Raw genomic sequence first — 72,089 nt, forward strand, 5'->3', positions numbered from 1 at the left:
TTTATTTCCTCTGCCCAAGTGCATTACCTTACATTTATCCCCATTAAAGCTCATTTGCCATTTATCAGCCCAAGCTTCTAGTTTACATAGATCCTCCTGTAATATAAAATTGTCCTCCTCTGTATTAATTACCCTGCAGAGTTTAGTGTCATCTGCAAATATTGAAATATTACTCCGTATGCCCCCTACAAGGTCATTAATAAATGTTAAAAAGAAGGGGGCCCAATACTGACCCCTGTGGTACCCCACTGTTAACTGAGACCCAGTCTGAGTGTTTTCCATTAATAACCACCCTTTGTTTCCTATCACTGAGCCAATTCTTAACCCACATACATATATTTTCCCCTATCCCCAATGTTCTCATTTTATGTATCAACCTTTTGTGTGGAACCGTATCAAAAGCTTTTGAAAAGTCCATATACACAACATTCACTGCATTTCCTTGGTCCAGTCCAGAACTTGCCTCCTCATAAAAACTGATCAGATTAGTTTGACAGGAACGGTCCCTCATAAACCCATGTTTATATTGGGTCATGAGGTTATTCTTCTTCAGATACTCTATCATAGCATATCTTAGGAAACCCTCCAGGATTTTACCCACAGTAGAGGTTAAGCTTACTGGCCTATTATTTCCAAGTTCAGTTTTTGTCCCCTTTTTGAATATTGGCACCACATTTGCTATACGCCATTGACTTGCATTAGAACGCATGGACTACGCATCACTGTATTTGTAGATGCGCAATCCACGTGTTCCAATGTGCGGATGGTACCCAGGTCTAGAGGAGAGAAGACTCTCCTCCAGACCCAGGTACCATAGAAACTGTGAAAAAAAGAATAAAATAAAAAATAAATATGATACTTACCTTCTGGCGGCCCCCGTTGCGCTCCTCCTCTCATGCCGGCAAATCGCGATGGACTGAAGGACCTGCGCTGACGTCATATTCTTGTGACTGGTCACGCGACGCTGACGTCGGCAGGTCCTTCAGTGCACTGTACCGCGATCTGCCGGCAGTCAGCACCGAGTGAAGCAAGACTCCGGGGGCCATCACAAGGTAAGTATAGATTTATTTTTTATTTTTTTGACATTCTCTCGGGTCACACTCCATTTGCATGGATTTATATAGTGTGACCAAGTTGACAAGCACTTTCCAAGTGACGCTAAAATCGCTTGAAAAGCGCTTGTCAACCCGCATGCAGAAATGCATGTGAAGAACGCTTCACATCCGCATGTCCCTGGCAGGAAAAACGCATGTACTATCCGCATGTACAATCCGCATGCGTTTTGTCTGCCAGGAGAGATGCAGAAAGGCTCAGGAAAAATCCGGAGCATTTCTGCATCGTGGGCACATAGCCTTAGGGGACGTGAACATGCAATCATCTGGTTTCTTGTGTTATGTACAGCAATACTGCAGTATATAGCCAGCATTCACAGATCTGTCATGACAGGCATGGGTCTTTTCAGCAGACTCCTTCCTGGCAGTGATGGCATCCCACGATCGTGTTACAGGGGCACAGTTGGGCACATGGCATGACTCCCTTCTCAGTTCGCTGTTAATGCTGCTGTCCATCTCTAACAGGTGGAGCTCTGCTCTACATGTGGCTATTAAAGGCAGATGATGGCTAAATATCACAGCCATCATCTTCCAGGCAAGAAGTCAGAGCTGGCATATGATGTAACTGCAAATCATGTTGGTAAGGGGTTAAAGTGCCACTTCAGTGGGGTTTTGACACGTGAAATACTTTTAGTGCAGAAATGACGTAGTCCTTTTGGGCATGAGGGTTGGGTGCTGGGATTACTAGTACACCTGACATCCAGGTGGGCATAATTCTGTTCCTTGTGTATTGGAAGACTTTTGCCTCTGCAGCTTTGGTGTTGGCAATCTTTCACGCCCATTGATGCTCCATATGGTTGGCTCAGGAACCGTCCTCACATGATCTATATTTCCCTAAAGTAAAGTCACTTGTCAAAAGCCACCAGGACAAAGTGCGCGGTTCTGTATCATGTGGGAAAACATCAAGAAAAGCTCTAGGAAATGGCAACAAGCAAGTAATGACCCAGAAGAACGGGCAGCCTCTGAAAGGAGACCGGAAAGTGCCAAAGCCTGCGCCAATTGTTATACAGGTATAATGTATTACCGCAGCTCGGATCATACACCGCTCTTGTGTTCTCCCCTGTACTGATGTACAGACTTGTATCTACATAAAATTTGTTGTGCAATTTCCCCTGGGCACGCAGATACCCCATATGTGGGGAAAAAACACTGTTTGGGCTCACGGCAGGGCTCGGAAGGGAAGGAGCGCCATTTGACTTTTTGATTGTAAAATTTGCTTGAATAATTAGCGGACGCCATATTGTGTTTGGAGAGCCCCTGATGTGCCCAAACATTGGAGCTCCCCCACAAAGTGACCCCATTTTGGAAACTAGACCCCCCAAGGCACCTATCTAGATGCATAGTGAGCAGTTGGAACCCCCAGGTGCTTCACAAATTGATTCGTAAAAATGAAAAAGTGGAAAAAAAATACTTTTCCATTTTTATGAATCAATTTGTGAAGCACCTAGATAGGTGCCTTGGGGGGTCTAGTTTCCAAAATGGGGTCACTTGTGGGGGAGCTCCAATGTTTGGGCACACAGGGACTCTCCAAATGCAACATGGTGTCCGCTAACAATTTGAGCCGACAATTTGTTAGTGGACACCATGTTGCATTTGGAGGTACGACACAGAATTTGATAACATTAGGTCATCATATTGAATAAGTTGTCATTAGTCTTGAGCGCAAGTGCTCGCTACTTGAGTTTGCATCGGGTACTCAGGTATGCACCATGTACTGCGTGTGCTTGAGTGAAATGCTCGAGTCCCCGCCCGGATGTTTCACGGTTATTAGACACCCCAAAAAAAACATGCAGGGATCGCTCGTGCATGGCAGGCAATCCCCGCAAAGTTTTTTGGGCCATGAAGCATATGGGGCGGAGACTCGAGCATGTCACTCAAATACCCACGATACTCAATGCATACCAGAACACCCGATGCAAACTCAAGTAGCGAGCACTTGCGCTCAACACTAGTCGCCATATCGTCATCTTTTTTTCTTACTTTTGAAAAAAATCCCAACCCCATCACAACCCTAACCGTAGCACAACCCTAACCCTAGCACAACTCGAGAGTTTATTTTTTACGCCGTTCCTCATGCGGTATAAGTGATTAGATGACCTTATTCTTCAGGTCGGTGTGATTACAGAGATACCAGAATCATATGGGGTTTTTATGACTGACAGCTGTCACACACTAAAAGACGCATTTTTTGTAAAATCTAGTTTTTGCATCGCCATATTTTGAGAGCTATAATTTTTCCAGATTTTGGCAGACAGTCATTTGACGGCTTTTTTTTTGCGGGATGATTTGACGTTGTTATTGGTGCCATTTTCAGGCACGTGACATTTTTTGATCGCTTTCTATTCCGATTTTTGGAGGCAGAATAAACAAAAACCAACAATTCAGGAATTGTTTTTTTTGTTTTTTTTTTATTCTGTTCCGTGTGTGGTAAAATTGATAAGGCAACTTTATTCTTCGGGTCAGTACGTTTACAGCGGTACCACATTTATATCGTATTTCTATGTTTTGCACTTTTACATAATAATAAAAGCAATTTTATAGAAAAAATTATTTTTTAGCATAGCTTTATTCTGAGAGCTATAACTTTTTTATTTTTTGGCTGATGGAGCTGTATGGCAGCTTGTTTTTTGCGGGACGAGATGACTTTTTCAGCGGTACCATTTTTATTTATATTTGTCTTTTTGATCGCGTGTTATTCCATTTTTTGTTTGGCGGTATGGTGATAAAGCATTGTTTTTTGCTTCGTTTTTTATTTTTATTTTTTAACGTGTTCACTGAAGGGGTTAACTAGTGGGACAGTTTAATAGGTCTGGTTGTTCCGGACGTGGCGATACCAAATATGTGTACTTTTATTGTTTTTTGTTTTTTTTTATATATATATATAATAATATTCATTGATGGGTACATTATATTTTTATTTTTGGTGGATTATTTTTTTATATATATATATATTTTTACAATTTTTTTTTATTTATTTTTTCACTTTCTGATAGTTTTTATACTTTATTACTTTGTCCCACTATGGGACTTTCACTTTTTTTTCTCTGATCGCCTGCATGGCACAGGAATGCAGCACCATCCCTGTGTCATGCAGGCTGTCAGCGCTGGACAGGGAGAAGATTTTTGGAGATGCACTGCGCATGTCCAAAAAATCTTCCTGCTGTCTGGTGACCCGGATGTTGTCATGACAACATCGGGTCATCATGGCAACATCCTGGAAGCCACGGCAGACAGCGCTGGAAGCCGGAAGAGGAGGTGAGTATCTGCGATCACCTCCCCTTGCCACCGCAATGCTGCGATCGACTTCGATCGCAGCATCGCGGGGGTTAATGTGCTGGGAGCGGTGCGTGACCGCTCCCTGCACATAGTACCGGGTGTCAGCTGTGACAATCAGTTGACACCCGGCGGCGATCGCGCCCGCACAGCCTGTATGCGCGCGCGATCGCCATGACGTACTAATACGGGTCTGGCTCTTAAGTCCCAGGGCACAGACGCGTATTAGTACGTCAAATGTTAAGGGGTTAACAATGCACATGACTGTCACAAACACATGGACCACATTTTTGGGATGCTCACCTTTTTCCAGTTATGATGTATCTTTCATAACTGGGAAACCACCAGAAACCTAGGAAATGGGTTCTGAGCTTCTGAACATCATAGAAATATCAAATTTGATATCAATCTCCGTGAATATTGGTGACGGCAAACATGATGTATCCATCTTGGATGTGGGCCCCCCCATACCAAGATATGGAAGATGAAGGATTTTTATGTCTTGTGCAGCTGGGTGGGTTCACAAAACCGAGCCCCCGTGTGAGGTAAACAACATGGGTGTGTCCTAGTGTTTTGCCTCCTTACTAAAAACCAGAACGTCCATGTTGGCTCATTCCGACCCAGGGACGTCAGATGCAAGCACTCCTAGCTGCGTGGAGGAATCACACTTAATTTCCGGGGAGCCGTCCCCCCCACAGAATCTGAGACCATCACCTCGTGGCGCAGGTTTTGCTATTATTTACCCCTTTTATTTTAATAACTGTTTTGTGCATATATGTAAATTGTCTTTTATAATATCTTGTATATCTTTTGCAAACACTGCCAACTTTCAGGAGTAAATTATTATTTACTAGCTTCGTTCTTCTTGTCCTATGTTGAGCAAACCCGTTCCTCACCCGCTAATTCAGGTTACCGAACGGGTACCCGATCCACCTGTTAAGAGATCGGTGGTGGCAGCATACGGTGTATTTATGTGATATTGTGGTTGAGGGTGGTGGGATTGAGGTATATATACGTTCCTGGACGGAACTGGTGGTATATATACATCCTGTCACATCACGTGCCGCAATAGTCGACATAAATGAGAGCAGCTGCGCCCTGTTGCTTATCCTCGGTCAATACCGTGTTTCACCAGCAGGATAAGGGGGTGCCAGAGTGCTGCAAGGTCTGACCAAGTTTTCCTGACAATTGGTGGCAAGCGGTGGGATCATAGGACATTGGTGATCTGGTTTGAGCAATCATTCCTCTCACTAAAAACTTGCACGGTTCTTACCTGGACCCTGCACAAAAGTTTTGAAGATTGAACTCGGTGTTTATTAGATCTGAGACAATACTGTATGTGCAGCAGTCACCCCTACCCTTCTTCGTTTTTTCTTTCTATTTGTATTTTGGTGATTAAGGTCATTGTTGGGGAGTTCTGGTACAGCCAGCAGAAAATGGACACTCTTATTGGAATATGTATAACCAAAGGCATGGACCCCCTCGGCAAAAACAAAGAACAAATGGCTGATGCGCTGGCGCAACTGGAGGCAGAGCAAGCCCTTCTCCAGGGGTCAGCCAAGATATGGACAGTACTGCTGCAGGGGTCCCACCTGTAGACGCATGCCGCGTCAGCGACCAGGGCAGCCTGGACCCTTATCTGCAGATGGCTCTACAGCAACTTCCTGCAGAGGATCATGAAGGACGGCTGAAAGTAATTCAGCAGCACCAGGAGGCTGACGAGCGGAGGCCCAAGCCCAGTCAGAGGCAGAGAGAGCCGAGCGAGAGGCCGAGCGGCAGGCCCAAGCTCAGAAGGCCCATGAACTGCAGATGGCCCAGCTCAGGATCTCACCATCCACCTCACGGAACGGTGAGACCAACAATGCGACCCTGTTTAAACCCCGTCCAGAGCATTTTCCTGTGATGTTAAAGGACAGCGACCTCGACACCTTTCTGAGGGGTTTTGAAAAGACTTGCAGACAGTACCAGCTGCCTGTGGACCAGTGGGCCCGGTACTTAACTGCAGGGCTGCGAGGCAAAGCTCTGGATGTGTTTGTGGCTCTTCCTCAGGGCCTAGATGGGAACTATGATGCCATTAAGCAGGCCCTAATCCAGAGGTTCCAACTGACTCCTGAGGTGTACTGTAAAAAGTTCCGGAACCTCCAACGTGGACCGCACGACAGTTACAGCGATGTGGTGCATGGGCTCAGAACCAACTTCAAGCAGTGGATCCAAGGACTGTCAGCGACCACCTTTGAGCAGTTAAAGGACCTGATGGTGAAAGACCAGTTCCTGCATCTGTGTCCGACTGAGGTAATGGATCGGGAGCCACCAGATGCCAATAAAGCAGCGCAGATCGCAGACACCTACAAGGCCAACCGGAGGTGTGGAAGCCGGGCGTTGCCAGCTGGAAAAGGGGGTAAGCCATCAACCGCCATCCCTGCCCCAGCATCCGACCTTCTGGAGGCCTTGTCCCCGTTACCAACGCCCGGCCTGCATCTGATGCCCGCAAGTGTTATTTCTGCAACCAGACTTGTCATCTCAGCGCCACTTGCCCAGAGAAGCAGAGGAAGAACCCCCCATCCAAGGTCCCAGGGCCTAATGCATCAATTCTTTTGGTGGGTGGGCCGGTTGGGAGGGCCTGTGAAAACTTGCAGTCTGTCACTGTGGTGGATACTGTCACTGTAGGCCTCAAGGACACTGGGGCCGAACGAACCCTCATCCGACCCGAAATGGAGTCCGCTGAAGAGCTTATTCCAGGAAAGACCCTGACTGTCACCGGGATTGGTGGTGTCCGATGCCCCTTGCCCAGGTTTTTATTGATTAGGTTGCGGGGAGTGGGGTGAAGGAAGTGGGAGTATCTGAAAACCTGCCTGCAAATGTTTTGTTGGGATCTGATTTGGGGAGGATATTTGCTTATTATATCCCTGACACCCCTGCCCGATCTGATACAGTTGTTAAGGTTAATGCTGATAATGTGAATGTCAAAGCTTTACCTGATGATGATGTATTTGAAGGTACAGGAGAACTCAGCCATGTCACGCTGCAGGGTGATATTGCTGAAGATCCCCTAGCAGGAGCAAGTGTCAGTGCTATGGGTAATGGAGAGAGGCACGGGGACCATGAAGCAGGTGGTGCTGTGCCAGCGACCAGTGTCACAACAGACGGTGATCTGGCTGATGGTAGCTGCCCCATAAGTAGCACTGCGCCTGAGGTAATGGGGGAGGATGGGGAAGTGGCACGCATAGCCGCGCAGGCTGATGGGACGGTGTTATTCCCCGGGGAGACGGCCTATATAGCCGCTGTTACCCGCAGTCAGAGTGCCCAGAACGCAAGTAACGCCCTGCCTTCTGGACCCTCCTCGGACAGAGGAATAACGGAATCAGTTAGGGACCCAGAGCCGGTCCCAGTGAGGACGTGGCCTTAACCTCACTTCTGGCTTCCTCCAGCCAGGAGTTTCAAGCAGCTCTGCACTCAGATGCTAGCCTAGAGGCGTTAAGGAGCCTCGCTGAGAAACCCACCTCCGAGTCGGATAAGGAGAGGGTATTGTGGGACCATAGGAGGTTGTACTGGGAGACAGTTCCCTGTACACCCCAACAGGAGTGGCTGAGGGGAAGACAGCTGGTCGTCCCCTACCAATTCAGGGGTGAGTTGTTGCAGATCGCCCATGAGATTCCACTTGCTGGACACTTGGGGGTCAGCAAAACCAAGGCCCGGCTGTCTCACTACTTTTATTGGCCCAAAATGAGGACAGATGTGGTGAACTACTGTCACTCCTGTACCACGTGTCAAAGAGTGGGAAAGTCAGGGCCGGTTCCCAATGCCCCTCCTGATATCTTTGCCAGTGATAGAGGAGCCTTTCCAGAGGATTGTTGTGGACATTGTGGGACCACTGGCCATACCCAGCAGCTCTGGAAAACGTTTCATCCTTACTGTGATAGACTATGCTACCCAGTATCCGGAGGCAGTAGCCCTGTCCTCAATTAGGGCGGATAAGGTGTCGGACGCCCTCTTGGCCATCTTTTCGCGAGTAGGCTTCCCCAGTGAGATGCTTACCGACCAGGGGACCCAGTTCATGTGTTGCTTAATGGAGGCCCTATGTAAGAAAATGCAGGTGCAGCATCTGGTATCGAGCACGTATCATCCCCAAACCAATGGTTTGTGTGAGCGATTCAACGGTACCCTCAAACGGTTCTAGGAAGTTTCGCCCCCAGGTACATTTCGCCCCCAGGTACATTTCGCCCCCAGGATGTTTTGCCCCCGGATGTTTTGGCCCCAAATTAGGCAGGGAATTTCGGCCTTGTGTTTTAGCCCTATGACCTCTTTCACAGTAGGCACTTTCCCAAGTGCTAAGCACTGGAAAATTGCTAAGAAGATTGCCAATTTTGAATATATAAGTCAATGGCTGGAAAAGCGAGGTGTTTCGGCCAGCTCTTTTTATTTTATTACAGGAGCTATTTTTGAGCACTTAGCGTTCATCAATAGCCTGTATCTTATGGGTCATTACCGAGAGCGCTCACAAAAGTGCTCTCAAAAATGCTAGTAAAGCACATGCTTTGGAGTTCTAAAACAGTGGCAGCATAAGGGTGCTTTCACACTTCCACTACATATGTACTACAGGCCTCCTGTTCGCTTCTGTAATGCCGCCATTCCGCTAACCTGCAGCGGAATGAAAAGAAAATGCTTTTCTTTTTGTTCTGACACTGATAGCGGAATGCGGTATTACGAAAGCGAACGGGCGGCTGCAGATCGCGGAACCCAGCCGTTCACATCTATGGGCAATGCAAGCAGAAAGCCAGCATTCTGCCAGCATTGCCCCGGGGTCAGCTGGATGTCAGATCCAGAGCGGATCGACCTCTGGCAGCCCCAAACACAAGTGTGAAACCACTCTAAAATTACAGTGTGCAAGAGGCCTAAAATCAAAACAATTTTCAACTTTTACCTGACCCAGCACGGGCCTGCTTTGTTGCAAGTTTTGTTGCAGATGTAACAAGTAGCAGGTCAGGTGTCCTGCAAGTTACATTAGACTAGCTTTTATTCCATTTGTACATCAGAATATAGCAGTGTCTGAAATCTCCACAAAGAGAGAAGTGTACTGCCACAAAAAATCAGTCCGCTTCCACAGCAATTCACTTTCTACAACTATGAATTCAGTTCTGTCCAAACGTGGAAGGAGGAAGTTGGTCCATGAGAATCACATTTACTTATTTTCCAAACAAACCGCTGATGATGTCCATTCCATCTGGGTATGTGAAAAACGGTCGACTTGCATGGGACGTGTTTGGACCAATGAAGAATCTGGCAAAGTTGTGAAAGTAGTCAATCTTCACAGTCACGCAGCACCAGCTGCAAGACCTGAAGCAATCCGACTTGTTAATGTGGCAGTCACCAGGGCAAGGACAACACGGGAGACACCACAACAGATTCTCACAGACGTCGTTTCGGGAGCCCATTCTAATGTTGTAGCACTTCTCCCACTTTCATTTTAAATTAGGAAATGGACACAGCCGTATGTTGATATTTGGAACAAGAGACAATCTCCATCTACTGGCACAAACTAAAGAGTGGTTTGCTGATGGCATGTTTTTCACTACACCAGCCTTGTTTAAGCAGCTTTACACAATCCATGTAGTCCATAGCGGCCTTGTTGTTCCGCTAGTGTGCACCTTGCTGACAGACAACAGCTGTTCTACATACCAGAGGTTGCTGCAAGAGCTGAAGAACTTGCAGCCTGGACGGCAGCCAGACAACCTGATGTTGGATTTTGAACTAGCTGCAATACAGGCATTTGAAAGTGAATTCCCCAACCTTGAGAAGACTGGTTGCTTTTTCCACCTATCACAGTCGGTTTGGCGTAAAGTTCAAAATGAAGGACTCAAGATGCAATACCAAGGTGACCATGAATTTGCCCGTTGGATACGCATGATACCTGCCCTGGCCTTTATACCACCACAGAATGTTGTGCAATCATTTGAAGAATTGGTGGAAGATCCTGACTTTCCACAAGAAGCAATACCTATCGCCAACTATTTTGAAGACAGCTAATATCGGTCGAATGAATCACAGAGGACGTCAAGCACCTTTGTTTCCAGTTCAACTCTGGAATGTGTATGAACGAACACTGAATGATCAACAGCGAACAAATAATGATGTCGAAGGATGGCACCGTAGCTTTCCAGAAACATGTGGTACTCTTTTCCAAAATATATACCGGTTCATTAACTGTCTGAAACATCAGCAAGAGCTCCATAGTTTTGAAATTATTCAGATAATAGCAGGAAATCCCATCGCTGCAAGAAACAAAAAGTATGCTGCAATTTCAGCAAGGGTTAAACGTATCGAGCAAGATTTCAATAATAGAAGCGTGATGGATTATCTGAGAGGCATTGCCTACAGCTTTGGATTTTAGTTCATGGTCACATATTGTATGTTTTGAGAGCAGTGTTTTTAGCTGTAAAATCATTCAAGCATTATAACCTGTAATTTGTCTTTTCTCTTTTTCTCTAATCCTTCCCCTCTATACCTTTTTATGTTTCTTGTTACAACAGTTTTGATATATACAGTTAAAGCAGAACTCTCCAAAAAACATAAGTTCTGTTATAGTACCTGTGCCCATGATATTCATTTCCAAAGGAGACCTTCCAGCAGCTTCACTTCTGTGTGAAAAGTCTCCTCCAAGTTACAGCTCCATGTGCTGCAGGATTTCAGTGGTGGCTAAGGAGGTTGTTTCTCCTTAGTAGCAGAACTTGTGGATGGATTCTAGAGGCTGTGGCTGCACAGGAGCATGCAACTACCGTAACAATAGATTCCCTATGATGTATAAAGGGCTGCTGGTTTACAGCCTTCTGCAGAGCCCCCCCCTATGTGTTCCGTCCTGTAACGGCTTTACACAGGCGGGGGGGAGCCCTCCTCTTGTCCAGGACAGAGCACATGAGCGGAGGGTGAAGGGGAGCTTTGCAGAGGGCTGTGAACAAGCAGCCCTGAATGTATCACAGGGAGCCAGGATCCGTTCTGCTACCAAGGGGGCTCGACCTCCTTAGTAACCAATGAAATCCTACTATTTTCCTGTCTGTTTGTAAAATGACTTATCTAGAAAACAATGTTTTAGAATAAAAAAAACTAATTTGATCAGAATTCTATATCTTAGACTCATATGGTGTATTATTAGTGATAAGCGAACCTGCCAAAGTTCAGTTCAGGCAGGTCTTTCCCGTATGCGAAAGATCCAGGAGCAAATTGCTAGAGACAAAACATCCAGGGATGAAATGCTGGGGGCGAAATGTTCGGGGGCGAAATGTACCCGGGGGCGAATTGCTGGGGGCGAAACATCCAATTCCCGGCCCCCACATAGTCCCCCATACAGAATTATGGGCACCACAAAGTCCTCTATAAAATGTAATGGGCCCCACATAGTCCTCCATACAGAATAATGGGCCCCACATAAACCTCCATACAGTATAATGGGCCCCATAGATTGTTCCATACTGAAATGGCCCCATAGATTGCTCCATGCTGCATAATGGCCCCATAGATTGCTCCATATTGTATAATAGCCCCTAGATTGCTCCATACTGTAATGGCCCCATAGATTGCTCCATATTGTATAATAGCCCCTAGATTGCTCCATACTGTAATGGCCCCATAGATTGCTCCATACATTAATTGCCTCATAGATTGTTCCATGCAACATAATGGCCTCATAGATTGCTCCATGCTGCATAATGGCCCCATAGATTGCTCCACACTGTAATGGCCCCATACATTGCTCCCTACTGTATAATGGCCCCCTAGATTGCTCCATACTATAATGGCCCCACATGATGCTGCATACTGTATAATGGCCCCATATATAACTCCATACTGTATAATGGCCCCATATAGTGCTCCATACTGTATAATGGCCCCATATAGTGCTCCATACTGTATAATGGCCCCATATAGTGCTCCATACTGTATAATGGCTCCATAGATTGCTCCATGCTGCATAATGACCCCATAGATTGCTCCATGCTGCATAATGACCCCATAGATTGCTCCATGCTGCATAATGACCCCATAGATTGCTCCATGCTGCATAATGACCCCATAGATTGCTCCATGCTGCATAATGGCCCCATAGATTGCTCCATGCTGCATAATGGCCCCATAGATTGCTCCATACTGTATAATGGCTCCATAGATTGCTCCATACTGCATAATGGCCCCATAGATTGTTCCATGCTGTAATGGCCCCATAGATTTCTCCATACTGTATAATGGCTCCATAGATTGCTCCATGCTGCATAATGGCCCCATAGATTGTTCCATGCTGTAATGGCCCCATAGATTGCTCCATACTGTATAATGGCTCCATAGATTGCTCCATATTGTATAATAGTCCCTAGATTGCTCCATACTGTAATGGCCCCATAGATTGCTCCATATTGTATAATAGCCCCTAGATTGCTCCATACTGTAATGGCCCCATAGATTGCTCCATACATTAATTGCCTCATAGATTGTTCCATGCAACATAATGGCCTCATAGATTGCTCCATGCTGCATAATGGCCCCACACATTGCTCCCTACTGTATAATGGCCCCCTAGATTGCTCCATACTATAATGGCCCCACATGATGCTGCATACTGTATAATGGCCCCATATTTAACTCCATACTGTATAATGGCCCCACATGATGCTGCATACTGTATAATGGCCCCATATAGTGCTGCATACTGTATAATGGTCCCATATAGTGCTCCATACTGTATAATGGCCCCATATATTGCTCCATGCTGCATAATGACCCCATAGATTGCTCCATGCTGCATAATGGCCCCATAGATTGCTCCATGCTGCATAATGGCCCCATAGATTGCTCCATGCTGCATAATGGCCCCATAGATTGCTCCATGCTGCATAATGGCCCCATAGATTGCTCCATACTGTATAATGGCTCCATACTGCATAATGGCCCCATAGATTGCTCCATACTGTATAATGGCCCCATAGATTGCTCCATGCTGTATTGGCCCCATAGATTGCTCCATGCTGTATAATGGCCCCATAGATTGCTCCATACTGTATAATGGCCCCATAGATTGCTCCATACTGTATAATGGCCCCATAGATTGCTCCATGCTGTAATGGCCCTATAGCTTGCTCCATGCTGTAATGGCCCCCTAGATTGCTCCATAAGTATAATGGCCCCCTAGATTGCTCCATAAGTATAATGGCCCCCTAGATTGCTCCATAAGTATAATGGCCCAATAGATTGCTCCATATTGTATAATAGCCCCATAGATTGCTCCATACTGTAATGGCCCCATAGATTGCTCCATACATTAATTGCCTCATATATTGTTCCATGCAACATAATGGCCTCATAGATTGCTCCATGCAGCATAATGGCCCCATAGATTGCTCCATGCTGCATAATGGCCCCACATGATGCTGCTGCAAACTGTATAATGGCCCCATATATAACTCCATACTGTATAATGCCCCCACATGCTGCTGCATAATGTATAATGGCCCCATATAGTGCTCCATACTGTATAATGGCCTCATATATTGCTCCATGCCGTAATGGCCCTATAGATTGCTCCATGCCGTAATGGCCCTATAGATTGCTCCATGCCGTAATGGCCCTATAGATTGCTCCATGCCGTAATGGCCCTATAGATTGCTCCATGCCGTAATGGCCCTATAGATTGCGCCATACTGTAATGGCCCTATAGATTGCTCCATAGGTATAATGGCCCCATAGATTGCTCCATGCTGTAATGGCCCTATAGATTGCTCCATGCTGTGATGGCCCCATAGATTGCTCCATGCTGTGATGGCCCCATAGATTGCTCCATGCTGTGATGGCCCCATAGATTGCTCCATGCTGTGATGGCCCCATAGATTGCTCCATGCTGTGATGGCCCCATAGATTGCTCCATGCTGTAATGGCCCCATAGATTGCTCCATGCTGTAATGGCCCCATAGATTGCTCCATAAGTATAATGGCCCCATAGATTGCTCCATGCTGTAATGGCCCCATAGATTGCTCCATGCTGTAATGGCCCTATAGATTGCTCCATAAGTATAATGGCCCCATAGATTGCTCCATGCTGTGATGGCCCCATAGATTGCTCCATGCTGTGATGGCCCCATAGATTGCTCCATGCTGTGATGGCCCCATAGATTGCTCCATACTGTATAATGGCCCCATAGATTGCTCCATACTGTATAATGGCCCCATAGATTGCTCCATACTGTATAATGGCCCCATAGATTGCTCCATACTGTATAATGGCCACATAGATTGCTCCATGCTGTGATGGCCCCATAGATTGCTCCATGCTGTGATGGCCCCATAGATTGCTCCATGCTGTGATGGCCCCATAGATTGCTCCATGCTGTATAATGGCCCCATAGATTGCTCCATGCTGTATAATGGACCCATAGATTGCTCCATGCTGCATAATGACCCCATAGATTGCTCCATGCTGCATAATGGCCCCATAGATTGCTCCATGCTGCATAATGGCCCCATAGATTGCTCCATGCTGCATAATGGCCCCATAGATTGCTCCATGCTGCATAATGGCCCCATAGATTGCTCCATGCTGCATAATGGCCCCATAGATTGCTCCATGCTGCATAATGGCCCCATAGATTGCTCCATACTGTATAATGGCTCCATACTGCATAATGGCCCCATAGATTGCTCCATGCTGTATTGGCCCCATAGATTGCTCCATGCTGTATTGGCCCCATAGATTGCTCCATACTGTATAATGGCCCCATAGATTGCTCCATACTGTATAATGGCCCCATAGATTGCTCCATACTGTATAATGGCCCCATAGATTGCTCCATGCTGTAATGGCCCCATAGATTGCTCCATGCTGTAATGGCCCTATAGATTGCTCCATAAGTATAATGGCCCCATAGATTGCTCCATGCTGTGATGGCCCCATAGATTGCTCCATGCTGTGATGGCCCCATAGATTGCTCCATGCTGTGATGGCCCCATAGATTGCTCCATGCTGTGATGGCCCCATAGATTGCTCCATACTGTATAATGGCCCCATAGATTGCTCCATACTGTATAATGGCCCCATAGATTGCTCCATACTGTATAATGGCCCCATAGATTGCTCCATACTGTATAATGGCCCCATAGATTGCTCCATACTGTATAATGGCCCCATAGATTGCTCCATACTGTATAATGGCCCCATAGATTGCTCCATGCTGTAATGGCCCCATAGATTGCTCCATGCTGTGATGGCCCCATAGATTGCTCCATGCTGTGATGGCCCCATAGATTGCTCCATGCTGTGATGGCCCCATAGATTGCTCCATGCTGTATAATGGCCCCATAGATTGCTCCATGCTGTATAATGGCCCCATAGATTGCTCCATGCTGTATAATGGCCCCATAGATTGCTCCATGCTGTATAATGGCCCCATAGATTGCTCCATGCTGTATAATGGCCCCATAGATTGCTCCATGCTGTATAATGGCCCCATAGATTGCTCCATGCTGTAATGGCCCCATAGATTGCTCCATGCTGTAATGGCCCCATAGATTGCTCCATAAGTGTAATGGCCCCATAGATTGCTCCATAAGTGTAATGGCCCTATAGATTGCGCCATACTGCATAATGACCCCATAGATTGTTCCATGCTGCATAATGGCCCCATAGATTGCTCCATACTGTATAATGGCCCCATAGATTGCTCCATACTGTATAATGGCCCCATAGATTGCTCCATACTGTATAATGGCCCCATAGCTTGCTCTATGCTGTAATGGTCCTATAGCTTGCTCCATGCTGTAATGGCCCTATAGCTTGCTCCATGCTGTAATGGCCCTATAGCTTGCTCCATGCTGCATAATGGCCCCATGGATTGCTCCATACTGTAATGGCACCATAGATTGCTCCCTACTGTACAATGCCCCCCTAGATTGCTCCATAATATAATGGCCCCATATATTGCTCCATGCTGCATAATGACCCCACATGATGCTGCTGCAAACTGTATAATGGCCCCATATATAACTCCATACTGTATAATGCCCCCACATGCTGCTGCATAATGTATAATGGCCCCATATAGTGCTCCATACTGTATAATGGCCTCATATATTGCTCCATACTGTATAATGGCCCCATATATTGCTCCATACTGTATAGTGGCTCCATACATTGCTCCATGCTGTAATGGCCCTATAGATTGCTCAATGCTATAATGGCCCTATAGATTGCTCCATGCTGTAATGGCCCTATAGATTGCTCCATGCTGTAATGGCCCCATAGATTGCTCCATAAGTGTAATGGCCCCATAGATTGCTCCATAAGTGTAATGGCCCTATAGATTGCGCCATACTGCATAATGACCCCATAGATTGTTCCATGCTGCATAATGGCCCCATAGATTGCTCCATACTGTATAATGGCCCCATAGATTGCTCCATACTGTATAATGGCCCCATAGATTGCTCCATACTGTATAATGGCCCCATAGCTTGCTCTATGCTGTAATGGTCCTATAGCTTGCTCCATGCTGTAATGGCCCTATAGCTTGCTCCATGCTGTAATGGCCCTATAGCTTGCTCCATGCTGCATAATGGCCCCATGGATTGCTCCATACTGTAATGGCACCATAGATTGCTCCCTACTGTACAATGCCCCCCTAGATTGCTCCATAATATAATGGCCCCATATATTGCTCCATGCTGCATAATGACCCCACATGATGCTGCTGCAAACTGTATAATGGCCCCATATATAACTCCATACTGTATAATGCCCCCACATGCTGCTGCATAATGTATAATGGCCCCATATAGTGCTCCATACTGTATAATGGCCTCATATATTGCTCCATACTGTATAATGGCCCCATATATTGCTCCATACTGTATAGTGGCTCCATACATTGCTCCATGCTGTAATGGCCCTATAGATTGCTCAATGCTATAATGGCCCTATAGATTGCTCCATGCTGTAATGGCCCTATAGATTGCTCCATGCTGTAATGGTCCCATAGACTGCTCCATACTGTATAATTGCCCCATAGATTGCCCCATGCTGTATAATGGTCCCATAGATTTCTCCCTATTATATAATGGCCCCATAGATTGCTCCATGCTGTATAATGGCCCCATATATTGCTCCATGCTGTAATGGCCCCATAGATTGCTCCTTAAGTATAATGGCCCCATAGATTGCTCCATGCTGTATAATGGCCCTATAGATTGCTCCATGCTGTATAATGGCCCTATAGATTGCTCCATGCTGTATAATGGCCCCATAGATTGCTCCCTACAGTATAATGGCCCCATAGATTGCTCCCTACAGTATAATGGCCCCATAGACTGCTCCATACTGTATAATGGCCCCATATATTGCTCCATGCTGTAATGGCCCCATAGATTGCTCCATGCTGTAATGGCCCCATAGATTGCTCCATACTGTATAATGGCCCCATAGCTTGCTCCATGCTGTAATGGCCCTATAGCTTGCTCCATGCTGTAATGGCCCCCTAGATTGCTCCATAAGTATAATGGCCCCCTAGATTGCTCCATAAGTATAATGGCCCCCTAGATTGCTCCATAAGTATAATGGCCCCCTAGATTGCTCCATAAGTATAATGGCCCCCTAGATTGCTCCATAAGTATAATGGCCCCCTAGATTGCTCCATAAGTATAATGGCCCCCTAGATTGCTCCATAAGTATAATGGCCCCCTAGATTGCTCCATGCTGCATAATGGCCCCATAGATTGCTCCATATTGTATAATAGCCCCATAGATTGCTCCATACATTAATTGCCTCATATATTGTTCCATGCAACATAATGGCCTCATAGATTGCTCCATGCTGCATAATGGCCCCATAGATTGCTCCATGCTGCATAATGGCCCCACATGATGATGCTGCAAACTGTATAATGGCCCCATATATAACTCCATACTGTATAATGCCCCCACATGCTGCTGCATAATGTATAATGGCCCCATATAGTGCTCCATACTGTATAATGGCCTCATATATTGCTCCAATGCCGTAATGGCCCTATAGATTGCTCCAATGCCGTAATGGCCCTATAGATTGCTCCATGCCGTAATGGCCCTATAGATTGCTTCATGCCGTAATGGCCCTATAGATTGCTCCATGCCGTAATGGCCCTATAGATTGCGCCATACTGTAATGGCCCTATAGATTGCTCCATGCTGTAATGGCCCCATAGATTGCTCCATCCTGTAATGGCCCCATAGATTGCTCCATCCTGTAATGGCCCCATAGATTGCTCCATCCTGTAATGGCCCCATAGATTGCTCCATCCTGTAATGGCCCCATAGATTGCTCCATCCTGTAATGGCCCCATAGATTGCTCCATCCTGTAATGGCCCCATAGATTGCTCCATCCTGTAATGGCCCCATAGATAGTTCCATACTGTAATGGCCCCATAGATTACCCCATACTGTATAATGGCCCTATAGATTGCTCCATGCTGTGATGGCCCCATAGATTCCTCCATGCTGTGATGGCCCCATAGATTGCTCCATGCTGTGATGGCCCCATAGATTGCTCCATGCTGTGATGGCCCCATAGATTGCTCCATGCTGTGATGGCCCCATAGATTGCTCCATGCTGTAATGGCCCCATAGATTGCTCCATGCTGTAATGGCCCCATAGATTGCTCCATAAGTATAATGGCCCCATAGATTGCTCCATACTGTATAATGGCCCCATAGATTGCTCCATACTGTATAATGGCCCCATAGATTGCTCCATACTGTATAATGGCCCCATAGATTGCTCCATACTGTATAATGGCCCCATAGATTGCTCCATACTGTATAATGGCCCCATAGATTGCTCCATACTGTATAATGGCCCCATAGATTGCTCCCTACTGTATAATGGCCCCATAGATTGCTCCATACTGTATAATGGCCCCATAGATTGCTCCATGCTGTGATGGCCCCATAGATTGCTCCATGCTGTGATGGCCCCATAGATTGCTCCATACTGTATAATGGCCCCATAGATTGCTCCATACTGTATAATGGCCCCATAGATTGCTCCATACTGTATAATGGCCCCATAGATTGCTCCATACTGTATAATGGCCCCATAGATTGCTCCATACTGTATAATGGCCCCATAGATTGCTCCATGCTGTAATGGCCCCATAGATTGCTCCATGCTGTAATGGCCCCATAGATTGCTCCATGCTGTAATGGCCCCATAGATTGCTCCATGCTGTAATGGCCCCATAGATTGCTCCATGCTGTAATGGCCCCATAGATTGCTCCATGCTGTAATGGCCCCATAGATTGCTCCATGCTGTAATGGCCCCATAGATTGCTCCATGCTGTAATGGCCCCATAGATTGCTCCATGCTGTAATGGCCCCATAGATTGCTCCATGCTGTAATGGCCCCATAGATTGCTCCATGCTGTAATGGCCCCATAGATTGCTCCATGCTGTAATGGCCCCATAGATTGCTCCATGCTGTAATGGCCCCATAGATTGCTCCATAAGTGTAATGGCCCCATAGATTGCTCCATGCTGTAATGGCCCCATAGATTGCGCCATACTGTATAATGGCCCCATAGATTGCGCCATACTGTATAATGGCCCCATAGATTGCGCCATACTGCATAATGGCCCCATAGATTGTTCCATGCTGCATAATGGCCCCATAGCTTGCTCTATGCTGTAATGGCCCTATAGCTTGCTCTATGCTGTAATGGCCCTATAGCTTGCTCCATGCTGTAATGGCCCTATAGCTTGCTCCATGCTGTAATGGCCCTATAGCTTGCTCCATGCTGCATAATGGCCCCATGGATTGCTCCATACTGTAATGGCACCATAGATTGCTCCCTACTGTACAATGCCCCCCTAGATTGCTCCATAATATAATGGCCCCATATATTGCTCCATGCTGCATAATGACCCCACATGATGCTGCTGCAAACTGTATAATGGCCCCATATATAACTCCATACTGTATAATGCCCCCACATGCTGCTGCATAATGTATAATGGCCCCATATAGTGCTCCATACTGTATAATGGCCTCATATATTGCTCCATACTGTATAATGGCCCCATATATTGCTCCATACTGTATAGTGGCTCCATACATTGCTCCATGCTGTAATGGCCCTATAGATTGCTCAATGCTATAATGGCCCTATAGATTGCTCCACAAGTATAATGGCCCCATAGATTGCTCCATGCTGTAATGGTCCCATAGACTGCTCCATACTGTATAATGGCCCCATATATTGCTCCATGCTGTAATGGCCATATAGATTGCTCCACAAGTATAATGACCCCATAGATTGCTCCATGCTGTAATGGTCCCATAGACTGCTCCATACTGTATAATGGCCCCATAGATTGCCCCATGCTGTATAATGGTCCCATAGATTTCTCCCTACTGTATAATGGCCCCATAGATTGCTCCATGCTGTATAATGGCCCCATATATTGCTCCATGCTGTATAATGGCCCCATAGATTGCTCCTTAAGTGTAATGGCCCCATAGATTGCTCCATGCTGTAATGGCCCTATAGATTGCTCCATGCTGTATAATGGCCCTATAGATTGCTCCATGCTGTATAATGGCCCCATAGATTGCTCCCTACAGTATAATGGCCCCATAGACTGCTCCATACTGTATAATGGCCCCATATATTGCTCCATGCTGTAATGGCCCCATAGATTGCTCCATGCTGTAATGGCCCCATAGATTGCTCCATACTGTATAATGGCCCCATAGCTTGCTCCATGCTGTAATGGCCCTATAGCTTGCTCCATGCTGTAATGGCCCCCTAGATTGCTCCATAAGTATAATGGCCCCCTAGATTGCTCCATAAGTATAATGGCCCCCTAGATTGCTCCATGCTGCATAATGGCCCAATAGATTGCTCCATATTGTATAATAGCCCCATAGATTGCTCCATGCTGCATAATGGCCCCATAGATTGCTCCATGCTGCATAATGGCCCCACATGATGCTGCTGCAAACTGTATAATTGCCCCATATATAACTCCATACTGTATAATGCCCCCACATGCTGCTGCATAATGTATAATGGCCCCATATAGTGCTCCATACTGTATAATGGCCTCATATATTGCTCCATGCCGTAATGGCCCTATAGATTGCTCCATGCCGTAATGGCCCTATAGATTGCTCCATGCCGTAATGGCCCTATAGATTGCTCCATGCCGTAATGGCTCTATAGATTGCTCCATGCCGTAATGGCCCTATAGATTGCGCCATACTGTAATGGCCCTATAGATTGCGCCATACTGTAATGGCCCTATAGATTGCTCCATAGGTATAATGGCCCCATAGATTGCTCCATGCTGTAATGGCCCTATAGATTGCTCCATAAGTATAATGGCCCCATAGATTGCTCCATGCTGTAATGGCCCCATAGATTGCTCCATGCTGTGATGGCCCCATAGATTGCTCCATGCTGTGATGGCCCCATAGATTGCTCCATACTGTATAATGGCCCCATAGATTGCTCCATACTGTATAATGGCCCCATAGATTGCTCCATGCTGTAATGGCCCCATAGATTGCTCCATGCTGTGATGGCCCCATAGATTGCTCCATGCTGTGATGGCCCCATAGATTGCTCCATACTGTATAATGGCCCCATAGATTGCTCCATGCTGTAATGGCCCCATAGATTGCTCCATGCTGTAATGGCCCCATAGATTGCTCCATGCTGTAATGGCCCCATAGATTGCTCCATGCTGTAATGGCCCCATAGATTGCTCCATGCTGTAATGGCCCCATAGATTGCTCCATGCTGTAATGGCCCCATAGATTGCTCCATGCTGTAATGGCCCCATAGATTGCTCCATGCTGTAATGGCCCCATAGATTGCTCCATGCTGTAATGGCCCCATAGATTGCTCCATGCTGTAATGGCCCCATAGATTGCTCCATGCTGTAATGGCCCCATAGATTGCTCCATGCTGTAATGGCCCCATAGATTGCTCCATGCTGTAATGGCCCCATAGATTGCTCCATGCTGTAATGGCCCCATAGATTGCTCCATGCTGTAATGGCCCCATAGATTGCTCCATGCTGTAATGGCCCCATAGATTGCTCCATAAGTGTAATGGCCCCATAGATTGCTCCATGCGGTAATGGCACCATAAATTGCGCCATGCTGTAATGGCCCCATAGATTGCTCCATGCTGTAATGGCCCCATAGATTGCTCCATGCTGTAATGGCCCCATAGATTGCTCCATAAGTATAATGGCCCCATAGATTGCTCCATGCGGTAATGGCACCATAAATTGCGCCATGCTGTAATGGCCCCATAGATTGCTCCATGAGTCTAATGGCCCCATAGATTGCTCCCTACTGTATAATGGCCCTATAGATTGCTCCATTCTGTATAATGGCCCCATAGATTGCGCCATGCTGTAATGGCCCCATAGATTGCTCCATAAGTATAATAGCCCCATAGATTGCTCCATGCGGTAATGGCCTCATAGATTGCGCCATGCTGTAATGGCCCCATAGATTGCTCCATAAGTATAATGGCCCCATAGATTGCTCCATGCTGTAATGGCCCTAAAGATTGCTCCATAAGTATAATGGCCCCATAGATTGCTCCATGCTGTATAATGGCTCCATAGATTGCTCCATGCTGTATAATGGCCCCATAGATTGCTGCATGCTGTAATGGCCCTATAGATTGCTCCAAAAGTATAATGGCTGCATAGATTACTCCATGCTGTAATGGCCCTATAGATTGCTCCATGCTTTATAATGGTCCCATAGATTGCCCCATGCTGTACAATGACCCCATAGATTGCTCCATAAGTATAATGGCCCCATAGATTGCTCCATACTGTATAATGGCCCCATAGATTGCTCCATGTTGTAATGGCCCTATAGATTGCTCCATGCTCCATAATGGCCCTATAGATTGCTCCATACTGTATAATGGCCCCATAGATTGCTCCATACTGTATAATGGCCCCATAGATTGCTCCATAAGTATAATGGCCCTATAGATTGCTCCATAAGTATAATGGCCCTATAGATTGCTCCATAAGTATAATGGAACTATAGATTGCTTAAGTATAATGGCCCCATAGATTGCTCCATGCTGTAATGGCCCCATAGATTGCTCCATAAGTATAATGGCCCCATAGATTGCTCCATGCTGTATAATGGCTCCATAGATTGCTCCATGCTGTATAATGGCTCCATAGATTGCTCCATGCTGTATAATGGCCCCATAGATTGCTGCATGCTGTAATGGCCATATAGATTGCTCCATAAGTATAATGGCCCCATAGATTGCTCCCTACTGTATAATGGCCCCATAGATAGCTCCATGCTGTAATGGCCCTATAGATTGCTCCATAAGTATAATGGCCCCATAGATTGCTCCATGCTGTAATGGCCCTATAAATTGCTCCATAAGGATAATGGCCCCATAGATTGCTCCATGCTGTATAATGGCCCCATAGATTGCTCCATGTTGTAATGGCCCTATAGATTGCTCCATGCTCCATAATGGCCCTATAGATTGCTCCATACTGTATAATGGCCCCATAGATTGCTCCATACTGTATAATGGCCCCATAGATTGCTCCATAAGTATAATGGCCCTATAGATTGCTCCATAAGTATAATGGCCCTATAGATTGCTCCATAAGTATAATGGAACTATAGATTGCTTAAGTATAATGGCCCCATAGATTGCTCCATGCTGTAATGGCCCCATAGATTGCTCCATAAGTATAATGGCCCCATAGATTGCTCCATGCTGTATAATGGCTCCATAGATTGCTCCATGCTGTATAATGGCTCCATAGATTGCTCCATGCTGTATAATGGCCCCATAGATTGCTGCATGCTGTAATGGCCATATAGATTGCTCCATAAGTATAATGGCCCCATAGATTGCTCCCTACTGTATAATGGCCCCATAGATAGCTCCATGCTGTAATGGCCCTATAGATTGCTCCATAAGTATAATGGCCCCATAGATTGCTCCATGCTGTAATGGCCCTATAAATTGCTCCATAAGGATAATGGCCCCATAGATTGCTCCATGCTGTATAATGGCCCCATAGATTAACCCATGCTGTATAATGGCCCCATAGATTGCTCCCTACTGTATAATGGCCCTATAAATTGCTCCATAAGTATAATGGCCCTATAGATTGCTCCACGCTGTAATGGTCCCATAGATTGCTCCATACTGCATAATGGCTCCATAGATTGCTCCATAAGTATAATGGCCCTATAGATTGCTCCATAAGTATAATGACCCTATAGATTGCTCCATGAGTCTAATGGCCCTATAGATTGCTCCATACTGTATAATGGCCCCATAGATTGCTCCATGCGGTAATGGCCCCATAGATTGCTCCATAAGTATAATGGCCCCATAGATTGCTCCATGCTGTAATGGCCCTATAGATTGCTCCATAAGTATAATGGCCCCATAGATTGCTCCATGCTGTATAATGGCCCCATAGATTGCGCCATGCTGTAATGGCCCCATAGATTGCTCCATAAGTATAATAGCCCCATAGATTGCTCCATGCGGTAATGGCCCCATAGATTGCGCCATGCTGTAATGGCCCCATAGATTGCTCCATAAGTATAATAGCCCCATAGATTGCTCCATGCGGTAATGGCCTCATAGATTGCGCCATGCTGTAATGGCCCCATAGATTGCTCCATAAGTATAATGGCCCCATAGATTGCTCCATGCTGTAATGGCCCCATAGATTGCTCCATAAGTATAATGACCCCATAGATTGCTCCATGGTGTATAATGGCCCCATAGATTGCTCCATGCTGTAATGGCCCTATAGATTGCTCCATAAGTATAATGGCCCTATAGATTGCTCCATGCTGTAATGGCCCTATAGATTGCTCCATAAGTATAATGGCCCCATAGATTGCTCCATGCTGTAATGGCCCTATAGATTGCTCCATGCTGCTTAATGGCCCCATAGATTGCTCCATGCTGTATAATGGCCCTATAGATTGCTCCATGCTGCATAATGGCTCCATAGATTGCTCCATGTTGTAATGGCCCCATAGATTGTTCCATGCTGTATAATGGCCCCATAGATTGCTCCATAAGTATAATGGCCCCATAGATTGCTCCATGCTGTAATGGCCCTATAAATTGCTCCATGCTGCATAATGGCTCCATAGATTGCTCCATACTGTATAATGGCCCCATAGATTGCTCCATAAGTATAATGACCCTATAGATTGCTCCATGCTGTATAATGGCCCCATAGATTGCTCCATGCTGTATAATGGCCCCATAGATTGCTCCATGCTGTATAATGGCCCCATAGATTGCTCCATGCTGTATAATGGCCCCATAGATTGCTCCATGCTGTATAATGGCCCCATAGATTGCTCCATGCTGTATAATGGCCCCATAGATTGCTCCATGCTGTAATGGTCCCATATATTGCTCCATAAGTATAATGGCCCCATAGATTGCTCCATGCTGTAATGGCCCTATACATTGCTCCATGCTGTAATGTCCCTATAGATAGCTCCATGCTGTATAATGGCCCCATAGATTGCTCCATGCTGTAATGGCCCTATAGACTGCTCCATGCTGTATAATGGCTCCATAGATTGCTCCATGCTGTATAATGGCCCCATAGATTGCCCCATGCTGTATAATGGCCCCATAGATTGCCCCATGCTGCATAATGGCCCCATAGATTGCTCCATGCTGCATAATGGCCCCATAGATTGCTCCATACTGTATAATGGCCCCATAGCTTGCTGCATGCTGTAATGGCCCTATAGATTGCTCCATAAGTATAATGGCCCCATAGATTGCTCCCTTCTGTATAATGGCCCCATAGATTGCTCCATGCTGTAATGGCCCTATAGATTGCTCCATAAGTATAATGGCCCCATAGATTGCTCCATGCTGTATAATGGCCCCATAGATTACCCCATGCTGTATAATGGCCCCATAGATTGCTCCCTACTGTATAATGGCCCCATAGATTGCTCCATGCTGTATAATGGCCCTATAGATTGCTCCATGCTGTAATGGTCCCATAGATTGCTCCATGCTGTATAATGGCCCAAAGATTGCTCCATGCTGTATAATGGCCCAAAGATTGCTCCATGCTGTATAATGGCCCCATAGATTGCTCCATGCTGTATAATGGCCCCATAGATTGCTCCATGCTGTATAATGGTCCCATAGATTGCTCCATGCTGTAATGGTCCCATAGATTGCTCCATGATGTAATGGCCCCATAGATTGCTCCATGATGTAATGGCCCTATAGATTGCTCCATACTGTATAATGGCCCCATAGATTGCTCCATTAGTATAATGGCCCTATAGATTGCTCCATAAGTATAATGGCCCCATAGATTGCTCCATGCTGTATAATGGCCCCATAGATTGCTCCATAAGTGTAATGGCCCTATAGATTGCTCCATAAGTGTAATGGCCCCATAGATTGCTCCATGCTGTATAATGGCCCCATAGATTGCCCCATGCTGTATAATGGCCCCATAGATTGCTCCATGCTGTATAATGGCCCCATAGATTGCTCCATGCTGTATAATGGCCCCATAGATTGCTCCATGCTGTAATGGTCCCATAGATTGCTCCATGCTGCATAATGGCCCCATAGATTGCTCCATGCTGCATAATGGCCCCATAGATTGCTCCATACTGCATAATGGCCCCATAGATTGCTCCATACTGCATAATGGCCCCATAGATTGCTCCATACTGCATAATGGCCCCATAGATTGCTCCATACTGTATAATGGCCCCATAGATTGCTCCATAAGTATAATGGCCCTATAGATTGCTCCATAAGTATAATGGCCCTATAGATTGCTCCATGAGTCTAATGGCCCTATAGATTGCTCCATGCGGTAATGGCCCCATAGATTGCGCCATAAGTATAATGGCCCCATAGATTGCTCCATAAGTATAATGGCCCTATAGATTGCTCCATAAGTATAATGGCCCCATAGATTGCTCCATGCTGTATAATGGACCCATAGATTGCGCCATGCTGTAATGGCCCCATAGATTGCTCCATAAGTATAATGGCCCCATAGATTGCTCCATGCTGTAATGGCCCTATAGATTGCTCCATAAGTATAATTGGCCCATAGATAGCTCCATGCTGTATAATGGCCCCATAGATTGCTCCATGCTGGATAATGGCCCCATAGATTGCTCCATGCTGTAATGGTCCCATAGATTGCTCCATAAGTATAATGGCCCCATAGATTGCTCCATGCTGTAATGGCCCTATACATTGCTCCATGCTGTAATGGCCCTATACATTGCTCCATGCTGTAATGGCCCCATAGATTGCTCCATGCTGTAATGGCCCCATAGATTGCTCCATACTGTATAATGGCCCCATAGATTGCTCCATACTGTATAATGGCCCCATAGATTGCTCCATACTGTATAATGGCCCCATAGATTGCTCCATACTGTATAATGGCCCCATAGATTGCTCCATGCTGTATAATGGCCCCATAGATTGCTCCATGCTGTAATGGCCCTATAGATTGCTCCATGCTGTATAATGGCCCCATAGATTGCTCCACGCTGTAATAGTCCCATAGATTAATCCTTAAGTATAATGGCCCCATAGATTGCTCCATGCTGTAATGGCCCTATAGATTGCTCCATGCTGCATAATGGCCCCATAGATTGCTCCATACTGCATAATGGCTCCATAGATTGCTCCATACTGTATAATGGCCCCATAGATTTCTCCATAAGTATAATGGCCCTATAGATTGCTCCATAAGTATAATGGCCCTATAGATTGCTCCATAAGTATAATGGCCCTATAGATTGCTCCATGCTGTAATGGCCTCATAGATTGCTCCATGCTGTAATGGCCCCATAGATTGCTCCATGCTGTAATGGCCCTATAGATTGCTCCATAAGTATAATGGCCCCATAGATTGCTCCATGCTGAATAATGGTCCCATAGATTGCCCCATGCTGTATAATGGCCCCCTAGATTGCTCCCTGCTGTATAATGGCCCCATAGATTGCTCCATGCGGTAATGGCCCAATAGATTGCTCCATAAGTATAATGGCCCCATAGATTGCTCCATGCTGTAATGGCCCTATAGATTGCTCCATAAGTATAATGGCCCCATAGATTGCTCCATGCTGTATAATGGCCCCATAGATTGCGCCATGCTGTAATGGCCCCATAGATTGCTCCATAAGTATAATAGCCCCATAGATTGCTCCATGCGGTAATGGCCCCATAGATTGCGCCATGCTGTAATGGCCCCATAGATTGCTCCATAAGTATAATGGCCCCATAGATTGCTCCATGCTGTAATGGCGCTATAGATTGCTCCATAAATATAATGGGCCCATAGATTGCTCCATGCTGTATAATGGCCCCATAGATTGCTCCATGCTGTATAATGGCCCCATAGATTGCTCCATGCTGTAATGGCCCCATATATTGCTCCATAAGTATAATGGCCCCATAGATTGCTCCATGCTGTAATGGCCCTATACATTGCTCCATGCTGTAATGTCCCTATAGATAGCTCCATGCTGTATAATGGCCCCATAGATTGCTCCATGCTGTATAATGGCCCTATAGACTGCTCCATGCTGTATAATGGCCCTATAGACTGCTCCATGCTGTATAATGGCCCCATAGATTGCTCCATGCTGTATAATGGCCCCATAGATTGCCCCATGCTGTATAATGGCCCCATAGATTGCTCCATGCTGTATAATGGCCCCATAGATTGCTCCATGCTGTAATGGCCCTAGAGATTGCTCCATGCTGCATAATGGCCCCATAGATTGCTCCATACTGTATAATGGCCCCATAGCTTGCTGCATGCTGTAATGGCCCTATAGATTGCTCCATAAGTATAATGGCCCCATAGATTGCTCCCTTCTGTATAATGGCCCCATAGATTGCTCCATGCTGTAATGGCCCTATAGATTGCTCCATAAGTATAATGGCCCCATAGATTGCTCCATGCTGTAATGGCCCAATAGATTGTTCCATAAGGATAATGGTCCCATAGATTGCTCCATGCTGTATAATGGCCCCATAGATTACCCCATGCTGTATAATGGCCCCATAGATTGCTCCCTACTGTATAATGGCCCCATAGATTGCTCCATGCTGTATAATGGCCCCATAGATTGCGCCATGCTGTAATGGCCCCATAGATTACTCCATAAGTATAATGGCCCTATAGATTGCTCCATAAGTATAATGGCCCAATAGATTGCTCCATGCGGTAATGGCCCCATAAATTGCCCCATGCTGTAATGGTCCCATAGATTGCTCCATGCTGTATAATGGCCCAAAGATTGCTCCATGCTGTATAATGGCCCCATAGATTGCTCCATGCTGTATAATGGTCCCATAGATTGCTCCATGATGTAATGGTCCCATAGATTGCTCCATGATGTAATGGCCCCATAGATTGCTCCATGCTGTATAATGGCCCCATAGATTGCTCCATAAGTGTAATGGCCCTATAGATTGCTCCATAAGTGTAATGGCCCCATAGATTGCCCCATGCTGTATAATGGCCCCATAGATTGCCCCATGCTGTATAATGGCCCCATAGATTGCTCCATGCTGTATAATGGCCCCATAGATTGCTCCATGCTGTATAATGGCCCCATAGATTGCTCCATGCTGTATAATGGCCCCATAGATTCCTCCACGCTGTAATGGCCCCATAGATTGCTCCATGCTGCATAATGGCCCCATAGATTGCTCCATGCTGCATAATGGCCCCATAGATTGCTCCATACTGCATAATGGCTCCATAGATTGCTCCATACTGCATAATGGCTCCATAGATTGCTCCATACTGCATAATGGCCCCATAGATTGCTCCATACTGTATAATGGCCCTATAGATTGCTCCATAAGTATAATGACCCTATAGATTGCTCCATGAGTCTAATGGCCCTATAGATTGCTCCATGCGGTAATGGCCCCATAGATTGCTCCATAAGTATAATGGCCCTATAGATTGCTCCATAAGTATAATGGCCCTATAGATTGCTCCATAAGTATAATGGCCCTATAGATTGCTCCATAAGTATAATGGCCCCATAGATTGCTCCATGCTGTATAATGGACCCATAGATTGCGCCATGCTGTAATGGCCCCATAGATTGCTCCATAAGTATAATGGCCCCATAGATTGCTCCATGCTGTAATGGCCCTATAGATTGCTCCATAAGTATAATTGGCCCATAGATTGCTCCATGCTGGATAATGGCCCCATAGATTGCTCCATGCTGTAATGGTCCCATAGATTGCTCCATAAGTATAATGGCCCCATAGATTGCTCCATGCTGTAATGGCCCTATACATTGCTCCATGCTGTAATGGCCCCATAGATTGCTCCATGCTGTAATGGCCCCATAGATTGCTCCATGCTGTAATGGCCCCATAGATTGCTCCATACTGTATAATGGCCCCATAGATTGCTCCATACTGTATAATGGCCCCATAGATTGCTCCATGTTGTATAATGGCCCCATAGATTGCTCCATGCTGTAATGGCTCTATAGATTGCTCCATACTGTATAATGGCCCCATAGATTGCTCCACGCTGTAATAGTCCCATAGATTAATCCATAAGTATAATGGCCCCATAGATTGCTCCATGCTGTAATGGCCCTATAGATTGCTCCATGCTGCATAATGGCCCCATAGATTGCTCCATACTGCATAATGGCTCCATAGATTGCTCCATACTGTATAATGGCCCTATAGATTTCTCCATAAGTATAATGGCCCTATAGATTTCTCCATAAGTATAATGGCCCTATAGATTTCTCCATAAGTATAATGGCCCTATAGATTGCTCCATAAGTATAATGGCCCTATAGATTGCTCCATAAGTATAATGGCCGCATAGATTGCTCCATGCTGTAATGGCCCCATAGATTGCTCCATGCTGTAATGGCCCCATAGATTGCTCCATGCTGTAATGGCCCCATAGATTGCTCCATGCTGTAATGGCCCTATAGATTGCTCCATGCTGTAATGGCCCTATAGATTGCTCCATAAGTATAATGGCCCCATAGATTGCTCCATGCTGAATAATGGTCCCATAGATTGCCCCATGCTGTATAATGGCCCCCTAGATTGCTCCCTGCTGTATAATGGCCCCATAGATTGCTCCATAAGTATAATGGCTCCACAGATTGCTCCATAAGTATAATGGCCCCATAGATTGTTCCATGCTGTATAATGGCCCCATAGATGGCTCCATAAGTATAATGGCTCCACAGATTGCTCCATGCTGTATAATGGCCCCATAGATTGCTGCATGCTGTAATTGCCCTATAGATTGCTCCATAAGTATAATGGCCCCATAGATTGCCCCATGCTGTATAATGGCCCCATAGATTGCTCCATGCTGTATAATGGCCCCATAGATTGCTCCACGCTGTAATGGTCCCATAGATTGCTCCATAAGTATAATGGCCCCATAGATTGCTCCATGCTGTAATGGCCCTATACATTGCTCCATGCTGTAATGGCCCTATAGATTGCTCCATGCTGCATAATGGCCCCATAGATTTCTCCATAAGTATAATGGCCCCATAGATTTCTCCATAAGTATAATGGCCCTATAGATTGCTCCATAAGTATAATGGCCGCATAGATTGCTCCATGCTGTAATGGCCCTATAGATTGCTCCATAAGTATAATGGCCCCATAGATTGCTTCATGCTGAATAATGGCCCCATAGATTGCCCCATGCTGTATAATGGCCCCCTAGATTGCTCCCTGCTGTATAATGGCCCCATAGATTGTTCCATGCTGTATAATGGCCCCATAGATTGCTGTATACTGGCCCCATAGATGGCTCCATAAGTATAATGGCCCCATAGATTGCTCCATGCTGTAATGGCCCTATAGATTGCTCCATGCTCCATAATGGCCCCATAGATTGCTCCATAAGTATAATGGCTCCACAGATTGCTCCATAAGTATAATGGCCCTATAGATTGCTCCATGAGTATAATGGCGCCATAGATTGCTCCATGCTGTATAATGGCCCCATAGATTGCTCCATGCTGTAATGGCCCCATAGATTGCTCCATAAGTATAATGGCCCTATAGATTGCTCCATGCTGTATAATGGCCCCATAGATTGCTCCATGCTGTATAATGGCCCCATATATTGCCCCATGCTGTATAATGGCCCCATATATTGCCCCATGCTGTATAATGGCCCCATAGATTGCTCCATACTGCATAATGGCTCCATAGATTGCTCCATGCTGTATAATGGCCCCATAGATTGCTCCATGCTGTAATGGTCCCATAGATTGCTCCATGCTGCATAATGGCCCCATAGATTGCTCCAAGCTGCATAATGGCCCCATAGATTGCTCCATACTGCATAATGGCTCCATAGATTGCTCCATACTGTATGATGGCCCCATAGATTGCTCCATAAGTATAATGGCCCCATAGATTGCTCCATAAGTGTAATGGCCCTATAGATTGCTCTATAAGTATAATGGCCCTATAGATTGCTCCATAAGTATAATGGCCGCATAGATTGCTCCATGCTGTAATGGCCCCATAGATTGCTCCATGCTGTAATGGCCCTATAGATTGCTCCATAACTATAATGGCCCCATAGATTGCTCCATGCTGAATAACGGCCCCATAGATTGCCCCATGCTGTATAATGGCCCCCTAGATTGCTCCCTGCTGTATAATGGCCCCATAGATTGTTCCATGCTGTATAATGGCCCCATAGATTGCTGTATAATGGCCCCATAGATTGCTCCATGCTGTAATGGCCCTATAGATTGCTCCATGCTCCATAATGGCCCCATAGATTGCTCCATAAGTATAATGGCTCCACAGATTGCTCCATGCTGTATAATAGCCCCATAGATTGCTGCATGCTGTAATGGCCCTATAGATTGCTCCATAAGTATAATGGCCCCATAGATTGCTCCCTACTGTATAATGGCCCCATAGATTGCTCCATGCTGTAATGGCCCTATAGATTGCTCCATAAGTATAAAGGCCCCATAGATTGCTCCCTGCTGTATAATGGCCCCATAGATTGCTCCATGCTGTATAATGGCCCCATAGATTGCTCCTTGCTGTAATGGCCCCATAGATTGCTCCATAAGTATAATGGCCCCATAGATTGCTCCATGCTGTAATGGCCCTATAGATTGCTCCATAAGGATAATGGCCCCATAGATTGATCCATGCTGTATAATGGCCCCATAGATTGCTCCCTACTGTATAATGGCCCCATAGATTGCTCCCTACTGTATAATGACCCCATAGATTGCTCCCTACTGTATAATGACCCCATAGGTTGCTCCATGCTGCATAATGGCCCCATAGATTGCTCCATGCTGCATAATGGTCCCATAGATTGCTCCATGCTGCATAATGGTCCCATAGATTGCTCCATGCTGCATAATGGTCCCATAGATTGCTCCATGCTGCATAATGGTCCCATAGATTGCTCCATGCTGCATAATGGTCCCATAGATTGCTCCATGCTGCATAATGGTCCCATAGATTGCTCCATGCTGCATAATGGTCCCATAGATTGCTCCATGCTGCATAATGGTCCCATAGATTGCTCCATGCTGCATAATGGTCCCATAGATTGCTCCATGCTGCATAATGGTCCCATAGATTGCTCCATGCTGCATAATGGTCCCATACATTGCTCCATGCTGTATAATGGCCCCATAGATTTCTCCATGCTGTAATGGCCCTATAGATTGCTCCATAAGTGTAATGGCCCTAAAGATTGCTCCATGCTGTAATGGCCCTATAGATTGCTCCATGATGTATAATGGCCCCATAGATTGCCCTATGCTGTATAATGGCCCCATAGATTGCTCCATGCTGTAATGGCCCCATGTAACGGGTCTGGGAGGCGGAACCTCTGAGCTACTATACAAGGGGGCGGTCCTTGGAAGGGAGCGGGTGGCGACCAGGCAGGCAGTCACAGCAGGTGACCGGGACAGTCTCTGGGTGTATGGGCAGGAGGTCACGGCAAGTGACCGGGACAGTCTCTGGAAGAACGGGCTGGAGGTCACGGCAAGTGACCGGGGCAGTCTCTGGGTGAACGGGCTGGAGGTCACGGCAAGTGACCAGGGCAGTCTCTGGGTGAACGGGCTGGTACGACCTGTGATGGCTGAACCTCCAGGTAGGCTAGCAAGGCAGATGGAGGATGTGTGCTCCCAGGTGAGTAAGCGAGAGTCTCTGGAATAGCAGGTGGTCACAGCACGTGACAGCGAAGCCTCCAGGTAGGCAAGCAAGGCAGATGGAGGATGTGTGCTCCCAGGTGAGCAAGCGAGAGTCTCTGGAATAGCAGGTGGTCACAGCACGTGACGGCGAAGCCTCCAGGTAGGCAAGCAGGCAGGTAGCGGAGAAGCGCTCCCAGGTGAGCGGGCAAGAGTCTCTGGAATAGCTGGTGGTCACAGCACGTGACGGCGGAGCCTCCGGGCAGGCAAGCAGGCAGGTAGCGGAGGAGCGCTCCCAGGTGAGCGGGCAAGCTGGTCCATAGACAGACTGACAGGAGTAGAAAGGCAGACCGTCGGACCTCAGGCTAGCAAGCAGGTAGCAGGAATAACTGGCAGGAAACAGACAGCAAACTGGCAGGACTCTGGCAGGAATCAGGCAGGTAACTGGCAACGGGACCTGAGGGCTGAAGCAGAGTAGAACAGTGCAACAACATTGCTCGGGCACCTCCATTTTGGAGGAGGTGCCTTATATATGGTGAAGTCCTCCGGCCATTGGTCGGGGACTCCTTAGGACGGCGCGCGCGGCCCCTTTAAGAGGGAGGGAGAGTGCGCGCGCCCGCCCTAAGCACAGTGGCCGGGAAGGAGCGCGCGCTACCAGCAGAGCGGGAGGAGGAAGCCGGGCACGGAGCAGGGAGGTGAGGGGAACAGCGTCCCTGCCTAGCAGAGGGCAGGGACGCCGGCGCTACACCCCATAGATTGCTCCATAAGTATAATGGCCCCATAGATTGCTCCATAAGTATAATGGCCCCATAGATTGCTCCATGCTGTAATGGCCCTATAGATTGCTCCATAAGGATAATGGCCCCATAGATTGCTCCACGCGGTAATGGCCCCATAAATTGCTCCATGCTGTAATGGCCCCATAGATTGCTCCATGCTGTATAATGGCCCCATAGATTGCTCCATGCTGTATAATGGCCCCATAGATTGCTCCATAAGTATAATGGCCCCATAGATTGCTCCATGCTGTAATGGCCCTATAGATTGCGCCATGCTGCATAATGGCCAAATAGATTGCTCCATACTGCATAATGGCTCCATAGATTGCTCCATACTGTATAATGGCCCCATAGATTGCTCCATAAGTGTAATGGCCCTATAGATTGCTCCATAAGTGTAATGGCCCTATAGATTGCTCCATGCTGTATAATGGCCCCATAGATTGCCCCATGCTGTATAATGGCCCCATAGATTGCTCCATGCTGTATAATGGCCCCATAGATTGCTCCATGCTGTAATGGTCCCATAGATTGCTCCATAAGTATAATGGCCCCATAGATTGCTCCATGCTGTAATGGCCCCATAGATTGCTCCATACTGCATAATGGCTCCATAGATTGCTCCATACTGTATGATGGCCCCATAGATTTCTCCATAAGTATAATGGCCCCATAGATTGCTCCATAAGTATAATGGCCCCATAGATTGCTCCATGCTTCATAATGGCCCCATAGATTGCTCCATGCTGCATAATGGCTCCATAGATTGCTCCATAAGTATAATGACCCTATAGATTGCTCCATAAGTATAATGGCCCTATAGATTATACTTATGGAGCAATCTATGGGGCCATTACAGCATGGAGCAATCTATGGGGCCATTATACAGTAGGGAGCAATCTATGGGGCCATTATACTTATGGAGCAATGGCCCCATAGATTGCTCCCTACTGTATAATGGCCCCATAGATTGCTCCATGCTGTAATGGCCCCATAGATTGCTCCATAAGTATAATGGCCCTATAGATTGCTCCATGCTGTAATGGCCCTATAGATTGCTCCATGCTGTAATGGCCCTATAGATTGCTCCATAAGGATAATGGCCCCATAGATTGCTCCATGCTGTAATGGCCCTATAGATTGCTCCATAAGTATAATGGCCCCATAGATTGCTCCATGCTGTAATGGCCCCATAGATTTCTCCATAAGTATAATGGCCCCATAGATTGTTCCATGCTGTAATGGCCCTATAAATTGCTCCATGCTGCATAATGGCCCCATAGATTGCTCCATACTGTATAATGGCTCCATAGATTGCTCCATACTGTATAATGGCCCCATAGTTTGCTCCATAAGTATAATGGCCCTATAGATTGCTCCATAAGTATAATGGCCCTATAGATTGCTCCATAAGTATAATGGCCCTATAGATTGCTCCATAAGTATAATGGCCTCATAGATTGCTCCATGCGGTAATGGCCCCATAGATTGCTCCATGCTGTAATGGCCCCATAGATTGCTCCATAAGTATAATGGCCCTACAGATTGCTCTATAAGTATAATGGCCCTACAGATTGCTCTATAAGTATAATGGCCCTACAGATTGCTCCATGATGTAATGGCCCTACAGATTGCTCTATAAGTATAATGGCCCTACAGATTGCTCTATAAGTATAATGGCCCCATAGATTGCTCCATGATGTAATGGCCCTATAGATTGCTCCATAAGTATAATGTCCCCATAGATTGCTCCATGCTGTAATGGCCCTATAGATTGCTCCACAAGTATAATGGCCCCATAGATTGCTCCACAAGTATAATGGCCCCATAGATTGCTCCATGCTGTAATGGCCCCATAGATTGCTCCATGCTGTAATGGCCCCATAGATTGCTCCATGCTGTATAATGGCCCCATAGATTGCCCCATGCTGTATAATGGCCCCATAGATTGCTCCCTACTGTATAATGGCCCCATAGACTGCTCCATACTGTATAATGGCCTCATATATTGCACCATGCTGTAATGGCCCTATAGATTGCTCCATAAGTATAATGGCCCCATAGATTGCTCCATCCTGTAATGGCCCCATAGATTGCTCCATGCTGTATAATGGCCCCATAGATTGCCCCATGCTGTATAATGGCCCCATATATTGCTCCCTACTGTATAATGGCCCCATAGACTGCTCCATACTGTATAATGGCCCCATATATTGCTGCATGCTGTAATGGCCCTATAGATTGCTCCATGCTGTAATGGCCCCATAGTTTGCTTCATACTGTATAATGGCCCCATAGATTGCTCCATGCTGTAATGGTCCCATAGATTGCTCCATGCTGTAATGGTCCCATAGATTGCTCCATGCTGTAATGGCCCCATAGATTGCTCCATGCTGTAATGGCCCCATAGATTGCTCCATGCTGTAATGGCCCCATAGATTGCTCCATGCTGTAATGGCCCCATAGATTGCTCCATGCTGTAATGGCCCCATAGATTGCTCCATGCTGTAATGGCCCCATAGATTGCTCCATGCTGTAATGGCCCCATAGATTGCTCCATGCTGTAATGGCCCCCATAGATTGCTCCATGCTGTAATGGCCCCCATAGATTGCTCCATGCTGTAATGGCCCCCATAGATTGCTCCATGCTGTAATGGCCCCCATAGATTGCTCCATGCTGTAATGGCCCCCATAGATTGCTCCATGCTGTAATGGCCCCCATAGATTGCTCCATGCTGTAATGGCCCCCATAGATTGCTCCATGCTGTAATGGCCCCCATAGATTGCTCCATGCTGTAATGGCCCCCATAGATTGCTCCATGCTGTAATGGCCCCCATAGATTGCTCCATGCTGTAATGGCCCCCATAGATTGCTCCATGCTGTAATTGCCCCCATAGATTGCTCCATGCTGTAATTGCCCCCATAGATTGCTCCATGCTGTAATTGCCCCCATAGATTGCTCCATGCTGTAATGGCCCCATAGATTGCTCCATGCTGTATTATGGCCCCATAGATTGCTCCATGCTGTATTATGGCCCTATAGATTGCTCCATGCTGTATTATGGCCCTATAGATTGCTCCATGCTGTAATGGCCCCATAGATAAAAAAGGATTTTGGGGGTATGTCAAAAGTAAAAGAAAAGTCAAAGATGCTATAGGATTTTTACAGGATGAAAATGGAGAAATGGTAAGAGAGGATGTTAAGGCCGAACTTTTTAATTCCTATTTTGCATCTGTTTTCTCTCAGAAAGAAAATGTAACATCAACTGATCTTCACTGTCCTTTTAAAGGAATAGAGGAATCCAAGTTATCAGTAAACAGAGAGATTGTGAGGGAATATTTAGCTAACATAAATGAGTTCAAGTCTCCAGGTCCAGATGAATTACACCCCAGAGTACTGAAGGAGATTGTAGAAGAAATTTTAGAACCACTCTCCATAATCTTTGAAAATTCTTGGAGAACAGGAGAAGTCCCAGAAGACTGGAGAAGAGCAAATGTTGTTCCTATCTTCAAAAAGGGGAAGAAGGTGGACCCAGGGAACTATAGGCCGGTGAGTCTGACTTCTATACCAGGAAAGATCTTTGAACAAATTATTAAACAACATGTATGTAAGTACATGGATAAGAATGAAGTGATTAACCAGAGTCAGCATGGGTTTGTAACTAACAAGTCATGTCAGACTAACTTAATTTCCTTCTATGACAGAATCACTGACTGGGTGGATCAGGGAAATGCTGTAGATATAGTATATCTTGACTTCAGCAAAGCATTTGACAAAGTATCTCACATCATCCTTATTGAAAAAATGACCAAGTATGCAATGGACCAGGCAACTGTTAGGTGGATTCATAACTGGCTTAGTGATCGGACTCAAAGGGTGGTTGTAAATGGCTTCACATCCAGCTGGATGAATGTCTCAAGTGGGGTACCACAGGGCTCCGTCCTGGGACCTGTATTGTTCAACATCTTTATCAATGATTTAGATGAAGGAATTGAGGGTAAACTGATTAAATTTGCTGATGACACAAAGCTAGGAGGGATAGCTAATACTAGAGAAGAGAGAGAGGATTCAAAAAGACCTAAATAAACTGGAGCAGTGGGCAGCAACCAACAGAATGGTTTTTAACAGGAAAAAATGCAAAGTACTACATCTGGGCAATAAAAATGAAAAAAGCATATACAGAATGGGAGGAATAGAGCTAAGCAACAGTACATGTGAAAAAGACTTAGGTATACTAATAGATCATAGACTGAACATGAGTCAACAGTGTGATGCAGCAGCAAAAAAGGCAAATACAATTCTGGGATGTATTAACAGAAGCATACAGTCTAGATCACGTGAAGTCATTATCGGTCTTTACTCCTCTTTGGTCAGACCTCATCTGGAATACTGTGTACAGTTTTGGGCACCACATTTTAAAAAAGACATAGACAAACTGGAGCAAGTTCAGAGAAGAGCGACCAGAATGGTGACTGGTCTGCAAACCATGTCCTATGAGGAACGGTTGCAGGATTTGGGAATGTTTAGCTTGCAAAAAAGAAGACTGAGAGGAGACTTAATAGCTGTCTACAAATATGTCAAGGGCTGTCACATTGTAGAAGGATCATCTTTATTCTCATTTGCACAAGGAAAGACTAGAAGCAATGGGATGAAACTAAATGGGAGGAGACACAGATTAGATATTAGAAAAAACTTTTTGACAGTTAGGGTGATTAATGAGTGGAACAGGCTGCCACGAGAGGTGGTGAGTTCCCCTTCAATGGACGTCTTCAAACAGAGGCTGGACAGACATCTGTCTGAGATGATCTAGTGAATCCTGCTTTGAGCAGGGGGTTGGACCAGATGACCCAGGAGGTCCCTTCCAACTCTACCATTCTATGATTCTATGATTGCTCTATGCTGTAATGGCCCTATAGATTGCTCCATGCTGTAATTGCCCCCATAGATTGCTCCATGCTGTAATTGCCCCCATAGATTGCTCCATGCTGTAATGGCCCCCATAGATTGCTCCATGCTGTAATGGCCCCATAGATTGCTCCATGCTGTATTATGGCCCCATAGATTGCTCCATGCTGTAATGGCCCTATAGATTGCTCCATGCTGTATAATGGCCCCATAGATTGCTCCATGATGTAATGGCCCTATAGATTGCTCCATGCTGTATAATGGCCCCATAGATTGCTCCATGCTGTATAATGGCCCCATAGATTGCCCAATGCTGTATAATGGCCCCATAGATTGCTCCATAAGTAGAATGGCCCCATAGATTGCTCCATGCTGTAATGGCCCCATAGATTGCTCCATGCTGTATAATGGCCCCATAGATTGCCCCATGCTGTATAATGGCCCCATATATTGCTCCCTACTGTATAATGGCCCCATATATTGCTGCATGCTGTAATGGCCCTATAGATTGCTCCATGCTGTAATGGCCCCATAGTTTGCTTCATACTGTATAATGGCCCCATAGATTGCTCCATGCTGTAATGGCCCCATAGATTGCTCCATGCTGTAATGGCCCCATAGATTGCTCCATGCTGTAATGGCCCCATAGATTGCTCCATGCTGTAATGGCCCCCATAGATTGCTCCATGCTGTAATGGCCCCCATAGATTGCTCCATGCTGTAATGGCCCCCATAGATTGCTCCATGCTGTAATGGCCCCATAGATTGCTCCATGCTGTATTATGGCCCCATAGATTGCTCCATGCTGTATAATGGCCCCATAGATTGCTCCATGCTGTATAATGGCCCCATAGATTGCTCCATGCTGTATAATGGCCCCATAGATTGCACCATGCTGTATAATGGCCCCATAGATTGCACCATGCTGTAATGGCCCCATAGTTTGCATTATACTTATGGATTGCTAGATAAGACAGAGGGCGCACGGTAGTGACGACAGACTCCGAAGACGCTGAAGACACAGGAGTTGCTGGGAACGGGAGAGGTAAGTATTTGAGGAGGGGGCCCCATGCCAGCGCGCAGGGTAGGACTGGCCTGGTGTGATAGCTGGAAAAATTCCCGGTGGGCCCCGATGAGAGAGTGAGAGAATTGGTAGCGGGGGCTCTTAAAAAGTGCGGGCCCTTTAAAAGCGCAGCCGAAGGAAATGTAGCGTCGCGTGCGGCGCTCATACTATTCAGTGGTGACAGCGGGTGACGCGCATAGTCACATGACTGAGGACGTGTTCTTGGTGGGCGGTGACACGCACCGCGCTCTGCTTTGCCGCTGGTGGCTGGCAGTGGTGTGTTGTCAGGTGACACGCTGACGTCGCGCTCTCCTCTCCCTGCTCCCCTGCCGGCTTTTGATACGCCGACGCCGCGCTCTGCTCTCCAGTCCCGGCTCCTGCTCCCTTGGAATTGGCCTTGTAACACCGGCTCCCGTCCGGGTATGGAACACCGCACCAGCACCGCGCACCGCCCTCTTCTCTCCTGCTCTCTTGCCTTTTAAGCCGGCTCCTGGGCTGAGTATGCGGTGACCAGCACTCTGCTCTCTCACCATCACCCTGGAAACAAGGCTGCAGGTCTGGCTACAGCTCTCCCTGCTTCAACTTCAAGTCAAGTGCAATATCCACGTTTTTCTGGGTGAGTGTTCCCAGCATTGGTCATCATCCATATATGGAGGGGTCGCAGGCTGGTCACATGGGGACATGGATGGGGACATGGGGCTGAAGGGGGGGCTGGTTGGACCCATGGGGACATGGGTCTGAAGGGGGGGCTGGATGGACCCATGAGGACATGGATGGGGACATGGGGCTGAAGGGGGGGCTGGCTGGACCCATGGGGACATGGGGCTGAAGGGGAGGGGGCTGGCTGGACCCATGGGAACATGGATGGGGACATGGGGCTGAAGGGGGGGCTGGCTAGACCCATGGGGAGACATATGGATGGAGGCACGGGGCTGAAGGGGGGGCTGGCTGGACCCATGGAGACATGGATGGGGACATGGGGCTGAAGGGGAGGGGGCTGGCTGGGCCCATGGGAACATGGATGGGGACATGGGGCTGAAGGGGGGGCTGGCTGGACGCATGGGGGACATATGGATGGAGGCACGGGGCTGAAGGGGGGGCTGGCTGGACCCATGGAGACATGGATGGGGACATGGGGCTGAAGGGGGGGCTGGCTGGACCCATGGGTAGACATATGGATGGAGGCATGGGGCTGAAAGGGGGGGGCTGGATGGACGCATAAGGGGACACATGGTGGTGAAGGGGGCCAAGTTGGGGACCTGGATGGACACATGGAGGTGAAGGGGGGCAAGCTGGACACATTGGGACCTGGATGGACACATATAGGTGAAGGGCAGCAAGCTGGACACATGGGGACCTGGATGGACACATGGAGGTGAAGGGCGGCAAGCTGGACACATGGGGTCCTGGATAGATATATGGGGTGGGGTGGGATGCATATATGAGTGGGACAGGATGGATATATGAAGGGGGGCAGGCTGGACACATGGAGACCAGAATGGATATATGGGGGGGGGGGGTCAGGATGGATAGATGGGGGGCCACGCTGGACAAGGGACTTTATTACTGTTTAGGGGCCAGATTGAGGAACTTTATTAGTTTATGATGGCGAGTGGGGAACATTATTACTTTAGAGTCCAATTAGGGACATTATTACTTCTGTAATATAATTTTATTTTTAGGAAACTGTTTTCTGTAAGAGGGGACAAAAGGGGGGTCCTGTTACTGTGCAGGGCGCCACTATGTCGCTTTATTTCTTCAACTGGTGTAGTGTAGAAGCCTGGGGAAAAGTGGGAATGTGCTCTAAAAGAGATCAGTTATTGATAACTGTGTGTTATTTTCTGCAGAGATGATTCCTGGCTGGAAGAAGTGATGGTGGACTGTGCCAGATGAGGAAAAGCGAAGATGAAGAACTTCACCTAGAGACATCACTGGTGAGTCAGTGTATTACTGTACACTTACACTATATAGTATATACAGAGCTCCTGTGTATGTCACTGGTGACCAGTGTATTGCCTATACACTATATACAGAGCTCCTGTGTATAATGTCACCGGTGATCACTGTATTACATGTACACTGACACTATATACAGAGATCCTGTTTATAATGTCACTGGGGATCACTGTATTACCTGTACACTGACACTATATACAGAGCTCATATGTATAGTGACAGTGTTGTTAGTATTGTGGTTTGTATTCCTGATCAGTATTGTATTATTTGGTCACTATGTGGTGGTAATATGTGGTCTGGTCATGGTGTGGTGATATTTGTCCCTTTTGTATGTGATATTATTGGTGTTGTTATAGTGGATTATGTTGTGTATGGCGGTCATTTGTTCTCGCTGAGATTAACTAGGAAAAGATTTTTTTCCATGAGGCCACGGCTTCACTATCCGTATTTGGTCAGTATTTTTTCTCAGTAGTGAGAGCCAAAAGCAGGAGTGGGTGATAAATACAGAATTGGTGACTTGTTTCTATTCTACCTTTTCTCTGATTGTTCCTCACCTGGTTTTGGCTCCCACTCCTGAGAAAAAATCCTGACTGAATACTGATAGTGGGGCTGTGGCCTTAGAGATGAAATACTTGGAGCAGAGCGTCAGAGATGCACTCACAGGGGTTCTCCGGGGAGAACAAGTAATCCCCTCTCCACAGGATAAGTGATAACTTATTGATTGGTGGGGGTCTGACTACTGGGACCTGCAGCGATCGGCAGACTGTGGAGCTTTTCTCCCCATTACACTGGAGCTCATGTGCGACTCGACCACTGATCCATTCATTCCCTCAGGGGCTGTGAGCGCTGCTCTTTTTTGGAAGCCCCCAAGAGAAAGAATGAGGCTGTGGTCAGACGTCCCACCTGTCGCTGCATTTTAAAATGGGGATAAGTGTCCTGTCAGGGATAAAACTTCCCCATTCTTCCAATCAATAAGTGATCACCTATCCTGTGTAGCCCATGAATCTGTGATGACTTGTTTTAACCAAAGAAGCCCTTTCATGTAAACTACAGAAATTGTCCATCCCTGTTGTAGTCTGTGCAGAGTAGATGTGAGGAGCCGCCGGTCACTGCTCCACTATAACAGGGAGAGCAGAGAAGAGAGATCTGCATATTGCTGGAGGTGGCCCCTAGAGTCAGTGTCCCCTGTGGGCCCCAGACACCTCAGTCCGACCCTGCTGACATCTGATTAAGGCCTAAGGCCCCGTTCACATGTCAGGTTTTAATCAGTGTTTTTTTTCTAATTTTCATCTGATTTTGGTCAGTGTGTCAGTTTTTCTCCTCAGTGGGGCATATTTTTTTATATGTAAAGTAAAAAGCTAAAGGTTTCCTCGCCTCGCTTGCCCGGCCTATAGACACTGGAAAACAAGCAGTACAGGCAACATGGTTGGTTCTGTCCATTTTTCTGACAGACTCATTGACTTCAATAGATGATCTTTATCTACAAATCGGATGAAAATCGGACCGGTCTCAGTTCTGATTTGCAGATCAATCGTCCACAATAAATAGAGCTGTAAACCTGTCCACGGTCTATAACGGAGCATATTCTACCTGCTAGAGAAATAACCAGACGTGAAAAGAGCCATGTGCTATTCTTACAGGGAAGGGGCCACGATTTTATGTTTTGTATTAATAATTATGTAATCAATTATTTTTAATACAAAATTAAATGTACCACTTTATTAGTTTTTTATTTATTTTTACATTGGCCACTAGGGGCTGCCATTTTTATTTGGGGGGTGTGTAAGAAGCGCTCTTACACACCTCATTTACGGCAGCCCTGGCCATAAGAGACAGTAGTCTGTCACCGACCCTTTCTCTAACATTAGAGGCCGCTCCTCCTGCCTCTAGCTGTGACCTGGGCACGCCCCCTTGGCTGTTCAGGTCGCAGCCGTGGGAGGAGATTGCAGCCATCTTTGTGGAGCCTGCAGTGTAAGCTGTACATTCCCCCTGTCGTCGCACGCACTGCTCAGTCAGAGCATGCCATGACAGGAACTGCCGGGGAGGAAATGCCTAGGAGTGGACGTCCCGAGTGAGTATCTGCAGCGGCGCCGTGCGGTGATCTCAGCCTCTCAGCTGTTATCACTGCCGACATCTTCAGGCAACACAGACACAGCGCTGCGTGGGAACGTGGAAGGTGAGTAGAAGCGTTTGTTTTGTTTTTTTTCCCTTCGCATTGAATATATGGGGGCATATACCCACCAGGATGGAGGGGGGGGGCATATACTCACCAGGATGGATGGAGGGGGGGGGCATATACCCACCAGGATGGATGGAGGGGGGGGGCATATACTCACCAGGATGGATGGAGGGGGGGGGCATATACCCACCAGGATGGATGGAGGGGGGGGGCATATACCCACCAGGATGGATGGAGGGGGGGGGCATATACCCACCAGGATGGATGGAGGGGGGGGGGCATATACCCACCAGGATGGATGGAGGGGGGGGCATATACCCACCAGGATGGATGGAGGGGGGGGGGCATATACCCACCAGGATGGATGGAGGGGGGGGGGCATATACCCACCAGGATGGATGGAGGGGGGGGGGCATATACCCACCAGGATGGATGGAGGGGGGGGGGCATATACCCACCAGGATGGATGGAGGGGGGGGGGCATATACCCACCAGGATGGATGGAGGGGGGGGGGCATATACCCACCAGGATGGATGGAGGGGGGGGGGCATATACCCACCAGGATGGATGGAGGGGGGGGGGCATATACCCACCAGGATGGATGGAGGGGGGGGGCATATACCCACCAGGATGGATGGAGGGGGGGGGCATATACCCACCAGGATGGATGGAGGGGGGGGGGGCATATACCCACCAGGATGGATGGAGGGGGGGGGCATATACCCACCAGGATGGATGGAGGGGGGGGGCATATACCCACCAGGATGGATGGAGGGGGGGGGGCATATACCCACCAGGATGGATGGAGGGGGGGGGCATATACCCACCAGGATGGATGGAGGGGGGGGGGCATATACCCACCAGGATGGATGGAGGGGGGGGGCATATACCCACCAGGATGGATGGAGGGGGGGGGCATATACCCACCAGGATGGATGGAGGGGGGGGGGCATATACCCACCAGTATGAAGGGGAGGATATATCCACCAGTATGAAGGGGAGGATATATCCACCAGGATGGATGGATGGAGGGGGGCATATACTGACCGGGATGAATGGAGGGGCATTTACACCTAACCAGGATGGATGGATGGATGAAGGGGCATATGCATTTACCCAGAATGGATGGATGGATGGAGGGGCATATACATCTACCCAGGATGGATGGGGGGTGTGTGACGCCTAGCTGCGCTTGGTATCACAGATCTTAGCAGGGTGTATTGATGGATTCCTCCACAAGAGGCCCCCATAACCATTCACACATCTCCACCTTCCACCTCAGACCATCAGAGGGAGCCCGTTAGGGATAGATATATAAGGGAAGGTGGAGCCAGGCAGCAGTTAGTCTAGACTGGAGTCGACAGAAAGCAAACCTGTTGAGAGAGTTCCTGCAGTGCAAAAGCCTGAGAGAGGTCAGTCTGCAGTGGAGCACGTTCTAGACTCAGTTGTAGCTCAGAGGTGAGCTTTAGGTGTGCCGGCGCCATAAGATCGGTGAAGCGCGGCAAGCTGCCGTTAGTGTGTATAGCCTAGTGAGGGCCCGAGTAGGCCGAAGGCGAGTGGAGAGTTAATACATAGGGGGCAGAGGAGCTTAACTAGCTCACCCCGAAGAAGCAGTTACCGGACATCGGGTCCGAAGCTTACCGGGATCTCCACGACCCAGTAAGATATAACCAGAATCCCTGGAGAACTACAAGTCCCAGTATCGCAAAAGTGCTGATACGTAATAGAGCCAGGAGACACACAGGCCCCTTAAGTCGGGAGCGTGTAATCCAAGAAAAGGCCCTACCACAAGGTCAGCCAGCGCAGGACAGAGACAAAGTTAGGCCTTGCTCCAGGAAGGTCAGAAACTTACTACGCAGAGGCAAGAAACAGGAGGCCCAAAACCCGCTCATTGGGGAGGATCCTGACGTGCACCCTTCACCATACAGTGCTCTGGGACGTGCCTGAATTTCCATCAGTAAAAGGTACTGAAGTGACAATCGTGTCTGTCCCTGTTCTTGCTCTGACCCGGCTGGGTCTCTCCGTCCTGCTTTCCCCGTCCATACGCTGCCCTGAGGCCTAGCTCCACCTGTTGGAAGCTATACCATCGAGCTGCCTTATCACCGGCCTCAGTAGACTGCGCAGCGCTGGTGATCCTCACCAGAAACCACAGGTGGCGTCACAAACTCTTTTATAAACTTCACAAATCACCAACCCTTTTAAAGGAGAGACCCCAGGGTACGGGCCCGGGAGCCGACCACCGCGACATCCCTAAAGGCCCAGGTACCGAGTCATACCCATTCCCCTGGGCTAGTCAGGGGCATATAAACCTACCCAGCATGGATGGATGGAGGGGCATTTACACCTACCCAGGATGGATGGATGGAGGGGCATTTACACCTACCCAGGATGGATGGATGGAGGGGCATTTACACCTACCCAGGATGGATGGATGAAGGGGCATCTACACTTAACCAGGATGGATGGATGGAGGGGGCATCTACACCTAACCAGGTTGGATGGAGTGGCATATACACCTACCAGAATAGACTACCCAGGATGGATGGATGGATGGAGGGGCATCTACACCTAACCAGGATGGATGAATGGAGGGGGCATCTACACCTAACCAGGTTGGATGGAGGGGCATATACACCTACCAGAATAGACTATCCAGGATGGATGGAGGGGCATCTACACCTACCCAGAATGGATGAAGGGGCATATACACCTACCCAGGATGGCTGGAGGGGCATATACAGCTACCCAGGATGGATGGATGGATGGAGGGGCCGATACACCTACCCAGGATGGATGGAGGGGCATATACACCTACCCAGGATGGATGGAGGGGAATATACACCTACCCAGGATGGAAGGGCATATACACCTACCCAGGATGGATGGATGGAGGGGCATATACACCTACCCAGGATGGATGGAGGGGCAAATACTCCTACACTGGATGGATGGAGGGGGCATATACACCTACCCAGGATGGATGGATGGATGGCTGGAGGGGCCGATACACCTACCCAGGATGGCTGGAGGGGCCGATACACCTACCCAGGATGGATGGAGGGGAATATACACCTACCGAGGATGGATGGATGGATGGAGGGGAATATACACCTACCGCGGATGGATGGATGGAGGGGAATATACACCTACCCAGGATGGATGGATGGAGGGGCATATACACCTACCCAGGATGGATGGAGGGGCAAATACTCCTACACTGGATGGACGGAGGGGCATATACACCTACCCAGGATGGATGGAGGGGCATATACACCTACCCAGGATGGATGGATGGAAGAATGGATGGAGGGGTATTCGCATCTACCATGGATGGATGGAGGGGCATCTACACCTACCCAGGATGGATTGATGGATGGAGGGGCATCTACACCTACCCAGAGTGGATGGATGGAGGGGCATCTACACCTACCCAGAGTGGATGGATGGAGGGGCATTTACACCTACCCAGGATGGATGGATGGAGGGGAATATACACCTACCGAGGATGGATGGATGGATGGAGGGGAATATACACCTACCGAGGATGGATGGATGGAGGGGAATATACACCTACCCAGGATGGATGGATGGAGGGGCATATACACCTACCCAGGATGGATGGAGGGGCAAATACTCCTACACTGGATGGACGGAGGGGCATATACACCTACCCAGGATGGATGGAGGGGCATATACACCTACCCAGGATGGATGGATGGAAGAATGGATGGAGGGGTATTCGCATCTACCATGGATGGATGGAGGGGCATCTACACCTACCCAGGATGGATTGATGGATGGAGGGGCATCTACACCTACCCAGAGTGGATGGATGGAGGGGCATCTACACCTACCCAGAGTGGATGGATGGAGGGGCATTTACACCTACCCAGGATGGATGGATGGATGGATGGAGGGGCATCTACACTTAACCAGGATGGATGGATGGAGGGGCATCTACACCTAACCAGGATGGATGGAGGGGCATATACACCTAGCAGAATAGACTACCCAGGATGTATGAATGGGTGGAGGGGCATCTACACCTAACCAGGATGGATGAATGGAGGGGGCATCTACACCTAACCAGGTTGGATGGAGGGGCATATACACCTACCAGAATAGACTACCCAGGATGGATGGAGGGGCATATACACCTACCCAGAATGGATGAAGGGGCATATACACCTACCCAGGATGGTTGGAGGGGCATATACAGCTACTCAGGATGGATGGATGGATGGAGGGGCCGATACACCTACCCAGGATGGATGGAGGGGCATATACACCTACCCAGGATGGATGGAGGGGCATATACACCTACCCAGGATGGATGGATGGGCATATACACCTACCCAGGATGGATGGATGGAGGGGCATATACACCTACCCAGGATGGATGGATGGAGGGGCAAATACTCCTACACTGGATGGATGGAGGGGCATATACACCTAGCCAGGATGAATGGAGGGGCATATACACCTACCCAGGATGGATGGATGGAAGAATGGATGGAGGGGTATTCGCATCTACCATGGATGGATGGAGGGGCATCTACACCTACCCAGGATGGATTGATGGATGGAGGGGCATCTACACCTACCCAGAGTGGATGGATGGAGGGGCATATACACCTACCAGAATAGACTGCTCAGGATGGATGGATGGATGGAGGGGCATCTATGCTTACCCAGATTGGATGGATGGAGGTGCATATACACCTACCCAGGATGGATGGATAGAGAGGTATCTACGTCTACCCAGGATGGATGGAATGAGGGGCATATACACCTACCCAGAATGGATGGATGGAGGGGCATCTACCCCTACCCACGATGGATGGATGGAAGGGCATCTACACCTACCCAGGATGGGTGGATGGATGGAGGGGCATCTACACCTACCCAGGATGGATGAATGGATGGAAGGGCATCTACACCTACCCAGGATGGGTGGATGGATGGAGGGGCATCTAGACCTACCCAGGATGTATGGATGGATGGAGGGGCATATACACCTACCCAGAGTGGATGGATGGAGGGGCATATACACCTACCAGGATGGATGGATGGGCATATACACCTACTCAGGATGGATGGATGGAGGGGCATATACGCCTACTCAGGATGGATGGATGGAGGGGCATATACAGCTACCCAGGATGGATGGAGAGGCCGATACACCTACCCAGGATGGATGGAAGGGCATATTCACCTACCCAGGATGGATGGATGGATGGAGGGGCATATACACCTACCCACTATGGATGGAGGGGCAAATACTCCTACCCAGGATGGATGGAGGGGCATATACACCTACCCAGGATGGATGGAGGGGCATATACACCTACCCAGAATGGATGGATGGAGTGGTATCTACACCTACTATGGATGGATGGAGGGGCATCTACACCTACCCAGGATGGATTGATGGATGGAGGGGCATCTACACCTACCGAGAATGGATGGATGGAGGGGCATATACACCTACCCAGGATGGATGGATAGAGGGGCATATACACCTACCAGAATAGACTGCGCAGGATGGAGGGGCATCTACGCCTACCCAGAATGGATGGATGGATGAAGGGTCATATACACTCACCCAGGATGAATGGATGGATGGAGGGGGAAATACACCTACTCAGGATGGATGGAGGAGCATTTACACCTACCCAGGATGGATGGATGGATGAAGGGGCATGTACACCTACCCAGGATGGATGGATGGATGGATGGATGGAGGGGCATCTACACTTAACCAGGATGGATGGATGGAGGGGCATCTACACCTAACCAGGATGGATGGATGGAGGGGCATATACACCTAGCAGAATAGACTACCCAGGATGTATGGATGGATGGAGGGGCATCTACACCTAACCAGGATGGATGAATGGAGGGGGCATCTACACCTAACCAGGTTGGATGGAGGGGCATATACACCTACCAGAATAGACTACCCAGGATGGATGGAGGGGCATCTACACCTACCCAGAATGGATGAAGGGGCATATACACCTACCCAGGATGGCTGGAGGGGCATATACAGCTACTCAGGATGGATGGATGGATGGAGGGGCCGATACACCTACCCAGGATGGATGGGCATATACACCTACCCAGGATGGATGGATGGAGGGGCATATACACCTACCCAGGATGGATGGAGGGGCATATAAACCTACCCAGGATGAATGGAGGGGCATATACACCTACCCAGAATGGATGGAGGGGTATTCGCATCTACCATGGATGGATGGAGGGGCATCTACACCTACCCAGGATGGATTGATGGATGGAGGGGCATCTACACCTACCCAGAGTGGATGGATGGAGGGGCATATACACCTACCAGAATAGACTGCTCAGGATGGATGGATGGATGGAGGGGCATCTATGCTTACCCAGATTGGATGGATGGAGGTGCATATACACCTACCCAGGATGGATGGATAGAGAGGTATCTACGCCTACCCAGGATGGATGGAATGAGGGGCATATACACCTACCCAGAATGGATGGATGGAGGGGCATCTACCCCTACCCACGATGGATGGATGGAGGGGCATCTACACTTACGCAGGATGAATGGATGGATGGAAGGGCATCTACACCTACCCAGGATGGGTGGATGGATGGAGGGGCATCTACACCTACCCAGGATGGATGGATGGATGAAGGGGCAAATACTTCTACCCAGGATGGATGGATGGATGGAGGGGCATATACACCTACCAGAATAGACTACCCAGGATGGATGGAGGTGCATCTACGCAAACCCAGAATGGATGGATGAAGGGGCATATACACCTACCCAGATTGGATGGATGGAGGGGCATCTACCCCTACCCACGATGGATGGATGGAGGGGCATCTACACTTACTCAGGATGAATGGATGGATGGAAGGGCATCTACACCTACCCAGGATGGGTGGATGGATGGAGGGGCATCTACACCTACCCAGGATGGATGGATGGATGAAGGGGCAAATACTCCTACCCAGGATGGATGGATGGATGGATGGATGGAGGGGCATATACACCTACCAGAATAGACTACCCAGGATGGATGGAGGTGCATCTACGCAAACCCAGAATGGATGGATGAAGGGGCATATACACCTACCCAGATTGGATGGATGGATGGAGGTGCATATACACCTACCCAGGATGGATGGATGGAAAGGTATCTACGCCTACCCAGGATGGATGGATGGAGGGGCATATACACCTACCCAGAATGGATGGATGGAGGGGCATATACACCTACCCAGAATGGATGGATGGAGGGGCATATACACCTACCCAGAACGGATGGATGGAGGGGCATCTACCCCTACCCAGGATGGATGGATGGAGGGGCATCTACCCTTACCCAGGATGAATGGATGGATGGAGGGGCATCTACACTTACCCAGGATGAATGGATGGATGGAGGGGCATCTACACCTACCCAGGATGGATGGATGGAGGGGCATCTACACCTACCCAGGATGAATAGATGGAGGGGCATCTACGCCTACCCAGAATGGATGGATGGAGGGGCATATACACCTACCCAGGATGGATTGATGGATGGAGAGGCATCTACACCTACCCAGAGTGGATGGATGGAGGGGCATATACACCTACCCAGGATGGATGGATGGGCATATACACCTAATCAGGATGGATGGATGGAGGGGCATATACACCTACTCTGGATGGATGGATGGAGGGAGGGGCATATACACCTACCCAGGATGGATGGAAGGGCATATTCACCTACCCAGGATGGATGGATGGAGGGGCATATACACCTACCCACTATGGATGGAGGGGCAAATACTCCTACGCAGGATGAATGGAGGGGCATATACACCTACGCAGGATGAATGGAGGGGCATATACACCTACCCAGGATGGATGGAGGGGCATATACACCTACCCAGGATGGATGGATGGAGTGGTATCTACACCTACTATGGATGGATGGAGGGGCATCTACACCTACCCAGGATGGATTGATGGATGGAGGGGCATCTACACCTACCAAGAATGGACGAATGGAGGGGCATCTACACCTACCCAGGATGGATGGATAGAGGGGCATATACACCTACCAGAATAGACTGCGCAGGATGGATGGATGTATGGAGGGGCATCTATGCCTACCCAGAATGGATGGATGGATGAAGGGTCATATACACCTACCCAGGATGAATGGATGGATGGAGGGTGAAATACACCTACCCAGGATGGATGGAGGGGCATATACACCTACCCAGGATGGATGGAGGTGCAAATACTCCTACCCAGGATGGATGCATGGAGGGGCATATACACCTACCAGAATGGATGGATGGAGGTGCATCTACGCAAACCCAGAATGGATGGATGGATGGAGGTGCATATACACCTACCCAGGATAGATGGATGGAAAGGTATCTACGCCTACCCAGGATGGATGGATGGAGGGGCATATACACCTAACCAGAATGGATGGATGGAGGGGCATATACACCTACCCAGGATGGATGGATGGAGGGGCCTCTACCCCTACCCAGGATGGATGGATGGAGGGGCATCTACACTTGCCCCTCCATCCATCCATTCATCCTGGGTAAGTGTAGATGCCTGTCCATCCATCCATCCTGGGTAGGTGTAGATGCCCCTCCATCCATCCATTTATCCTGGGTATCTACACCTACCCAGGATGGGTGGATGGATGGAGGGGCATCTACACCTACCCAGGATGTATGGATGGATGGAGGGGCATCTACACCTACCCAGGATGGATGGATGGAGGGGCATCTACACCTTACCCAGGATGGATGGCTGGAGGGGCATCTACACCTACCCAGGATGAATGGATGGAGGGTCATCTACGCCTACCCAGAATGGATGGATGGAGGGGCATATACCCCTACCCAGGATGGATTGATGGATGGAGGGGCATCTACACCTACCCAGAATGGATGAATGGAGGGGCATCTACACCTACCCAGAATGGGTGGATGGAGGGGCATCTACGCCTACCCAGAATGGATGGAGGGGCATATACACCTACCCAGAATGGATGGATGGAGGGGCATCTATGCCTACCCAGAATGGATGGATGGATGGAGGGGCATATACACCTACCCAGAATGGATGAATGGAGGGGCATATACACCTACCCAGGATGGATGGATGGAGGGGCCTCTACCCCTACCCAGAATGGATGGATGGAGGACCATATACACCTACCCAGGATGGATGGAGGGGCATCTACACCTACCCAGGATGGATGGATGGAGGGGCATCTACTCCTACCCAAGATGGATGGAGGGGCATCTACTCCTACCCAAGATGGATGGATGGCGGGGCATCTACTCCTACCCAAGATGGATGGATGGCGGGGCATCTACACCTACCCAGGATGGATGGATAAGCATATACACCTACCCAGGATGGATGGAGGGGCATGTACACCTACCCAGGATGGATGGATGGAGAGGCATCTACACCTACCCAGGATGGATGGATGGCGGGGCATATACACCTACACAGGATGGATGGATGGGAACGCATGGATTCCACTCGGTATCAGCAGATTCTTGACAATAATGTTCAAGAATCAGTGATAAAGTTGAAGTTACGCAGGGGATCGATCTTTCAGCAAGACAATGATCCAAAACACGGCTCCAAATCTACTCAGGCATTCATGCAGAGGAACAATTACAATGTTCTGGAATGGCCATCCCAGTCCCCAGACCTGAATATCATTGAACATCTGTGGGATCATTTGAAGAGGGCTCTCCATGCTCGGCGACCATCAAACTTAACTGAACTGGAATTGTTTTGTAAAGAGGAATGGTCAAAAATACCTTCATCCAGGATCCAGGAACTCATTAAAAGCTACAGGAAGCGACTAGAGGCTGTTATTTTTGCAAAAGGAGGATCTACTAAATATTAATGTCACTTTTCTGGTGAGGTGCCCATACTTATGCACCTGTCAAATTTTGTTTGAATGCAGATTGCACATTTTCTGTTAGTACAATAAACCTCATTTCAAGGCAGAAACATTACTGTGTCCAACAGTTATTACATATATCAAACTGAAATAGCTGTTGCAAAAACACCAATTTTTATAAAACATTAAGCTTAAGATTAATAGGGGTGCCCAAACTTTTTCATATAACTGTATGTTGTAATTATTTTTTTAATATGAACTATTGGCACAATAGTCAATGAATGTGACCTTTTTTCAGTCTCTATAACTATATAATGGAATCTTACTTATGGGCTATCTACTTTGTTTTAGGTTTTAAGCGCCACTTCTCTGACCGGACTTCTGGAAAAACTTCAGGACAGCAATGTGCTTCTGGATAAAATCATGAAAGGGCTGAATGCCTATCTGGAGAAGAAGAGGCTTTTTTCCCACGGTATAGTCCTTTCACTTGTTGCAATGATTCTATATACTCTTTAAATAATTATTTTTTTTCTTATTTAAACGCATTGAAATCATTTTTGTAATTGGATTTCATTAATAATTTTGCACTGTTTGCCTTCTATTGGCTCTGTGCTGCGCTGGCTATTGGACTTATTTTTAATGTCTTTTTTCAGCTCCTCTTAGCCGATTTATGACCACAGATCACATCAAAGCTGAATGTGCAGGAAACAAAAAGCCTAACGGTGCAACATTTTTAATGAAACTGAGTTGTCGCAAATACTCTCAATTAAATGGGTATTCCCATCTCCAAGATCCTATCCCAATATGTAGTAGGCGTAGTAATAATAATAATATTAGCAAATACCTCCAATTAGAAGTGTAGTATAGTTCTTCTGATTCGCTATGTCGCTTTCCCCATGTGCAAGGCATTGCAGTAGCTTTGGTATCCATGGTTACGACCGCTCATATAGTGACAGTTATTTGCTAGTGGTCGTAACCTAAGCTACTGCAATGCCCTGCACATGGGGTAAGCGACAAAGCAAATCAGAAGAACTATACTACACTTCTAATTGGAGGTATTTGCTAATATTATTATTATTACTACGCCTACTACATATTGGGGTAGAATCCTGGAGATGGGAATACCCATTTCAGTTAAATAAAAAAAGTTCCCAAAACTGGATAGCCCCTTTAAGCTAGCCATACGCATGAGATATGAGATACCCGTCGTCTGAATGGTTATTTGGCTACTTCTCCTGACTCCCACATATTCTGCTGAACAGTCATGTGTTTTTAATGGGGAGAGAGGAGAAAGTCGGTACTGGACACCTCCGGCAGCGGGTTATCTCCTCTGAGAACCAAAAGACCGGGTATTGAAATCCCATCTGCCCGATCCTTCTGGCCCTGACATCCTCTATCGGGGGAGAGTCAGGAGACCCCCATACACATCAGTGGGTAGGCCGGTCCTGCTGCAATCGTCGGGTTTAAACTATTTTAATCCAATGTGTATGGGGACTGAATCTTTACTTTAAAGCTTTGCTTTTCTATTTTCTCACATAGACACTAATACAAATGGCGCCTGACCCAATACTTTAATGACATTTTTATCATATTGTGCATTTTCGCTTTAGCTTTTTCTTCCTGTCCAACGACGAAATGCTAGAAATTCTCTCTGAGACTAAAGATCCTCTGCGGGTCCAACCACATCTAAAGAAGGGCTTTGAAGGCATCGCAAAGCTGGAGTTCCTTCCTAACCTGGACATCAAAGCCATGTACAGCACCGAGGGGGAACGCGTAGAGCTCATCCAGACCATCTCCACCTCCGAGGCTCGGGGGGCCGTGGAGAAGTGGCTCATCCAAGGGGAAGATGTCATGTTAAGGAGCGTGCATGATGTTATTGCTCGGTCACGGATGGTACGGATCTACCTACAGACCAAAAGCATTAATTGGAACTAATCTAGTACTTTTATATTTGTATAAGATTATTTGGCAGCAGTGAATGATTTGTGGATGATGTATCTCTTGCTATAGAGCCAGGTAGCAGATCTTCTACCTGCAATCGGTAGAAATGAATTTGCTAGATAATACTAGTAAGGTTGTCCCTCTCTTAAATGCTTCTGTCAATGTAATTTAACTTTGTTTTTTAAAAGGCGTACCCTGAGACTGCAAGAAAAGACTGGGTGAGGGAATGGCCGGGACAGGTCGTGCTCTGTGTGTCTCAGATGTTCTGGACAAGTGAAGTGCATGAAGCTATCGGCAGTGGCCCCGAGGTACGGCATAAGCTCCTTTACTGATCAAGGTTGCTTCACTAGAAACAGTCATGGCCGGAAGTGTTGGCACCCTTGAAGTATTTTCCATAAAATTATTGCAATTGCATGTGTATTTTTTGTTATACACATGTTTATTTCCTTGGTGTGTATTGGAACAACACAAAAAAAACAGAGAAAAAAAGGCAAATTGGATATAATTTCACACAAAACCCCAAAAATGGGCCGGACAAAATTGTTGGCATCTTTCCAAAATTGTGGGTAAACCATTTTGTTTCAAGCTTGTGATGCTCATTCAAACTCACCTGTGGCAAGTAACAGGTGTGGGCAATATGAAAATCACACCTGAAACCCGATACAAAGGGGAAAAGTTGACTCAATCTTTGCGTTGTTACGTGCCACACTAAGTAGGGAGAACAGAAAGAGGAAAAGAGAACTGTCTGAGGACTTGAGAACCAAAATTGTTGACCAATATCTTCTTTTTGTGTTGTTCCAATACACACAAATTAAATAAACATGTGAACAACAAAACATGTGTAATTGTAATAATTTTCTGGGAGAAATACATATATATACATTCATAGACAGACTTCAGGTGTTCTCCTGCTAATAGACTGTCATATCCAGGGACGCAGCTTATAGGAGTTTCCAGGGGCGGATATACCATTGGTGCAACAGAGGTAAGGGGACCCACATTCACATCAAAAGATGCAAGTAGCTTATTTCACAGTACGTTATTAGACTGCAAAGAGCCCATGTACTGTTCTTGCCCAGGGGTCTTCTCCTGGGGGTTGCAGTTGTACAGCGGCTCAATATCTTGAAGGTACCCAAAAGGCTCCATAGTATTGTTGGGATTTTGCATTGATTCATGCATCTTGTCTAGAGATGAGCAACTAAATTTGCAGGACCTTGGTCTAAGAGAGCAGGTTAGTAGACTGTGGCTGTTGGATGGGAGCCTTGCTAACCGCCTCTTACATGCCGGCATCCCTGGCTCCTCTTTTGATTAGCCGGCCAGGCGTGATGTCATTTGTGCCTCACACCACAACTGACATCGACATCAAAAGAGGAGCCGGAGATGCCGGTTCACGGGGCTCCGGTCCTGGGGCCGTGGAATATTGACCCGACTGTTGGACCAGAGTCCTGCAAATCCATTCGCTCATCTCTACTCTCGTCATATCTACCAATAAGGGAAGACATTGTATGGGATTTCCCATAATACCAGCATAAAATGAATCCATCTGCATTGAGTTTTCCATGCTGTTTGTGGCAGGGTTTTATAGAGGTACATCTGGGTATTTGGAGCTCTGGGTTCAATCCAGATCTCCAACTTCTATAAAGATATGTTGTAAAATTGTTGTGTACATTAAAAAGTGCCTGCATATTGTGGAGTTCTCAATCTAGTCTGCAGCTTATAATCTGTATAGATTTCAGCCCCCTTGCAATATGTATGTTCTATGAATGTTTCTGCAGATGATTTCACCGTTACATCCTTCTTGTAGGGCCTGAAAAACTCCTATGATAATCTGCAGCTCCAGCTAAATGATATTGTGGAGCTTGTGCGAGGAGGCAAATTGTCCCAGCAGACTCGCAGCACATTGGGGGCTCTCGTCACCATAGAGGGGCACGCTCGTGACGTGGGCATGGAAATGATCCAAACAGGTTTGTGCAAACATCATGGCTGGCACCAAACTTTCCAATACCATGTTCTATTTATCATACACTACATGGAGAAAGGCATTGTGCCCCCTCCACATTACACCTACAGGGGCTTTTATGGCCTCCTATTCTAAATCCATATACAGGATGTTAATATGGAGTCCGTCCCTCTACAGATATCACAGCTCAATATGCAGAGCACCTTCATACATTTCACCCCATTCCTATGTTCTTTCCATATCTATGTTATATTCCCCCCTCTTTTCTTTGAGTTTTCATAGGACACAATTGATCTTGTCACAGTAAAGCAATCTTGGGGTGTACTTACAATGACGTCTATGGGGCAGTAGTCATTTCTGCATATTGAGATGGTGGTCACTATACAGTTATATGAAAAAGTTTGGGCACCCCTATTAATCTTAAGCTTAATGTTTTATAAAAATTGGTGTTTTTGCAACAGCTATTTCAGTTTGATATATGGAATAACTGTTGGACACAGTAATGTTTCTGCCTTGAAATGAGGTTTATTGTACTAACAGAAAATGTGCAATCTGCATTCAAACAAAATTTGACAGGTGCATAAGTATGGGCACCTCATCAGAAAAGTGACATTAATACTTAGTAGATCCTCCTTTTGCAAAAATAACAGCCTCTAGTCGCTTCCTGTAGCTTTTAATGAGTTCCTGGATCCTGGATGAAGGTATTTTTGACCATTCCTCTTTACAAAACAATTCCAGTTCAGTTAAGTTTGATGGTCGCTGAGCATGGACAGCCCTCTTCAAATGATCCCACAGATGTTCAATGATATTCATGTCTGGGGACTGGGATGGCCATTCCAGAACATTGTAATTGTTCCTCTGCATGAATGCCTGAGTAGATTTGGAGCGGTGTTTTGGATCATTGTCTTGCTGAAAGATCCATCCCCTGCGTAACTTCAACTTTGTCACTGATTCTTGAACATTATTGTCAAGAATCTGCTGATACTGAGTGGAATCCATGCGTCCTTCGACTTTAACAAGATTCCCGGTGCCAGCATTGGCCACACAGCCCCAAAGCACGATGGAACCTCCACCAAATTTCACTGTGGGTAGCAAGTGTTTTTCTTGGAATGCTGTGTTTTTTTGCCGCCATGCATAACGCCTTTTTGTATGACCAAACAACTCAATCTTGGTTTCATCAGTCCACAGGACCTTCTTCCAAAAGGAAATTGGCTTCTCCAAATGTGCTTTTGCATACCTCAGCCGACTCTGTTTGTGGCGTGCTTGCAGAAACGACTTCTTTCGCATCACTCTCCCATACAGCTTCTCCTTGTGCAAAGTGCGTTGTATAGTTGACCGATGCACAGTGACACCATCTGCAGCAAGTTGATGCTGCAGCTCTCTGGAGGTGGTCTGAGGATTGTCCTTGACTGATCTCACCATTCTTCTTCTCTGCCTTTCTGATGTTTTTCTTGGCCTGCCACTTCTGGCCTTAACAAGAACTGTCCCTGTGTTCTTCCATTTCCTTACTATGTTCCTCACAGTGGAAACTGACATGTTAAATCTCTGAGACCGCTTTTTGTATCCTTCCCCTGAACAGCTATGTTGAATAATCTTTGTTTTCAGATCATTTGACAGTTGTTTTGAGGAGCCCATGATGCCACTCTTCAGAGGAGATTCAAACAGGAGAACAACTTGCAAGTGGCCACTTTAAGTAGCTTTTCTCATGATTGCATACACCTGGCTATAAACTTCAAAGCTCAATAAGGTTACAAAACCAAAAAAAGTGCTTTAGTAAGTCAGTAAAAAGTAGGTAGGAGGATTTAAAACAAGAAAATGATAAGGGTGCCCATACTTATGCACCTGTCAAATTTTGTTTGAATGCAGATTGCACATTTTCTGTTAGTACAATAAACCTCATTTCAAGGCAGAAACATTACTGTGTCCAACAGTTATTACATATATCAAACTGAAATAGCTGTTGCAAAAACACCAATTTTTATAAAACAATAAGCTTAAGATTAATAGGGGTGCCCAAACTTTTTCATATAACTGTATAGGAATGTTTTTGCATCTGTATGTGTCGGCATCCCCTGTATATGACTCATTGCCACAGTTGATATTCTTTATAGTCAGTGTTTTGGATGGCCTAGGTGCGGTTTATAATATTTTCTATCAATGGTGTGTGTGCCCTCCTCTGTGCGGTGTCCTCCCATAACCATGGATGTACTAATAAAGGGTTTTTATGTCAATTCCTTTAATGACCGTTTGTTCGGTTTCTTTGTAGGTATTATGTAATTCTCCGAATGGTCAGCCATTCTAAGCCTGAGCAGACATATGGCAATGTAATTGATGTGTGACTGACATTGTTCTTCCCTATGTTGCGGTGACATATTTATGCTGCCATTGTGCAGTATTTTTTCTAATTAATCATCCTAAAGGTGTTTAGTGGGGTTGAGGTTGAGAACGTGTGTGAAACAGTTCTGCTCTTCTATTCCCTTAGGGTTGGAAGCTACAATTGTTTAAAATGTCTTGTGCTGAAGCATTAAGATATCTTTTCACTGGAACTAAGGGGCCTAGACCACCCCCTAAAAACAAGGCCATACCTCCACCAGCAAACTGTACAGCGGGCACAATGCAGTTAATAGGGTAACGTTCTCCTGGCATTCACCAAATCCAGACTCGTCCATCAGATGCCAGATAGAGAAGTGTGATCCGTCACTGCACAGAACAGGTCTCCTCCAGATTCCTGTGGTGGTGGCTTCACACCACTCCATCTGACGCTCGGCATCGTGCTTGGTGATGTAAGGCTGCAAGCAGCTGCTCGGCCATAAAGCTCCTGGCGGGGACGCAGTGTTTGTGGTGATGTTGTTACCAATGGAGTCAGGAAAGCGTTCTGCCCTCTGCTCCTCAGCACTCAGTGACCCCGCTCTGTAATGTTCCGGGGTCTCCTGAGTTGCTGCAGTTCCTTCTACTCCTTAATAATATCACTCACATGTGATGGGGGAAGATTTAGGAGGGAAGAAATGTAATATCCAGACTTGTTACCCCGATGGCTCCTATTACAGGACCGCGCTGGTATCAGAGAGCTCTGCACCACCAGCCGTTCTGTCATATGTTAGTAACAGCACACAGCATGGGAGGGCGGATGTTATACACCGGGGGGCGTGGGGATTGATGTTATACACTGGTTGGGGGCGAGAGTCTTAATGTTATACAAGGCCGAGGGGCCAGATGTTATACACTGGGGGTACAAGGGGCTAGATGTTATACAAGTCCGAGGGCTGGATGTTATACACTAAGGGGCGAGGGGACGGATATTATACACCGGGGTGAGGGGACGGATATTATACACCAGGGGTGAGGGGACGGATATTATACACCAGGGGCGAGGGGACGGATATTATACACCGGGGGCGAGGGGACGGATATTATACACCGGGGGCGAGGGGACGGATGTTATACACCGGGGGCGAGGGGACGGATGTTATACACCGGGGGCGAGGGGACGGATGTTATACACCGGGGGCGAGGGGACGGATGTTATACACCGGGGGCGAGGGGACGGATGTTATACACCGGGGGCGAGGGGACGGATGTTATACACCGGGGGGCGAGGGGACGGATGTTATACACCGGGGGGGCGAGGGGACGGATGTTATACACCGGGGGGGCGAGGGGACGGATGTTATACACCGGGGGGGCGAGGGGACGGATGTTATACACCGGGGGGGCGAGGGGACGGATGTTATACACCGGGGGGGCGAGGGGACGGATGTTATACACCGGGGGGGCGAGGGGACGGATGTTATACACCGGGGGGGCGAGGGGACGGATGTTATACACCGGGGGGGCGAGGGGACGGATGTTATACACCGGGGGGCGAGGGGACGGATGTTATACACCGGGGGGCGAGGGGACGGATGTTATACACCGGGGGCGAGGGGACGGATGTTATACACCGGGGGGGCGAGGGGACGGATGTTATACACCGGGGGGGCGAGGGGACGGATGTTATACACCGGGGGGGCGAGGGGACGGATGTTATACACCGGGGGGGCGAGGGGACGGATGTTATACACCGGGGGGGCGAGGGGACGGATGTTATACACCGGGGGGGCGAGGGGACGGATGTTATACACCGGGGGGGCGAGGGGACGGATGTTATACACCGGGGGGCGAGGGGACGGATGTTATACACCGGGGGGCGAGGGGACGGATGTTATACACCGGGGGGCGAGGGGACGGATGTTATACACCGGGGGGCGAGGGGACGGATGTTATACACCGGGGGGAGGGAGCGAGGGTGCAGGTGTTATACACCGGGGCTGGGGGCCGGATGTTATGCAAAGGAGGGCTTGGGGTTGGATGTTATACAGTGGGGTTGAGGGGATGGATTTTATACACCAGGGGGAGGGAGCGAGGGGATGGTTGTTATACACCGGGGCTGGGGGCCAGATGTTATACCCTGGGGGCCGGATGTTATGCAGTGGAGGGCTTGGGGTTGGATGTTATACAGTGGGGTTGAGGGGATGGATTTTATACACCAGGGGGAGGGAGCGAGGGGATGGTTGTTATACACCGGGGCTGGGGGCCAGATGTTATACCCTGGGGGCCGGATGTTATGCAATGGAGGGCTTGGGGTTGGATGTTATACAGTGGGGTTGAGGGGATGGATTTTATACACTGGCGGGGGGGCGAGGGGACGGATGTTATACTAAACTAGGGGCAAGGGGCGGATGTTATACACCGGGGGAGGCGAGAGGCCGGATTTTATAAACTGGGGGCTGAGAGTCCGGATGTTATACACCGTGGGCAATGGGACTAAATGAAAAAAGCAGAATTCGGTGACTAGGAGTTTTGTCCTATAATGTATGGGCATTTGCCTTCCCTTTAGAAACTCTCCCTTGTGATTCTGCAGTGTCTTAGAGGTTGACTATCTTTTCCTACATTGCTCAGGAGTTTCTCATGAAACAGACTTCCAGTGGCTTGCCCAACTCCGCTATTACTGGGAGAATGAGAATGCGAGAGTGCGAATCATCACCTGCAATGTGAAGTCCGCCTATGAGTACCTGGGCAGCTCCCCACGCCTGGTCATCACTCCGCTCACTGACAGATGCTAGCGGACTCTGCTATGATGTGATGGGTTATGCTCAGAAATCTTTTTGACTTTTGTATGATGCATGAAACTTCTTAGAAAGTTTATTGATATTTCATACCAGTTCTTTCATGTTTCATTGGTAGATCGGTGCTTTTTATCTAAATCTTGGTGGAGCTCCAGAAGGTCCGGCCGGCACAGGAAAAACTGAGACCACCAAAGATTTGGCCAAGGCGCTGGCCGTGCAGTGTGTGGTCTTTAACTGCTCTGATGGTTTGGACTACATAGCAATGTGAAAGGTACATACAATGTTAAGCTGCTCCATTGCAGATAATCAACTGACTCCAACCGATGTTCTGCTGACATCTTTTGATTGTATAGTACAGACCAAAAGTTTGGACACACCTTCTCATTTAAAGATATTTCCGTATTTTCATGACTATGAAAATTGTACATTCGCACTTAAGGCATCAAAACTGTGAATTAACACATGTGGAATTATATACTTAACCAAAAAGTGTGAAACAACTGAAAATATGTCTTATATTCTTGGTTCTTAAAAGTCGCAGGTTAACAGCAGCTCAGATTAGAGACCAGGTCAATGCCACACAGAGTTCTATCAGCAGACACATCTCTACAACAACTGTTAAGAGGAGACTTTGTGCAGCAGGCCTTCATGGTAAAATAGCTGCTAGGAAACCAATGCTAAGGACAGGCAACAAGCAGAAGAGACTTGTTTGGGCTAAAGAACACAAAGAATGGACATTAGACCAGTGGAAATCTGTGCTTTGGTCTGATGAGTCTAAATTTGAGATCTTTGGTTCCAACCACCGTGTCTTTATGCGACGCAGAAAAGGTGAACGGATGGACTCTACATGCCTGGTTCCCACCGTGAAGCATGGAGGAGCAGGTGTGATGGTGTGGGGGTGCTTTGCTGGTGACACTGTTGGGGATGTATTCAAAATTGAAGGCATACTGAACCAGCATGGCTACCACAGCATCTTGCAGCGGCATGCTATTCCATCCGGTTTGCATTTAGTTGGACCATCATTTATTTTTCAACAGGACAATGACCCCAAACACACCTCCATGCTGTGTAAGGGCTATTTGACCAAGAAGGAGAGTGATGGGGGGCTACGCCAGATGACCTGGCCTCCACAGTCACCAGACCTGAACCCAATCGAGATGGTTTGGGGTGAGCTGGACCGCAGAGTGAAGGCAAAAGGGCCAACAAGTGCTAAGCATCTCTGGGAACTCCTTCAAGATTGTTGGAAGACCATTTCCGGTGACTACCTCTTGAAGCTCATCAAGAGAATGCCAAGAGTGTGCAAAGCAATCATCAAAGCAAAAGGTGGCTACTTTGAAGAACCTAGAATATAAGACATATTTTCAGTTGTTTCACACTTTTTTGTTAAGTATATAATTCCATATGTGTTAATTAATAATTTGATGCCTTCAGTGTGAATGTACAATTTTCATAGTCATGAAAATACAGAAAATCTTTAAATGAGAAGGTGTGTCCAAACTTTTGGTCTGTATTGGGTATATACTTTTTTTTTAGTTTTTCCAAGGGCTGGCATCATCGGGAGCATGGGCGTGTTTTGATGAGTTTAACCGTATTGAGCTGGAGGTGTTGTCCGTGGTGGCCCAACAGATTCTCCGCATCCAGAGAGCCATCCAGATGAAGATGGACATGTTCAACTTCGAAGGAACAGAACTGAAGTTTAACCCAAATTGCTTCGTAGCCATTACCATGAATCCTGGCTACGCGGGACGTTCTGAGCTGCCGGATAACCTCAAGGTAAAGAGTCCCAGTGCCTTGCATCGGGCCCTTCCACAACATTTCTATAGGATTCAGCTCAGGACTATGACTCGGCCATTCCAAAACTTTATGTTTATTCAACCATTCTTTTGTAGAACGACTTGTGTCTTTGGGCCATTGTCTTGCTGCATGACCCACGTTTTCTTGAGATTCAGTACATGAACTGATATCCTGATATTTTCCTTTAGCATTTGCTGATAGATTTTAGAATTCATTGTTCCATCAATGATGGCAGCCGTCCTTGGCCAAGTGCAGCAAAACAGGCCCAAAGCATGTTACGATTACCATCTTTGTGCTTCATAGATGATAGGAGGTTCTTATGCTGTAATGCAGTATTTTCTTTCTGCAAACATATAGCTTCTCACTTAAAATCTCTATCTTGGCCTCATCCTTCCACAAAGCATTATTCCAGTTACCTATTGATGTGCCCAGGTGAGTTTTAGCAGTGACATTTTAAATCGCATTGCCTTTCTCCTTGCAATCCTGCCATGCTCGCCATTGTTGTTCATTGTCCTTCTGATGGTGGACTCATGAACAATTACATTAGCTAATCTGAGGAGAGGCCTTTAGTTGCTTAGAGGTTACCTTGAGTTCCTTTGTGACCTCACAGACTGATGTAGCTTTAAGTCAAATTTATGCAGTAATACAGAAATTTTTGAGGGGTTCACAAACTTTCAAGTAAATACTACGTTTACAAAAGAAACATAAGATTTCATCAAAGGGATTATTCTCCCCCTAACCTATATGAGATAGGAAATGTACAATGTATAATCGCATCACCGGATGCCCTCATTTCTGCAAGCTCCTTAATATTGATGTCCCGTTCTCCTATTTTCCAAAATGGACACAGTAGAGCTGTGGAGAGAGATTTGGAAAGTGTTAAAGGAGTATTCCCATCTCCAAGATTCTATCCCAATATGTAATAGGTGTAATAATAATATTAATAGCAAATACCTCCAATTGGAAATGTAGTATAGTTCTTCTGATTAGCTATGTTGCTTAACCCATGTGCAGGGCATAGCAGTAGCTTAGGTATCCATGGTTACGACCACTAGCAAGTAACTAACTGTTACTATGTGTGCTCGTAACCATGGATACCTAAGCTACTGCAATGTCCTGCACATGGGGGTAAGCAACATAGCTAATCAGAAGAACTATACTACATTTCTAATTGGAGATATTTGCAAACATTATTATTATTACACCTATTACATATTGGGACAGGATCTTGGAGATGAGAATACCCCTTTAACCACACTTTGACTGACTTTCCTCTGATGTGGAATAGACACATCACTTTTAGGTCTGGGGTGGAGGATAGTGTAAATGGACATAATGGGTTCCCCGGCTCTATGCCTAGTTTACAGTAATTTAGTTTCATTTGTTGACTGACCCATCTGGTTTGCGCATTTCAGGTTCTTTTCCGGACTGTAGCAATGATGGTCCCCAACTATGCTCTGATTGCGGAGATCTGCCTTTATTCTTACGGTTTTCTGCACGCTAAACCTCTCTCGGTGAAGATGGTAATGACTTACCGGCTGTGCTCGGAGCCGCTCTTGTCCCAGTTCCATTATGATTATGGGATGCGTGCAGTAAAGGCTGTGCTGATCGCTGCTGGCAATCTGAAGCTGAAATTCCCCCATGAAAATGAAGATATTCTTGTAAGTTCTGAACTGTTGGTCGCTTTACATCTCGTATAGGATAGCATTACCATCTTACCGAGAAGCATTTGGATCACAAAAATTAGAGCTGTATGATTTTATAGTAGCAGACAGAGACTTGCAAATAATTTCTGCACATTACTGTTCCTGGCTTGTTAGATCTCATCTGTGCAAAAGTGTCAAAACTATAGTTGTTAAACACGTAGCTTGTTCATCTTATATGACAGTTTTGATTTTTAACTTAAACACATGTATTTTAGGCTAAAAATCATTTTAACAATTGGGTTTTATTAAAAACGTTGCATCGCTTGGCTTTCACCGGCTTTTTGATTCCCTGCACATTCAATTTTGATAAGGTCTGTGGTCATAAATAAACTGAGAGGAGCTCAGAAAAAGACCGATAAAACATTTACAAACTCCCCGTCAGCCAGCAAAAACGAGTTCACTGACAGTATCTCACTTAACTCATTCTGCAGCCGGCAATTAACAGTGCAACACAGAGGCCACATGTATTCCCTATGGAAAAACAATTCTGCAGCATATTTTAGTGCAACTCAGCAGCGTTCCATTCCTCTTTTATCATTCCTGGAAATGTAGGAATTAATTGAAATCTGTCAATAACGAGTCCCCTACACAGTCTGACAATGTCACCACTGTTTGGGCACAGTCAGAGTGTATAGGGTTGTCCCCTATATAGATTATATATACATTATATATCATTTACACATACATTTCCAGGAGGTATAACAGAGGGACGATACAATGTAGAGTTTGAGGAAAAGAGGTTTCATCCTTATTTTTTGGAGAATACTATTCTTTACTAATACAGACATACCACAAGAACTGACGGCTCCTTTGTAATGGGGTTCCTCACTTTTAATATTGTTTCATGTCATATTGTATATGAATTATTTTATCATTTAATCCTTTTTCATTCTATTTAGCTCTTGCGGTCAATTAAGGATGTAAACGAACCCAAATTTTTGTCTCCTGATATTCCTCTGTTCAATGGGATTACCAGCGACCTGTTCCCTGGCATTCAACTTCCGAAAGCCGACTATAAGGTATTAAAATATAATAGTGTCTTAAAGGGGTTTTCCAAGACTTAAAGAGGACTTGTCCCTCGCCATAAATATGTAAATGCCGCTGTTCTCCTGACTCCGGCATTGTTTTTCTTTTCTTCCTGCTCCTCTCCGTTCCTGACATCTGTCACTCTCCTCTAGCCCTTTAAGCCAACTGGGCAAGGCCTTCCTGAAGACTCCCACAGAGAGGACTTGATGACCACGCCCACTTGGCTATTAAAAATTATGAACTAGATTTCTATAAAGAGGCTATATCTCAGGAATGGAGAGGCGCAGGAGCAAAAGAAAACACCGGATTCAGGAGAACAGCGGCATTTACACCAGGTAATAAAATTGCATATTAATGGCAAGTGATAGGTCCTATATAGCTGGCCAGCTATCATTTGGATGACCGTTATCTTTCCCGGCTCCCCCATATTCAGGAATGCTCCCTCCTCTGTTCTCTATGACAGAGTCGCTGCCAGAATCTTATGGCAGCTGCTAATTTCAGGGTCAGAAAGTAAGGATTGGGTGATTAAATTCCAACCGCCCGATTTTTATGTCCCCCAACATAATCTGTAATGAAGCCCCCATACACAGTAGATGGTAGACCAATCCCATTGAAATCACCCGATCCTGATCCACTGCTTTGGAATTGGGTTACATGACCTTGTCACTCATCATCCGGTCCCATTAGTGCAACCTGGGCAGCTGCACAGGGGCACCAGAGGTAAGGGGGCTCACTTATACCTCCAATGCAAGATGATCTGATGTAGAAAAAAAATGGTTAAAACATCTGTGAGTGATTTATCGCTAGTTTAGTTGTAGGTTATGGAGACATTTTTTTTTAGATGAATGAATCGATTCGCAGGAGACTGATCCAATGGCCAGGTGTCATGGGTGCGTCAGATGTGACAGACAGTCGCCCTGCAGTTGGTTGCAGGAGATCCCTTCGTTTGGCATTACAGACATAGTAACATAGTTTTTAAGGTTGAAGGAAGACTAAGTCCATCTAGTTCAACCCATAGCCTAACATGTTGATCCAGAGGAAGGCAAAAAAAAACCATGTGGCAAACACTAAGCTCCACGTTGGGGAAAAAAAATCCTTCCCGACTCCATACGACAATCAGACTAGTTCCCTGGATCAACGCCCTATCAAGGAATCTAGTATTTATAACCTGTAATATTATACTTTTCAAGAAAGGCATCTATGCCCTTCTTAAATTTTAACAGTGAATCACTCATTACAATATCATGCAGCAGAGAGCTCCATAGTCTCACTGCTCTTACAGTAAAGAATCCCCGTCTGTGATTATGATTAAACCTTCTTTCCTCCAGACGTAGAAGATGCCCCCTTGTCCCCGTCTCAGGCCTCAGAGTAAAAAGATCAGTAGAAAGGTCTTTGTACTGTCCCCTCATATACTTGTACATAGTAATAAGATCACCTCTAAGCCTTCTTTTTTCCACAGTAAATAACCCCAAGTGTAATAACCTGTCTCGGTATTGCAGACCCCCCAGTCCTCTAATAACCTTGGTCGCTCTTCTCTGCACCCGCTCTAGTTCAGCTATGTCTTTCTTATACACCGGAGACCAGAACTGTACACAGTATTCTAAGTGTGGTCGCACTAGTGACTTGTATAGAGGTAAAATTATGTTCTCCTCATGAGCAGCTGCCTGACACTGGCCACTAAACGTGAGCTTGTCGTCCACCAATACACCCAGGTCTTTTTCAGTTACAGTTTTGCCCAGTGTTTTACAATTAAGCATATAATTATGCATTTTATTTCCTCTGCCACATCATCTTAGCGGTCTCACTGTAGGACCCAGCGGCTACCTCCCTCCTGTTCTAATTGACAATCAGGCCTGGGTGTTTAAATACTTCCTGGTTGCTACACAGAGGTGCCAGTGATATTCACATGACCCCTTGTGAAGGCTTGGAGCAAGTGCAGCTCTTACTTCCTCTCTGATGCTAAGAGGATGTGTGTGCCATCTTTCTGAAGTCGACTCTAGCTAAGCTACTTCCCCTGTGTCTGTCTCCCCTTGCTGTCTTTAGTTGTCAGTGGGGATCGACTAGTGCTCACCCCCCCTTCCCTATCCAGGGCCAAGCGCTAAGGAAATACAGGGATAGGTTCCTGTGCGGCAATTGGTGAGGAACCAATATAGAGTCGGTAGGGGAGACAGGGTGATTGCAGATCAGCCTAGGAGGTTTCCATTTCCCTCTTTCCCTAGTGTCTGGGCTCCCTTCCCCTTTGTGTCGCACTTTGTCTTTCCTACACTGTGCGTGACATCAGGTCAGTGGTGGGCACTGAATGAGACCCCTGAGAGCCACCTTATTTCTTCCTGCCCCCCGGCTCTTCTTCACATTAGCCGGCCTGGCATGACGTTATGGTTGCAGCATGATGTACACCAGGCCATATAATCAGAAGAGGAGCCGGGGATGCCGGCAGCTAAGAGGCGGCTCTCAGGGGTCCCGTCCAGCGGCCACAAAATGCTGATCTGGGTCCTGAAAATGTATTCTCCCACCTCTAATTGGATCCACTGTAAACAGACTGATGAAATATTTTACCTTCCTTTTGCTCAGGATTTACTGGAATGCGCACAGGAGAGCTGTGCTGGACACAACATCCAACCCGAGAAGGTCTTCCTGGAGAACATGATCCAGACGTATGAGATGATGATTGTCAGACACGGGTAAGCTGTAACTACAGAAGTCCATGGGACGGGGGATTTATTCTTCGCTGTTTCCATTTTATACAATGGACCATGCTGCATTTTGTTTATCCCGTACAGTTTTATGTTGGTTGGAGAGCCGTTCTCTGGAAAAACGAAGGTCCTCCACGTCCTCGCTGATACGCTGTCTCTTATGAATGAGCGAGGGTGCGAAGAAGAAAAAGTGATTTACCGGACAGTGAACCCTAAAGCCATCACCATGGGGCAGCTGTTCGGGCAGTTTGATCCAGTGTCACATGAGGTTCGTCTATGATTGGAATTATTGTTTATAATACTAATATCTTTGCTGAAAATGGGAAAATCTCCCCTTTTATGGCTTATGGACATGGTAGAAGGGGTTCCTTCAGAGACATAG

The sequence above is a fragment of the Phyllobates terribilis genome, unplaced genomic scaffold (assembly GCF_046119375.1).
Source record: "Phyllobates terribilis strain yellow unplaced genomic scaffold, ASM4611937v1 Scaffold_94__1_contigs__length_6153435, whole genome shotgun sequence".
NCBI lineage: Eukaryota > Metazoa > Chordata > Amphibia > Anura > Dendrobatidae > Phyllobates > Phyllobates terribilis.